Genomic DNA, 72,089 nt, shown 5'->3' with positions numbered 1-72,089 from the left:
GAGATCTAATTTTTCCAGCACCATTTTTTTCCTCCATTGGATAGCTTTGGCAACTTCTGTTGAAAATCAAACTATACTACAAATCTACAGTAATTCAAAAAGTATGTTACTGGCATTAGAATAGACAAATAGACCAATCAAATGGAACAGAGAGCCCAGAAATAATCCCCTGCATATACAGTCAACTAATATTTGACAAGCGTGCCAGAACACTCAATTGGGAAAGGACAGTCTCTTTAATAAACCTTGCTGGTAAAGCTGGATTTGCAGAAAAATAAAATTGGACCCCTACCTTATACTGCTCACAAAAATTAACTCGCAGTGGATTAAAGACTTTAACATAAGACCTGATACCATAATTCCTAAAAGAAAACAGGGAGGAAACTTCTTGATATCAGTGTTGGCAATTATCTTTTTGGCATGACATCTAAAGCACAAGCAACAAAGGAAAAAAATAGCAAGTGAGACTACATCAAACTAAAAAGCTTCTGCACAGCAAAAGGAACAATCAACAAAATGAATGCAATATATGGAATGGAGAAAATATTTGCAAATCATATGTTGGATAAGAGATTAATATCCAAAATATATAAAGAACTCATACAACTTAATGACAACACCACCAACAAACAAACCAAATAAAGAATGGGCAGAGGGCTTCCCTGGTGGTGCAGTGGTTGAGAGTCCGCCTGCCAATGCAGGGGAGACGGGTTTGTGCCCCGGTCCGGGAAGTTCCCACATGCTGCAAAGCGGCTGAGCCCGTGAGCCATGGCCACTGAGCCTGCGCATCCGGAGCCTGTGCTCCGCAATGGGAGAGGCCACAACAGTGAGAGACCCGAGTAACGCAAAAAAAAAAAAAAAAAAAAAGGCAGAGGAACTGGATAGATATTTTTCCAAAGAAGAAATACAAATGGCTAACAGGTACATGAGAAAATGCTCAACATCACTAACCATAAGGGAAATGCAAATCAAAACCATGATGAGATATAACCTCACATCTGCTAGAATGGCTATCATCAAGAAAAGAAGGGGGCTTCCCTGGTGGCGCAGTGGTTGAGAGTCCGCCTGCTGATGCAGGGGACGTGGGTTTGTGCCCTGGTCCGGGAAGATCCCACATGCCGCGGAGCGGCTGGGCCCATGAGCCATGGCCACTGAGCCTGCGCGTCCGGAGCCTGTGCTCCACAACGGGAGAGGCCACAACAGTGAGAGGCCCCCCCCCCAAAAAAAAAAAGAGAAAGAAAAGAAGAACCCTGAGAAAACCATAATTCAAAAAGAGTCATGTACCAAAATGTTTATTGCAGTTCTGTTTACAATAGCCAGGACATGGAAGCAACCTAAATGTCCATCAACAGATGAATGGATAAAGAAGATGTGGCACATATATACAATGGAATATTACTCAGCCATAAAAAGGTACAAAGCTGAGTTATTTGTAGTGAGGTGGATGGACCTAGACTGTCATGCAGAGTGAAGTAAGTCAGAAAGAGAAAAACAAATACCATATATGGAATCTAAAAAAAAAAAAAGGTCAGAAGAACCTAGGGGCAAGATGGGAATAAAGATGCAGACCTACTAGAGAATGGACTTGAGGATATGGGGAGGGGGAAGGGTAAGCTGGGACAAAGTGAGAGAGTGGCATGGACATATTTACACTACCAAATGTAAAATAGATAGCTAGTGGGAAGCAGCTGCATAGAAAAGGGAGATCAACTCGGTGACCAACTTAGGTGGCTTTGTGACCACCTAAAGGAGTGGGGTAGGGAGGGTGGGAGGGAGGCAGATGCAAGAGGGAAGAAATATGCGGACATATGTATGTGTATAACTGATTCACTTTGTTATAAAGCAGAAACTAACACACCATTGTAAAGCAATTATACTCTAATAAAGATGTTTAAAAAAAAAAGAAGAGTTAATAAGTGTTGGCAAAGATGTGGAGGAAAGGGAACACTTGTACACTGTTGGTGGGAATGTAAATTAGTTTAGCCACTATGGAAAACTGTATAGAAGTTCCTCAAAAAATTAAAAATAGAACTACCATAAGATCCAGCTCTTGGATATATATCCAAAGAGTATGGAAACAGGATATCAAAAAGATACCTGCACTCCTGTGTTTATTGAAGCATTATTTTACAGTAGCCAAGATATGAAAACAACCTAAGTTTCTATCAGTGGATGAATGGATTAAGAAGATGTAATATACATATACAATAGAATATTATTCTGCCACTCGTGACAACATGGATGGACCTTGAGGGTATTATGCTGAGTAAGATAACTGAGACAGAGAAAGACAAATGTTGCATGATATCCCTTATATGTGAAATGTAAAAAGCTGAACTCATAGGAATGGAGAGTAGAATGGTGGTTACCAGGGTCTGGGGTGTGGGGGAATCGGGGAGAAGGTGTTAAAGGGTGCAAGTGTACAACTAGTAAATAAATAAGTTCTGGAGATCTAATGCACAACATAGTGACTTATCTTTTCCCTTTCTTGATGGTATTACAGAAAAGGTTTTAGTCTCAATGAAGCCAGTTTATCTATTTTTCTTTTGTCACTTGTACTTTGTGTCATAGCTAAGAAATCATTGTCTAATATAAGGTCATGAAGATTTACACCTCTGTTTTCTTCTAAGAGTTTTATAGTTTTAACTCTCATTTTATGTGTTTGATCAATTTTGAGTTAATTTTTGTATATGGTGTGAGGTAGGGGTCCAATTTCATTCTTTTGCATGTAGATATCCATTTGCCCCAAGACCAGTTGAAAAGTCTACTCCTTTCCCATTGAATGATCTTGGCACTCTTGTTGAAAATCAATTGACCATAGAGGGTATGAACTGATATTTGGACTCTCAGTTCTATAACATTGGTCTATGTTATTATGCTGGTACCACATTGTCTTGATAATTGTTTCTTGGTAGTAAGTTTTGAAGTTGGGAAATACTAGTCCTTCCATTCTTTTCTTCTTTTTAAAGATTGTTTTGTCTATTCTGGGTCCCTTGCATTTCCATGCGGATTTTAGGCTTAACTTTACCATTTCTGAAAAACTCAGTTAAGATTTTGATAGGAATTGAGCCAAATATGTAGATCAGTTTAGAGAGTGTATTAGTCTGCTCAGGTTGCCATAACAAAATATCGTTGACTGGGTGTCTTAAACAGGAATTTGTTTTCACAATTATGAAGATTAGACAGCAAAGATGAAGGTACTAGTAGGGTTGGTGTCTGGCAAGACATCTCTCCCTGGGTTGCAGATGACTGCCTTCTCAATATGTCCTCACATAGGGTTGTAGTGGGGAGAGAGAGAGAGAGAGAGACTGAGAGATCTTCTTCTCAAAAGGTCACAGTCCTATATCTGATGAGAGCTCCATACTTATGACCTCATTTAACCTTATCACCTCCTAAAGACCCTATCTTCAGATACAATCACATTGGGGGTTAGGGTTTCAACATATGAATTTTGTGAAAGCACAATTTACTCTATAGCAGAGAGCATGACATCTAAATAATGTTAAGTCTTTCAATCCATGAACTTGGGATATCTTTCCATTTATTTAAATGTTCTTTAATATCTTTCAGCAATGTTTGTAGTTTTCAGTGTACAAGTCCTTTTGTTAAAATTTTACCTTAGTATTTTTTTTTGGTGCTATTGTAAAAGAATTGTTCTAGTAATTTCATTTCAGGTTTTCATTGCTAGTTTATAGAAATACAATTGATTTTTGTATACTGATCCTGTATCCGGCAACCTTGCTGAACTTTTGTTCTAATAGTTTTTAGTAGATTGCTTATCATTTTTTGTTTTGCGGTACGCGGGCCTCTCACTGTTGTGGCCTCTCCTGTTGTGGAGCACAGGCTCCGGATGCGCAGGCTCAGCAGCCATGGCTCACAGGCCCAGCCGCTCCGTGGCATGTGGGATCTTCCTGGACTGGGGCATGAACCCATATCCCCTGCATTGGCAGATGGGCTCTCAACCACTGCACCACCAGGGAAGCCCTTGCTTATCATTTTTATATATAAGATCATGTCATTTGTGAATATAGTTTTACTTCTTTCTTTCCAAACTGTTCCCACCATCTAACTCTTCTGTGTTTTGTTCTTGTCATTCCTTTTCTGTTACCTTCCTTTAGAATTATTTGATTTTTTAAAGATTTTATTTTAATTTTCCTGTTGAATTTATAGCTTTTTAAAATTGAGGTATAGTTGACATATAACATTATATTAGTCTCAGGTATACAACATAGTGATTTGATATTTGTATATATTGTGAAATGATCACCACAATAAGTCTGGTTAACATCCATGCCCATATATAGTAGTTAATCTTTATTACATTTTTATAGGGTTGCCCTATGGACTTCAATTACATTCATAATTTTCACAGTATAGTTATAGTTCTATAACTACATATGGTTATATAGAACTATAGTGCAGTTATAGTTATATGCTTCACTTAAAAGATAGAAATATTATAGATAAACAACTTATTGAATATAGTTCCCTGTGCTGCACAGGGAACTATATTTAATATCCTGTAATAAACCATAATGGAAAAGAATATGAAAAAGAATATATATATATATATATATATATATATATATATATATATATATATATAAAAAACTGAATCACTTTGCTATACACCAGAAACTAAAACAACATTGTAAATCAACTGTATACTTCAATAAAAAAAGAAATCTTGCAAACTTATAAACTCATATCTCTTCACCCTATATGTTATGATTGTTATATGTGGTATAACAACATACATTAAAACTTCATAAAATAGTGTACTACTTTTAGCTTTTAAACAGTTATATGGATTAAAGAATACTGAGAAGAAAAAGGCAAAAATAGGTTTTTTTGGTTACTTTTATCCAGATGTCCATTTCTTTCTTTTTTTTTCTTCAGTGATGTGTTTATTGCTGTGGAAAAATAAAGCTCGGGTTGGGCAAAGAGAACAGGAATTTATCACCAGGGCAAGTATCAGTTCACATAAGAAAGACACTTTTATTTGTCCAGAATGAATCTCTCTGGAATCCACAGCTAGAAATCAGGTTGTGTTAGTCAAGGAAGCAGTGATAAATGGTTTACTGTTTTCAGTAAAGCTGCTTCGTTCAAACATTGGAGGAAATATGGTTTCCCAAACATGCATTTCAGAAAATTGCACTTACCTTCCTGATTAACACACAATCATGTATTCATCACAGATGTCTTTGTTTTCATTGTTTCTTTTTTTAAATTAATTTTTATTGGAGTATAGTTGATTTACAATGTTGTGTAGATGTCCATTTCTGATGCTCTACGTTGTTTTCTGAAGATCCATATTTTAATCAAGTATGTTTTCCCTTCAGCCAAAAGAACTTTCTTTACCATTTATTGTAGTGAAGTTATGAATCTTCATAGTTTTTGTTTATCTGAAAATATTTTACCCTCATTATTGAATAATATTTTTGCTGGATATAGTATTCCGGGCATATATTATTTTCTTTCAGCATTTTAAAGATCTCCTCTGATTTACATGTTTTCTGATGAGAAGTTAGCTCTTAATCAGATTGTTGCTCTCCTGTCTATAATGTTGTTTTTATATTGCTGCTTTTATTATTTGTTCTTTATTTTTGACCTTAATAAGTTAAATATGATTTGCTTCAGCATGGGCTTCAGCATGGGCTCATTGAATACCTTGAATCTCTCAATTTCTGTCTTTTGTCAATTTTGGGAATATTTCAGCCATTATTTCTTTGCATACTTTTAATGCCCCAATCTGTGTCTTTTGTCCTTGTCTGTTAAGTTGTATAGATTATGGGTTGTATTATTTTTCTCTCATGAATATTATTTCCTTTGTTTTAGATGGTAATTTCCCTGGCTGGTCTTGAACTTCAAACTTTCTTTTGTTTTGTTCAGAATTTTTGTCTTAAGCTGAATTGCTTTGAATCTGTTCTGCATACATGCAGATGCGGGTAGACAGAATTTGGGGATTCCCTCTCTGGCTCTTTCCTTTCCAGGAATATGGTAGGTTTTTTCCCATGTGTCTATGTTGCTGCTGTGTAGATGATTCAGACTGCACTTAGGCCAGACTAAGAGTCTCAGAAAAGAGGAACTTATGCCTATAGCTGTCCACATCCCCCTTCCATGTGAACATAAACTCCCCATCAGTATCTGTCTGCTGCTGTTTATTCTCCAGTACCTTCAGGTAGGTTTTCTTCCTCTTAGGTTTTTTTTTCTTTTATTTACTTATTTATTTATTTTATTTATTTTTTGGCTGCGTTGGGTCTTCGTTGCTGCATGTGGGCTTTCTCTAGTTGCAGCGAGTGGGGGCTACTCTCTGTTGCCGTGCGCGGGCTTCTCATTGCAGTGGCTTCTCTTGTTGAGGAGCACGGGCTCTAGGTGTGTGGGCTTCAGTAGTTGTGGCTCACAGGCTCTAGAGCGCAGGCTCAGTAATTGTGGCACACAGGCTTAGTTGCTCCATGGCATGTGGGAATCTTCCCGCACCAGGGCTCGAACCCGTCCCCTGCACTGGCAGGCAGATTCCCAACCACTGCACCACCAGGGAAATCCTGCTCTTAGGTTTTATCATTGCTTTCTGGCGTGTGTGTGTGTGTTTGTGTGTCTGGCAGAATATTAGTCCATCGTGATACCTGGTAGCAAATCTCCTTATCTTCATAAAAATGAAGGATATTTTCAATGGATATGAAATTCTTGGTTGAAAAAACTTTTTCTTTCAGCATTTTAAATATTTCATCATCCTCTGGCTTACATATTTTCTGAGAGATCTGTTGTACTTATTGCCTTTGTTCCTCTATGTCTTTTTTTTCTGGCTACTTAAGATTTTCCCTTTTATCTCTGGTTCTCAGCAATTTGGTTATGAAATACCTTGGGGTGATTTGAGTGTGTGTGTTTATCTTGCTTGAGGTTTATCAAGGTTCTTGAATTTGTAAGATGGGGTTCTCATCAAATCTGGAAAGTCTTCAAATATTATTTCTTCATTTTTTTTCTGTCACTCTTCCTTTTTTTTATGGGATTCTATCTATTGTTAGACTTTTTGATATTGTCCAACAGGTCACTGAGTCTCCATTCATTTCCTCCTCCCCCTATAACCCCAATCTCATTTTTCTCTGTTAGAAATCTCATAATTCTTTTAGATTATTTTTATTATGATGTCTTCAAATTTACTAATCTTTTCTTGTGAAATGTCTAGCCTATTATTAATCACATCCAGGGAATTTTTCACTTCAAACTGTTTCATTGTTGTAAGTTCCATTCTTATATTTTCCATTTATCTCATTATGTTAATTTTTAAAAATCCTTAAGCATATTGAGTATACTTAAAATAGGTATTTTAGGGTATTTGTCTGTTAATCCAGCATCTCTGTCATTTCTGGGTCTGTTTCTATTGACCGATTTTCTTCTTGGTTATGTGACACATTTTTTTGCTTCTTGATGTGTGTAGTGAAGAATTAAATTTATCCAAAGAGAGGTCTGGTCTTTGTGCCAGTTCATTGGGGATAGCCTCTAAACCCTTGGGGTAAAGAATTTGGTTAGCCCTTTCCCCAGTTCTGGAAAGTGGCCCCGAAATCCTTGGAATTTCCTTAGTGATAGGAGTATCTTTGCTGTTCGTGGGGGCCCTGATAGTTTATACTAAGTAGATGACTCAGAATGGGGGTTGGCCATGCCAGAATGACCAACTATGTGATTAGAGGGTTGGGATTTGAGCCACATGATATCAGCCTGACCTCTGAGGAGCAGAGCAGGGCTGGAGATTGAGTTCAGTCACATAGCCAGTGAACAATCAATTGTGAATGAAACCTTAATAAAAAATATGGACACTGAAGCTTGGATGAGCTTTCCTGGTAGGCAAGCCACTGCAATTGTCACACACTGATGTGCTGAGAAGGTAGTGGATCCTGACTCCATGGGGAGAGGACAAGAAAACTTCATGTTTGGGACCACCCCCCTTGACCTAATCTCTTTTTTTGGCTAGCTCTGATTTATGTCTTTTTGCTATAGTAAAGCTGCAATCATCAATATATTACTTTCCTGAGTTCTGTGAGTTGCTCTAGAGAATTACTGAACCTGAAGGTTTAGTGGGAACCCTCATATTTGTAGTGAGCTGTTCAGAAGTATGTGTGGCCTGGAGACCCCTGAAGTTACTTGTATCTGAAGTGAGGGCAGTCTTGTGGAGGACTGTGTCCTAAACCTCTGAAGTTTGGCTCAACTTGAGTAGTTGGTGTCAGAAGTCTAGTAACTTGGGGGATGTTTGATATTGTGAAGGCTACATTGTTACTTGTCTGTATGTAATTGTCTCCCTTTAAAGAGGGTTGGACATTGTTAAATTACTTGTGAATCATCTTGATCTTTTGGGGGGATTGATTGAACATTTTGTTAGGATGGTAGTCTTCACTGTAAAAATAAATTATTCCTACCACTAAAGCATGACCTTCTGGGATCACTACTGAATTTCCCAGGTGATCTCTTTCTCTGTCTGACACACACACACACACACACACACACACACACACACACACACATGCACACACCAGCCATACCCCAATCATCTCTTATATCAGGCTCTTATACTCTGGACCACTATTCGCCTGACTTAATCACCCCAGTGCCAGGTACCAGCGAACTAGAAATAACCCCTACAACCAACAGCCCACTGAAAATATTCAAACTAACCAATCCTAAGTCTGCTTACCTTACCTTGTCCATTCCTTCCTGCAGAAACCACAATAAAGCTCTTGTCCATGATTTCCTGTCACTCCCTCTGCCTACTGACTGAGCCTGATTCTTCCCTGTGTTGTCTTGTGTGGCTTGCTGTGTCTCCTGTTTCTGGGGATCTGTGAGTATAAACTTCCTTCATGATGGTCATTTCCATGTCTGCATGCCTCACCATACTGATTAAAGTAAATTTCCAGTACCATTAAAACACACACGAAAAGTAAATACTGTATGATTATATTATGTAAAGTTCAAAAGCTGGCATAACTAATTATGATGTCAGAAGTCAGGGTGGTGGTTATTCTGGGAGGGGATGTAAGGAGGCCTGAGGGGAGGATGTAAGGAGGCCTGAGGGGAGCTTCTGGTATGCTAGCAATCAGTTTCTTGACTTAGGTGCTGGTTGCAAGAATGTGTTCAGGTTGTGCAAATCAATCAAGTTGTATATTTCCAATCTGAGCACTTTCTTTATGCATGTAATTCAGAGCAGTTGCATTACTGGTTCCAATTCTCTACCTCTCCCTGTATCCCTGTCCTTTGCCATGTAACTTTGCAATACTTTCCTATTCTGACTGTGGAATCCACGATGTGACTTGATTTGGACAACAGAAAAAGTACAAAATAAGAGTGTACTAGTTCTTGGCCTGAGCCTCAAGAGGTCTTTTGTGTTTCTTGTCCTCTTGTACTTCTGTTATTGAGACTGTATAGATATGGTGGGGCTAGCTCACTTATGCTAGGACCAGAGCCATGTGGAACAGAGCTGTCTCAGCTAAGGTTCTCCATCCAAACCCAGCCTGGAGCAGGCCTCTCAGTTGCTCAGCAGATGAATGAGTGAGATCAGCCAAGCCTAGCCTAGGACAGCTGACCTCCAGCTGACTCACAGGTGCATAATCTGAAGATAACTGACTTTTAGGGTAGTTTGTTATGCAGCAAAAGCTAACTGATACAGTAGTGGAAAAAAGATGATGAGGGCCAAAATTGGGCAAAGTTGTAAGAAAAGAGAGGAGAGAATTGGGACAGGAGAAATTTCATTAAAAAAAAGTATTCCATCAAGTTGGGTTTGAAATGTCACACTGCCTATTATCCTGATACTGTATGTTATCAAGAAATATAGGGACTTCCCTGGCAGTCCAGTGGTTAAGACTTCACCTTCCAATGCAGGGGGTGCGGGTTTGATCCCTGGTCTGGGAGCTAAGATCCCACATGCCTCATGGCCAAAAACCAAAACATAAAATAAAAGAAGCAATACTGTAACAAATTCAGTAAAAACTATAGAAAGGTCCACATCAAAAAAATCTTTAAAAAAAAAAAGAAATCTAGAATTTCCTGAGTCTGCAAGCCAGCCTCCCAGGGAGGCTATGGCTATTTCGGACAGAGAAGAGGTAACCAGGAACACAGAGGGAGGATCTGGGTGTGGGTGGAAGAGAGTGGAGGGGAAGATAAATGGGTTTAGTTTTGGGTAGGGTTGAATTTGAGGTCTCTGAAGGACATCCAAGTAGAGTTGTCCAGCAGGGAGGAAACGCAGATGAGAAGCTCCAGTCTTTGCTGGAGGTCTAGATTTGGGTGTTCTCAACTAGCAAGTGGTAAATAAGGAATCTGGGACTGGATCTGGAAAGCCGGTGCAAATACGGCTCTAGGTATCTGTGAGAGCTGAGCCTGGCCACTCCATGGAGAGTGCTTCAGCCAATATGGGTGGTTCCTACAGGTGGTCAACTGAAAACTGAAGCCTATTTACAATTTAATTTTTAACCCAACAGGAAAGTGGTGAATACCTCTTCAGCAAGCAGAGGGCATCACCATACACCGCCATGTCCCAGGAATCAGGAAACAATCTCACACTGGGCAGGTGAAACACTATGTACCTTTCATTGGAATAGCTGGTAGGACAGGGCAGGAGTGGATGGAGTAATACTGAGTGGGGCTCCTGAGCGGCAGTTAGTGGGAACAAAGGGCGAAGGATGAAGAAAGCGCCCAAGAAAGGGGAGGGAGAGCAAGGGAAAGATGGGTAGAGCCTGAAGTAGGGACAAGAGAAGAGAATTAACAGGGATGAAGCAATCAAGGGAGGTGGGACAAGAAGATGAGGAGGCAAACAGCAGGTGGGAAGAGGAGGCCAACCTGGGAGGAGAAAACTGGATTAAAGAAAGAAGAGGGAAAAAGGGGTACAAAATATATGAAGAAGGCAGTTAAGCAAGTCCGGATACTGAATCAGAGAAGGGAAGAGGAAACAGATAATGAATGAGGGGGTGAAGAATGACAGGAGGGCAGCAAATAGAAGGGAGAGAGAAAGAACCGCGTCTTAGGTGTTGTAGAGCCCAGCTGCACTTCAAAGGGCAACATCATATGGGATGTTCCAGGAGGCTGAAGCCCTAGACATGAGCCTGAATCTGGACCAGCTCGGGAAGAGGAGAGGCTAGGGCAGACAGACAGGATCACTACTCAGGGTCGAAATCCGTGCTTCCACGCCCACGCTCAGTTGGCTCGTCTCTTTAAAGCAGAGAGAAAGCAGAGGAAATAAGGGTGGGGAGAGGCTGGTACCTGCCTGGGGGCGAGGTGGTGTGGAGGGGCCACTAATGACGAAAGTGGCCAAGGAGAGCGGCGCCCCAGCGCAGAAGGCCTGGGGGACGCGGGAAGTGGCTGGAGGCTGAGCCCAGAGTCGAAGGAAGGATTCAGGGTTGAGTGGAAGCTGGCGGAGAGTGAAGGAGCACAGGGAACCGGAGGGGTTGGGGAGATTCTGGCTGCGGATGGTCAGAGGGTGGGGACTGCGTGGCCACCACAGAGGGTGTGTGTTAGAGCGGAAGAACTACCCTGGCTAAGTCGTATCTGTAGTTTTCTATTTCCTAGTCCCAGAAGTTGCAGCATCAGAGGTTGATGGGTGAAGAACAAATCTTCGAAGGGTAGTTAGAAGGAGAGAACAGTGGCAGGATGTGGAGAGGGGCGGACGCGCGGGCGACGGCGCGAATATGGGCTAAAGGAAGGGCGCAGGACACTAAGTTGGCTCCACGAAAGCCTTCATCCACTCTCCGCCTGGCTGCTTTCCGAAGTGCCAGCCCTGCGAAAGGGGCATCGCTGCTGAGCCTAGCCAGGGCTGGCCGCTCTGAGATGGGAGGTAGGATAGAGGGGCGGGAGCCAAGGCCGAAGGGGCGGACACGGGGTGGCGTCTAGCTCTCCATAAAGGGGCGGCGAGGGCCGCGCTCTCTTCTGCGCTGGCAGCGGCCACCAGCGGGGAACAGGGCGCAATGTCCGTTCGCTGCCAGGAGAGTCCGGTGCTGGCAGGCAGCGCCACTTTGGCTGTCCTGGGGGCACTGGTTCTGTGCCTCGCGGAGCCCGCCGGCTACGGGAAGTACACGGAGAGCCGAATGCCCGTGGCTACCCGCCTGTCCGCCCGCGCCGCCTGGTTCCTGCAGGAGCTGCCCTCCTTCGCGGTGCCCGCGGGGATCCTCGCCGGGCAGCCCCGCTCTCTCTTCGACCAGCCTGCGACTGTGCTTCTGGGCCTCTTCTGCGCACATTACTTCCACAGGTAGCATAGCGTTTTCCCTTGAGGGTGCGGAGCGCAGCGCACAGCCAGGCTCCCGGCGTCCAGGAGCGCAGCGCGGCGCGAGCCGCTGCAAGGAACGCGGAGTGCCGCGCGAGGGGAGCACCTGGCCGGGCCGGGGCTGCGGGCCAGACGCGGGCTAGTGGAGGAGCGATCGCGGGCAGACGCCGCCTTCACTCTCCACGGCCCCGCGCGCGTCTCGGGTCCGCTTCGAATCCTTGGCCTGCTCCGGGGAAAGCGGTGGAGCGGGGCGGGAGGCAAGCTGGAAAGCTCAAGCTGGGCAGAGCTCTTGGCTCAGACAGTTACCTCTCCAACTCCGCGCCGTCCCGCGTCACCTGTGGCGTCTTGCCCACCACCCCTTCTCGTTCTTCCTTCACCTTTCCTTTGCAGGGTGGGGGCGGGCTGGTTCTGAGATCTTGAGGGAGTCTAAGTATTGGCATCTCCCGAAGGAAACTCGGCTCAGAGGACTGGATCAACGTATCTCCGCAGGGAGATGGGCAGACCCAGACCCTGGACTTAACGGTGAGAAAGAGAACGTGATGGGAACCCACTGACCTGAGCAGAGTCCCACTTCTCAGGAACCACCGAAAAGGGACCGCACTCACCACCAACTCGTTGCAAATTCCACTGGCACTAAAGTGTGGATGGGTTGAAGTTAACTTAGAGCTCAAATGTTCTGAATTAAAAATCCCAAATTCAGGAGAACTTTACCTTCTGCTCTGACAAGGAAAGACAGGAAAGAAACCAAGGGCTTTCAAGATTCGGAGAATAGATGTTCAAAAGAGACTCCTAGGAGAAGAGAAGAGCTTAAGATTCAGTTGCCTACCATGCCTAGTCATTTACCGTCTGTCGTCCCATGTAGCCCCATAGTAACCTTGTGAGATATGTATTTACTGTGCCCACTTTATAGACAAAGGAACTGAGGCTGTGTAAGGTTAAGTGACTGAATGAAGATGATACAGCTAGTGCCCAGCCAAATTCAAATCTAAGCCTGTGAAACTCCATGGTTTAAGACTTTCCCACCATGTTAAGCAGGCCGATACTCTGCAAGGAGAAAACAGGATCCATGGACAGAGAAAAGTTGCCAAACCAAATCAAGAACTGGAACAGAGGCACAGCCTTATTTTGCGTAGAGAATTTATGGGGTAAAAATAATCAAGGAAATCTAGATTAGAAATTAGGGTAAAGAATTCCTCTGGAAGCTGAAAGGCATGATCCTCTCTCATAAGGATCATAAGGGAAAAGTGATGCCTCATTTTGGGAAAAGGAAGTGTAGAGAAACAAGTTTTAACCTCTCTTTCCATATAATCCCTTCTTATCTTCTGGATCTTTTTTATTGGTCAAGATTTAATATTTATGCAATTTTAACTGGATTCTCACTCTTTTAATAATTATTGCCAAGCAACCATTTCATAAATGGGTGTCCTTTCTGGAGCTATTTACTAACCATTTCATTTTATCCAGATTTAGGTGGTTTAATTTGCACAGAAAGAAGGATGTTGGGTGTAGGAGATAAGAGACCAGCTTTTGATTTCACTGTTTTTGGAAAAGACATTTGACAGAAAAATGTGATTTTATCAGGCAATTACTTTTAACTTCTAAAACTACTGTCTATTAGCACCATAAACAATATTTTTATGAGTTCATTTCATCTTACAGTATTGATTAGTGCTTTCTGACACTCCTATTAACATAAGTTTTAGACTTGTTTTTAAAGCCAAAAGGTACTTTGCCTTAGTAAATTATGACAAGTACATTTAAAAAACCAAGGAAGTAATTACTCATAAAATGAATATCAACATACTGTTCACCTTCTTCAGGGGAAAATTTAAAATGTAAAATTTAGAGGATTTGGGGATTGATTCTGCCTGAGGGAAAATTCCCCACAGAAAACACAACTCAGGGTGAGTGAGTTGTCCCTAAGGAATGAAGATGTGATGTTTGTCTATCATTCCCTTTGTGTGAACTTTCTTTGTGGCCACTGGACTGTTGAATCTATTATCATTTTGAGTGCTTACAAGGGGTTACGCTCTGTGCTAAACACTATGTGAGTTATCTACTAATCCTCATACCAGCCCACTGAGGAAGCACTATTATCACCCCCATTTTGCAGGTGGGAAACTGGGGTGAGAAAAGCTTAAATAACTTGCCCAAGGTCACAAAGTAACCAGGGAGCCAGGGTTCAGATCCAGGGAATCTGAATCCAGATCTTAGGCTCTTAGCTACCATGATAAACTGTTTTATATTTGTTCTTGCTGCCTTGTTCTTGCCTTTTAAAAACTATATTTAGGCTTAAAATTATTTTTTAATTATAAAAATAATGTTTACTAAAGAAAAAATGAAAAGTACAAAAGTAGAAAAATTCCCATAATTTCAACACTTAAGTACATTAATTGTTAATGTTTTGGAACATTTCCATCAAGGTTCTTTTTTTTTTATCTTTATTGGGGTATAATTGCTTTACAATGGTGTGTTAGTTTCTGCTTTATAACAAAGTGAATCAGTTATACATATACATATGTTCCCATATCTCTTCCCTCTTGCGTCTCCCTCCATCAAGGTTCTAATTTTTCTTGGTCAATTTTTATACATGCTTGCTATATTGAATATATGTAGGTTTTAATTCTGCTTGATTACTGTCTATAATAAATATTTTTCCACATTATCATAGAATCTTAGTAAATATCATCTTAGTGGCTGCTTGTTATTTCATCTAAAAACAATAATTTATCCATTAATCTATAGCTTTTTGATAATTTTAATATTTTAAAAATATAATTTATATTAAATTGGACATTTAACTTGTCTTTTTATTTTGGCTAAATAAGGTTATGATGTACATTTTTGCACCTAAATTTTTTTCAGAAGTCATCACTATTCTCTTAGCCAGGATTCCCAGAAGTGGTTCAAAGTTATGAGCATTTTTGCCTTGAGGTTTTAGGAGTCATTAGGCTTGATAGTGAGGGCACATTAAGGAAAAAGCTCCAGGCTGCCTTGGCTTTACCCTGTGCTGTGCGTAGCTATGACACAGAGTATACGATGAAGGAACAGGGGTTCAGGAGAAAGCTGGCTCAGCTGTGGCTTAGACTCTTTTGCAAAATGTCCCTTGGGGGCTATTCAGAAAAGCAATATGTCCCATTGGATAGAAGGTGAAACTCTTTGCACTTTTCTCCATACAAGGGTGACATGCTAGAATGTGAGTCCCACAAGGGCAAGGATTTTTATCTCATTTGTTCATGGCTGTGTCCTCAGTGTATAGAAAAGTGCCAGTATATATTTGGTACTCACTAAAATTTGTTGAATGCATGAATGAACTCTACTTCTGACAACAGTACAGGCAGTCAGAATTGTGGGAGGGCTAGCAATTACTTAGGAATCGTTGCTGAGATTGCATGGCTAGGTCAACTCAGATCATTCTCTTCCCTTCAGAATCTATTGTTGTGGATATTTGGTTGGTTTAGCTACATGAAAATGACTGCTGTGTAAGCATGTTGCCTAATCCCACATCTAGAGTTGTTTGAAGTCAGAGTTATCTCACCTCTTGTTGACCTTGACTACGGCCTGGAATGATCCTTTCCCCCCACTCTCTGATTCATCATTTTCTCAAGATGCCTTGGTGTCTCACGCAATGGTCATCACAACACCTATGCCTGTGGGAGCTTATGTTTTTTCAAGACTTGGGTGTGACCTTAGTATTTAGATGAAAAAGAAAACTGTTTTCAAATAAAGGTGACTATTCTGTAAAAAGTTGCTGGCAGTGTGACCTTCCTTGATGCACATGCAGAAGCAGAGGGCAATGCACACATTAGAGTCTCTTTGAATTTGGAAAGAACATTCCTGGGGTTTAGATGCTGAAAATAATGACATTTTCTATTCAGCCTAATAAAATGATGGATTAAATGGGAGGCCTTTTTTTCTTTCTTTGAATTTTATTTTATTTTTTTTATACAGCAGGTTATTATTAGTGATCTATTTTATACATATCAGTGTATATATGTCAATCGCAATCTCCCAGTTCATCACACCACACCCCGCCCCCCCACCACTTTTCCCCCTTTGTGTCCATACGTTTGTTCTCTACATCTGTGTCTCTATTTCTGCCCTGGAAACAGGTTCGTCTGTACCATTTTTCTAGGTTTCACATATATGCGTTAATATACGATATTTGTTTTTCTCTTTCTGACGTACTTCACTCTGTATGACAGTCTCTAGATCCATCCACGTCTCTACAAAATGAGCCAATTTCGTTCCTTTTTATGGCTTAGTAATATTCCATTGTATATATGTACCACATCTTTTTTTTTTTTTTTTTTTTTTTTTTTGCGGTACACGGGCCTCTCACTGTTGTGGAGCACAGGCTCTGGACACACAGGCTCAGCGGCCATGGCTCACAGGCCTAGCCGCTCTGCGGCATGTGGGATCTTCCCAGACCGGGGCATGAACCCGTGTCCCCTGCATCGGCAGGTGGACTCTCAACCACTGCGCCACCAGGGAAGCCCCCACATCTTCTTTATCCATTTGTCCGTTGATGGGCATTTAGGTTGCTTCCATGACCTGGCTATTGTACATGGTTCTGCAGTGAATATTGGTGTGCATGTGTCTTTTTGAATTATGGTTTTCTCTTGAGTATATGTCCAGTAGTGGGTTTGCTGGGTGATATGGTACTTCTATTTTTAGTCATTTAAGAAACATCCATACTGTTCTACATACTGGCTGTATCAATTTACATGCCTGCCAACAGTACAAGAGAGTTCCCTTTTCTCCACACCCTCTCCAGCATTTGTTGTCTGTAAATTTTCTGATGACGCCCATTCTAACTGGTGTGAGGTGAAAACTCGTAGTTTTGATTTGCATTTCTCTAATAATTAGTGATGTTGAGCAACTTTTCATGTGCTTCTTGCCCATCTGTATATCTTCTTTGGAGAAATGTCTATTTAGGTCTTCTGCCCATTTTTTGATTGGGTTGTTTGTTTTCTTAATATTGAGCTGCATGAGCTATTTATATATTTTGGAGATTAATCCTTTGTCTGATGATTCACTTGCAAATATTTTCTCCCATTCTGAGGGTTGTCGTTTCATCTTGTTTGTAGTTTCCTTTGCTTTATAAAAGATTTAAGTTTCATTAGGTCCCATTTGTTTATTTTTGTTTTTATTTCCATTACTCTAGGAGGCAGATCAAAAAAGATCTTGCTGTAATTTATGTCAAAGAGTGTTCTTCCTATATTTTCCTCTAAAGAGTTTTATAGTGTCTGGTCTTACATTTAGGTCTCTAATCCATTTTGAGTTTATTTTTGTGTATGGTGTTAGGGAGTGTTCTAACTTCATTCTTTTATATGTAGCTGTCCAGTTTTCCCTGCACCACTTATTGAACAGACTGTCTTTTGTCCATTGTATATCCTTGCCTCCTTTGTCATAGATTAGTTGACCATAGGTGTGTGGGTTTATCTCTGGGCTTTCTATCCTGTTCTATTGATCTGTATTTCTGTTTTTTGTGTTGTGTACCATATTGTCTTGATTACTGTAGCTTTGTAGTATAGTCTGAAGTCAGGCTATAGTCTGATTCCTCCAGCTCCATTTTTTTCCCTCAAGACTGCATTGGCTATTTGGGGTCTTTTGTGTCTACATACAAATTTTAAGATTTTCTTGTTCTAGTTCTGTAAAATATGCCTTTGGTAATTTGATAGGGATTGCATTGAATCTGTAGATTCCTTTGGATAGTATAGTCAGTTTCACAATATTGATTCTTCCCATCCAAGAACATGGTATATCTCTCCATCTGTTTCTATCATCTTTAATTTATTTCAACAGTGTCTTATAGTTTTCTGTATACAGGTATTCTGTCTCCCTAGGTAGGTTTGTTCCTAGGTATTTTACTCTGTTTGTTGCAATGGTAAATGGGAGTGTTTCCTTAGTGTCTCTTTCAGATTTTTCATTATTAGTATATAGGAATGCAAGGGATTTCTGTGCATTAATTTTGTATCCTGCAACTTTACCAAATTCATTGATTAGCTCTAGTAGTTTTCTGGTAGCATGGTTAGGATTCTCTATGTATAGTATCATGTCATCTGCAAACAGTAACAGTTTTACTTCTTTTCCAATTTGTATTAATTTATTTCTTTTTCTTCTCTGATTGCCGTGGCTAGGACTTCCAAAACTATGTTGAATAATAGTGGCAAGAGTGCACATCCTTGTCTTGTTCCTGATCTTAGAGGAAATGCTTTCAGTTTTTCACCATTGAGAATAATGTTTGTTGTGGGTTTGTCGTATATGGCCTTTAATATGTTGAGGTAGGTTCCTTCTGTCCCCACTCTCTGGAGAGTTTTTATCATAAATGGGTGTTGAATTTTGTCAAAAGCTTTTTCTGCATTTATTGAGTTGATCATGTGGTTTTTATTCTTCAATTTGTTAATATGGTGTATCACATTGATTGATTGAGTATATTGAAGAATCCTTGCATCCCTGGGATAAAACCCACTTAATCGTGGTGTATGATCCTTTGAATGTGTTGTTGGATTCTGTTTGCTAGTATTTCGTTGATGATTTTTGCATCTATATTCATCACTCAGTGATATTGGTTTGTAATTTTCTTTTTTGGTAGTATCTTTGTCTGGTTTTGGTATCAGGGTAATGGTGGCCTTGTACAATGGGTTTGGGAGTGTTCCTTCCTCTGCAATTTTTTGGAAGAGTTAGAGAAGGATGGGTGTTAGCTCTTCTCTAAATGTTTGATAGAATTCACCTGTGAAGCCATCTGGTCATGGACTTTTGTTTTTTGGAAGATTTTTAATCACAGTTTGAATTTCATTACTCGTGATTGGTCTGTTCATAATTTGTATTTCTTCCTGGTTCAGTCTTGGAAGTTTATACCTTTCTAAGACTTTGTCCATTTCTTCCAGGTTGTCCATTTTATTTGCATAGAGTTGCTTGTAGTAGTCTCTTAGGATGCTTTGTATTTCTGTGGTGTCTGTTGTAATTCTCCTTTTTCATTTCTAATTTTATTGATTTGTGTCCTCTCCCTCTTTTTCTTGATGAATCTGGCTAATGGTTTATCAATTTTGTTTATCTTCTCAATGAACCAGTTTTAGTTTTATTGATCTTTGCTATTGTTCTCTTTGTTTCTATTTCATTTATTTCTGCTCTGATCTTTATGATTTCTTTCCTTCTGCTAACTTTGGGTTTTCTTTGTTCTTCTTTCTCTAATTCCTTTAGGTGTAAGGTTAGATTATTTATTTGATATTTTTCTTGTTTCTTGAGGTAGGCTTGTAGAGCTATAAACTTCCCTTTAGAACTGCTTTTGCTGCATCCCATAGGTTTTGGATTGTCGTGTATTCATTGTCATTTGTCTCTAGGTATTTTTTGATTTCCTCTTTGATTTCTGTAGTGATCTCTTGATTATTTAGTAACATAGTGTTTAGCCTCCATGTGTTTTTGTTTTTTATGTTTTTTTCCCCTGTAATTCATTCTAATCTCATAGTGTTGTGGTCAGAAAAGATGCCTGATATGATTTCAATTTTCTTCAAGTTACTGAGGCTTGATTTGTGAACCAAGATGTGATCAATCCTGGAGAATGTTCCATGCACACTTGAGAAGAAAGTGTAATCTGCTGTTTTTGGATGGAATGTCCTATAAATATTAAATCTATCTGGTCTATTGTGTCATTTAAAGCTTCTGTTTCCTTATTTATTTTCATTTTGGATCATCTGTCCATTGGTGTAAGTGAGGTGTTAAAGTCCCCCACTATTATTGTGTTACTGTCGATTACTTCTTTTACAGCTGTTAGCAGTTGCCTTATGTATTGATGTGCTCCTATGTTGGGTGCACATATGTTTATAATTGTTAAACCTTCTTCTTGGATTGATCCCTTGATCATTATGTAGTGTCCTTCCTTGTCTCTTGTAACATTCTTTATTTTAAAGTCTATTTTATCTGATATGAGTATTGCTACTCCAGCTTTCTTTTGATTTCCATTTGCATGGAATATCTTTTTCCATCCCCTCGCTTTCAGTCTGTATGTGTCCCTAGGTCTGAAGTGGGTCTCTTGTAGACAGCATATATATGGGTCTTGTTTTTGTATCCATTCAGCCAGCCTGGGTCATTTGGTTGGAGCATTTTTCCATTCACGTTTAAGGTAATTATCAATATGTATGTTCCTATGACCATTTTCTTAATTGTTTTGGGTTTGTTTTTGTAGGTCCTTTTCTTCCCTTGTGTTTCCCACTTAGAGAAGTTCCTTTAGCATTTGTTGTAGAGCTGGTTTGGTGGTGCTGATTTCTCTTAGCTTTTGCTTGTCTGTAAAGCTTTTGATTTCTCCATCGAATCTGAATGAGATCCTTGCTGGGTAGAGTATTCTTGGTTATAGGTTCTTCCCTTTCATCACTTTAAGTGTATCATGCCGCTCCCTTCTGGCTTGTAGAGTTTCTGCTGAGAAATCAGCTGTTAACCTTATGGGAGTTCCCTTGTATGTTATTTGTCATTTTTCCCTTGCTGCTTTCAATAATTTTTCTTTGTCTTTAATTTTTGCCAAATTGATTACTATGTGTCTTGGTGTGTTTCTCCTTGGGTTTATCCTGTATGGGACTCACTGCGCTTCCTGGACTTGGGTGGCTATTTCCTTTCCCATGTTAGGGAAGTTTTCGACTATAATCTCTTCAAATTTTTTCTCGGGTCCTTTGTCTCTCTCTTCTCCTTCCAGGACCCCTATAATGTGAATGTTTTTGCATTTAATGTTGTCCCAGAGGTCTCTTAGGCTGTCTTCACTTCTTTTCATTCTTTTTTCGTTATTCTGTTCTGCAGCAGTGAATTCCACCATTCTGTCTTCCAGGTCACTTTTCCTTTCTTCTGCCTCAGTTATTCTGCTATTGATTCCTTCTAGTGTAGTTTTCATTTCAGTTATTGTATTGTTCATCTCTGTTTGTTTGTTCTTTAATTCTTCTAGGTCTTTGTTAAACATTTCTTGCATCTTCTCCATCTTTGCCTCTGTTGTTTTTCCGAGGTCCTGGATCATCTTCACTATCATTATTCTGAATTCTTTTTCTGGAAGGTTGTCTATCTCTACTTCATTTAGTTGTTTTTCTGGGGTTTTATCTTGTTCCTTCATGTGGTATGTAGCCCTCTGCCTTTTCATCTTGTGTATCTTTCTGTGAATGTGGTTTTTGTTCCACAGGCTGCAGGATTGTAGTTCTTGCTTCTGCTGTCTGTCCTCTAGTGGATGAGGCTATCTAAGAGGCTTGTGCAGGTTTCCTGATGGGAGGGACTGATGGTAGGTAGAGCTGGGTGTTGCTCTGGTGGGCAGAGCTCAGGAAAACTTTAATCTGCTTGACTGCTGTTGGGTGGGGTGGGTTCCCTCCCTGTTGGTTGTTTGGCCTGAGGCAACCCAACACTGGAGCTTACCTGGGCTCTTTGGGGGGGCTAATGGCAGACTCTGGGAGGGCTCACACCAAGGAGTACTTCCCAGAACTTCTGCTGCCAGTGTCCTTGTCCCCAGGGTGAGCCACAGCCACCCCCTGCCTCTGCAGGAGACCCTGCAACACTCGCAGGTAGGTCTGGTTCAATCTCCTATGGGGTCACTGCTCCTTCCCCTGGGTTCTGATGCGCACACTACTTTGTGTGTGCCCTCCAAGAGTGCAGTCTCTGTTTCCCCCAGTCCTGTCAAAGTCCTGCAATCAAATCCCACTAGCCTTCAAAGTCTGATTCTCTAGGAATTCCTCCTCCTGTTGCTGGACCCCCAGGTTGGAACGCCTGATGTGGGGCTCAGAACCTTCACTCCAGTGGGTGGACTTCTGTGGTATAAGTGTTCTCCAGTTTGTGAGTCACCCACCCAGCCATTATGGGATTTGATTTTGTTGTGATTGCGCCCCTCCTACCGTCTCATTGTGGCTTCTCCTTTGTCTTTGGATGTGGGGTGTCTTTTTTGGTGAGTCCAGTGTCTTCGTGTCGATGATTGCTCAGAAGTTAGTTGTGATTCCAGTGCTCTCCCAAGAGGGAGTGCACCTACGTCCTTCTACTCTGCCATCTTGAACGAATCTCTCAATAAGAGGCCTTTTTGCTCGATTGCTCAGTTCATTCTCCAGCACCATGAATTCTTCCCCACCCTTCAAGACTCAGATCGGGCATCACTTCCTCCAAGAAGGCTTCTCTGTGTCCTTTCTCCTTTTGTAAGTCAAGGTGTGGTTTTCATAGCAGCCAGTGTGGCCTTCCATGAGGCACTTCCCACACTGGATCATAATTCTCTATTTTAAGGAAACGTCACATCTGTCTAGCCTCCTCATTTTATAGAAGCAGAGCACCACAAAGTTAAGACAATTAGGGGCAAAGAGGGCACTGGAACTTGAGTCTCATCATGTGCCGTGTCAATGCTTCTCCAATCTTATAAGACCTGCAGATGTGTCAAATATTCAGAAGTAATGAAACCTCATGAAGGAAATTATTCATTGGCTGAGAATCAGGAGGATGATTAATACGGACATTGGAAACCACCTAGAAAAATCTCTCCTCTTACACACTGAGAAGGAAGTCCCAGGCAGAATAAACTGAATTCTTGTGGTCACTTATTCATGTGTTAAGGACATTCATGAGGCATAATTTGGATCAATTAAAATGGGGGTCAGCAAACTTTTTCTGTAGAAAAGCCAGATAGTAGCTGTTTTAGGCTTTGTAGTAATACAGTCTCTGTCACAACTACTCAGCTCTGCTCTTGTAGCATGAAAACAGCACAGACAATTATGTAGACAAATGAGTGAGGTAATGTTCCAATAAAACTTTATTTACAAAAACAGGTATTGGGCTGTATTTGGCCTGTGGGTCATAGTTTGCTAGCCTCTGCTTAAGAAAACCATGTGTGGCATAGCTTTACATTCAGTGCTCTGGTAGTTCTATTATAAAATTTTGTTAAATCCTATAGTAAAGTACTGGGCATAATCTAGAAAATTTCTGCTACATTTAAATAGGAATTTGGTAGTAAATCTGATTTTCTGTGAATTCCTGGGTTGCAAGTCATTTATTTGATCCTTTGTGGGAAATAGTAGGACTCTTGGAGTTTGCATTCTAAATGGGATGACATCATAAGCACATCTGAAACATATACAGCTATGTTTGCCAAAAATGTAAACAAGATTTAGAGATCTTGACCACTTTTACCACACTGAAGAAAGGTCCAACTTATTGCTCATTTTAAATCTAATTTAATGTCACTTAACAAACAAGATAAGGAAACAGTGATCCAAGCTGGTTAAGTGATGTGTATGAAGTTACATGGTGAGGAAGGGGCAGAGTGGGGCTTGAACTTAGGTGTCCTAATTCTTTATCAGAGTTCCACATGCTCAGAACTGTGCTGGGTCCTAGGGGAGCACACAAAAGAAACACAAAGCTAGTGCTTGCCCTCCAGGAGAAAGGCAGGAAAACGCATCATAGTGTGTCTGACACTCTTTCTGGTGTGAAAGTTTGGTGGTGGTAATGTCAGTGTGAGAAGCTCAGGACAGGTGGGAAAATGCAAATTGAGGGACATGTGGGCCATGGTCCACAAGGGGGACCATGGTCATGCCACTGAACATACTGAGGTCTCTGGTGCCTGTCTGTGTTTGAGTGTGCATGGAAGAGTGGGCAGATGGGTGGGTGGGTTTTGAGGGAACCCAATAAATGGCACCCTTCTTCCCCCACCCAAGTTCATAATCACCTGAGAGACAGATCCAGGAATTAGGCAACTAGAGACAAATTACTACCCTTATTAGTGGTAAAGCTGGTTTGGGGCAACATGGCTTCCCTTTTGGATCCTAACACTGTCCCTCAGAAAAACTCAGTGACAACGATGGCTGAATACTACGGGCCTTACCCAGTGGTGCCTGTTTTGGAAAGATAGCAGAACGGAAGAAGGGCTGAGCTGCACACACCCCTTGAGAGGTCCTGCTTTCAAATTTACCAATTGGGTAATTTACTCCTCCTTTCCTGAGGAGCAATGATTGAGGGAGAGTGGAAAGGCAAGGAGGTATACTCAGATGAAAGGTCCTCGGCCAGCAGGAGGGAGAATATTAATGTTTTCTGTTACAAGATAGGATATGAAAGTTGTCTACATGTTGATTTTTGCCAGAGCCTGGCAACTTGGTTCTGGAACCTGGGGCACTTCCCTTTCTGCTTTTTGACTCCTTACCACATATGGCAATGAAGACATTAAAGGCTGGACTCAAGATGTTTAAAAAGTTGCTGGGCTCAACCCAGCAGCCTTTAAGGAGACTCATCATAGGAGCTCTAAATTTTAAAACCCTCTGAACCAGGGCCAACAATGCAATTTGCCTTCCATTTGGTTATGGAAGGGGGGATATGGGAAGGAGAAACCAATATTTATTGAGCTCCAGGTGTTCCAGGAATTATGTTACGTGTTTTATATCAGTTATCTCATGTTATCCTTGAGACGATCGCTGTTATTAATGCAATTTCACAAATAACTGCACTCTGTCTGATTGCAGTAATTGGTGGGAGTGATGACTAAGCACTTAACTGGTCCTCTAAAGATGGTCTATGTGGGTGGGAATGAGATGTTCAGTCGGGAAAAGGGGTCTGTTTGGTGACCTATGACTTAAAATTGCCCTGTGCGCCATATGTACTCCGTCTTAGAATACCTTTTTAATACCAAATATCTTTTGTTTCTTTTAACATCTTTATTGGAGTATAATTGCTTTACAATGGTGTGTTAGTTTCTGCTTTATAAGAAAGTGAATCAGCTATACATATACATATATCCCCATATCTCCTCCCTCTTGTGTCTCCCTCCCACCCTCCCTATCCCACGCTTCTAGATGGTCACAAAGCACGGAGCTGATCTCCCTGTGCTATGCGGCTGCTTCCCACAATACCAAATATCTTTTGTATCTATGCCATAATATCTGATCCTACTATCCAAGCCTTAAATCAGGTCTGGGCCATTTTCAAAATTCTTCCATTTACTTGCTTCATGTTGTCAAGGCTGATCCTAAAAGTTACTGTGAAGAAAATAAGGCAATTTGCTTTTGATATTTTTTCTATTTGACCATGAAAAACCCGCAACTCCCTTTCTGTGTACAGTCTCTGTTTTTCTCTTCTGCCTCTATCTGTCCTCTTTCAACAGCAGTACTTGGTCTCACTTCAGTCTCCCAGTGAATGTTCTTTACTTACCCAAAGTTACTATCTGATAAACAAATCTAAATACTAGTGTTTTGGGTCCTTTGTTTTCTTATTATTAAGTTTTGAAAGTTCTTTATATATTCTAGATACAAATTCTTTACCAGATATATACTTTGCAAATAATTTCTCCTACTCTGTGTGGCTTGTCTTTTTCATTCTTTTAACCATATCTTTTGAAAAGCAGAGGTTTTTAATTTTGATGAAGTCCAATTTTTCTATTTGTTTTCATGCAATTAAATCTAAGAAATCTTTGCCTAGTCTAAAGTCACATGGATTTTTTCCTTACGTTTTCTTATAAAAGTTTTATTATTTTAGGTTTTACATTTATGTCTATTATCTATTTTGAGTTAATTCTTATATGGGGTTAGAAATATGAATCAAAGTTCTTTCTTTTGCCTATAGATAGCCAATTGTTCCAGTACCATTTGTTGAAAATACTTTTCTTTCTCTAATGAAATTGCTCCTGCACCTCATGATATGAACAGATACTTTGCTAAAGAAAACATATGAATGGCAAATAAAAACAGGGAAAGATGCTCAACATCATTAGTCATTAGGGAAATGCTAATTAAACCACAGTGGGATACTACTATGCCTCCATTAGAATGGCTAGAATAAAAAGACTGAACATACCAAGTGCTACTGAGGATGTGGAAGACTAGAATTCTTATACATTGTTGATTGGAATGTAAAATGACTACCACTTTGGAAAACATTTTGAAGTCTCTTAAAAAGTTAAACATAAACATACCATGTGACCTACCCATTCCATTGCTAGCTCTTTTCCAAGCAAAATAAAAGCACATGTCTGGGGCTTCCCTGGTGGCGCAGTGGTTGAGAGTCCGGCTGCCGATGCAGGGGACATGGGTTCGTGCCCCGGTCCGGAAAGACCCCACATGCCGCGGAGCGGCTAGGCCCGTGAGCCATGGCCTCTGAGCCTGTGTGTCCGGAGCCTGTGCTCCGCAACGGGAGAGGCCACAACAGTGAGAGGCCCGCGTACCGCAAAAAAAAAAAGCACATGTCGACACAAAGACTTCTATACAGATGTTTTTAGCAGGTTTATTTGTAGCAGCCAAAAACCAGAAACAACCCAAATGTCCGTCAAAAAGTGAATGAGTAAACAAATTGTAGTGTAACCATATAATAGAATACTACTCAGCAATAAAAATGAGTGAACTATTGATGTGAACTACACTAAGATGAAAGTCAAAATAATTATTCTGCGTAAAGAAGCCAAGCAAAAAAAATAGTGCATGCGTTTTTTTTTTTTAATAAATTTATTTATTTTTGGCTGCATTGTATCTTCATTGCTGCGCACAGGCTTTCTCTAGTTGGGGCAAGCAGGGGCTACTCTTTGTTGCAGTGTGTGGGCTTCTCATTGTGGTGGCTTCTCGTTGCAGAGCATGGGCTCTAGGTGTGTGGGCTTCAGTAGTTGTGGCACGCAGCCTCCTTTGTTGTGGCTTGTGGGCTCTAGAGCACAGGCTCAGTAGTTGCAGCACATGGGCTTAGTTTCTCTGCGGTATTTGGGATCTTCCTGGACCAGGGCTCGAACCAGTGTCCCCTGCATTGACAGGCGGATTCTTAACCACTGCGCCACCAGGGAAGCCCAGTACATGCTTTATGACTCCATTTGTATAAAATTCTATGGAATTCAAACTAACCTATGGTACATGAAGTACATCAGGGGTTTCCTGGGGACAAAGGGAGAGACAGAAGGATGAGATCACGAAGAGTATGAGCAAAATTTTGGTAGAGGTGGATATGTTATTTTGATATCATGATGGTTTTAAAATTTATCAAATTGTATACTTTAAATACATGCAGTTGATTGTTAATTATACCTCAGTAAAGATTAAAAAAAAAAACTATAGGTAGGCCTTTGAAAAAATCGTTGTATGTGTGGCCCTGTGTCACTGAGAATTGTTCAAACTTTCTGTGAAGCTAATCTGGCAATGTTTAACAACAGCTGAAAAGCAGTTCACTTTTTTTCCCCCAGGAATTTCACTTAGGTAGAATACTCAAGGGCAATAGTCCAAAAGAAAGAAATCAATTTACACAAAGTTATAGTGTTACTATTCACAACTGTAGAACACTGGAAGTTACTTAAATGCTCTACTGTTAAGGGCTGATTGTAATCAGTATGATTGAATATTACATATAATTCAAAAATAGGGCTTCCCTGGTGGCGCAGTGGTTGAGAGTCCGCCTGCCGATGCAGGGGACACGGGTTCGTGCTCCGATCCGGGAAGATCCCACATGCCGCGGAGCAGCTGGGCCTGTGAGCCATGGCCGCTGAGCCTGCGCGTCCGGAGCCTGTGCTCCGCAACGGGAGAGGCCACAACAGTGAGAGGCCCGCGTACCGCAAAAAAAAAAAAAAAAAAAAAAAAAAAAAAAATATTATCTTCTTGGATCTATATCTGTGATGGAAATAATATAAAGTTATTTAGTGAAAAAATAGCACACAATGAGTATGCTCTCAATAAGTCCACATCAACCCATATGAATTAATATAGATAATGATTAGAATATAAAGCGATGTGAATAGCTGATACTTTTGGTTTATAGATTTTTTAAAATAAAGTTTTAAATTTATTTTTGTCTGTGTTGGGTCTTCATTGCTGCGAGCGAGCTTTTTCTTATTGCAGCAAGCGGGGGCTACTCTTCGCTGTGGTACACTTGCTTCTCATTGCAGTGGCTTCTCTTGTTGCAGAGCACGGGCTCTAGGCATGCGGGCTTCAGTTGTTGCAGCTCATGGGTTCTAGAGCGCAGGCTCAGTAGTTGTGGTGCACGGGCTTAGTTGCTCTGCAGCATGTAGGATCTTCCCGGACCAGGGCTCGAACCCATGTCCCCTGCATTGGCAGGCGGATTCTTAACCACTGTGCCACCAGGGAAATCCCTGGTTTCTAGATTTTTATGTAATATTTTCAAAGTGTTTAATGGCATAACTCCCACTATACCTAATAGAAGAAATAATACTGACATTACAAGATTTTAAGAATTACCTCGCAAACTGAGCATGCAATTAAATGCCAATAGAGATCAAGACATTTGTACAAATAAGCACTGCCTTGAGGGAAAAGTCACCATTAATGTATAAGATCTCTCCCACTAAGCCACTGTGATATCACTAACTTCTGAAATTGTCATCTTTCATATTGATCCTTTGAGTTAGGATGTTGAAGATCCCTTAAAAGGCAGATGTTACCTGGTAAAGTGTCAATACACAGATATCCTTTTAATATGTATAGAATACATGGGGATGTCACCTATCTGATTCTTGATAATGGTAATGTATGGCTTCTCACTTTTTCCCCTACTCTGTCTAGCTAGAGTTTTATCAACTTTATTGATATTTTCAAGGAACCAGATTTTGGTTTCGTTGAGTTTCTCTATTGATTTTTATGTTTCCTGTTTGTTTTCTGATTTGATCTTTATTATTTCCTTCCTTCTTCTTACTTTGGGTTTAATTTGCTCTCCTTTTTCTAGCTTTTTAAGGCAGAAGCTGAGGTTATGCATTAAGACCTCCTGTTTCTGATTTGGCATATATTGCTATGAAAATCACAAAATACTGCTTTTGGCACCTCACAAATTCTAATATGTTGTTTTTGTCCTAATTCATTTCAAAATACTGATATTTCTCTTTTGATTTCTTCTCTGATCCATGGGTTATTTGGAACGGTACTATTTAGTTTCCAAATGTTAGGGATTTTCCAGATATATTCTGTTATCAATTTCTAATATAATTTCATCATGGACAGAGAACATACTTTATATGACTTAAAGCCTTTTACTTGTTGAATTAAAACTTGTTTTATGGCCCAGAATTTGGTCTGTCTTGGTAAATGTGCTCTTTAAACTTGAAAAGAATAGGTATTCTGCTGTAAGGAGGAGTCTTCTAAAAATGTCCATAGGTTAATTTGATTGAAAGTGCTTTTCAGATCTTCTATATCCTGCTGATTTTCTGTCTACTTTTTCTCTAAGTACTGAGAGAGGAGTATTGATTTATGTCTGATTAAAATAGGACTTCCCTGTTTCTCCTCAAAGTTCTATCAGGTGTTTTTCATGTATTTTGAAGCTCTGTTATTAGATGCATGAGCATTTGGGATTGCTATGTCCTTGATGAATTGATCCTTTTTATCATTATTCCTTTATTATCACTACTTCATTATCATTACCCTTATTCCTGATAATATTCTTTGCTCTGAAATCTACTTTTATCTAATATTAATGTAGTCACTATGGTTTTCTTTTTCTGAGGGTTGGCATGGCATATTTTTTCAACATTTTACTTTGAATCTGTCTCTGTGTTTAAATTCACTGTATGTTTCTTGAAGGCAGTATATGGTCAAGTCTTGCTTTTTGCGCAATACTGACAATCTCTGCTTTTTAATTGGGACTTTTAGAATGTTTATAGCTAATGGGATTATTTATGTAGTTTGGTTTAAATCTATCACATTGCTATTTGTGTCTTTTTGTCTCTCTGTTACTTGCGTTCATTTTCCCTTTATCTTCCATCTTTTGAATTGAGTGTTATTTTATTCCATTTTATAGCTTTTGTTGGATTATTAGCTATAACTCTTTCTTTTGTTAGTTTGATTAAAGCTTTAAAGCACGTATCTTAAATTTATCACTATTTATTTTCAAGTGATGTCATACCACTTCATGTGTACTGTAGGAATGTGAAATAATATACTTCCCTTTCTTCCCTCTTGACCTTTATGCTATTGTTGTTATTTGTTTTACTTATACACATGCCATAAGAAGCTTCAACCTATTGCTGTTATTTTTGTTTAAACAATTATCTTTTATAGAGATTCAAATAATAAAAAACATGTATTTGCCCATGTATTTGCCATTTCTGATGCTCTTTACTTTTGGAGGTTGATCTATACTTCTATCTGATATTATTCTTTCTTCTGTCTGAAGAAATTAATTTTGTTAGAACAGTTTTTTCGTATTTTGAATATCTGAAAATGTCTTTATGTCTCCTTTGTTTCTGAAGGTATATAATTCTAGACATAGCATTTAGATTGACAGTTATTTTCTTTCAGTACTTTAAAGGTGTTGCTCCACTGTTATCTAGCTTGCATTGTTTCCAAAAAGAAACCTGTCGTTTTCCTTATCTTTGTTCCTCTGTACATATGTCTTTGATCTCTGGCTGCTTTTATTTTTTTTGCTGTATGCGGGCCTCTCACCGTTGTGGCCTCTCCCATTGCGGAGCACAGGCTCCGGACGCGCAGGCTCAGCGGCCATGGCTCACGGGCCCAGCCGCTCCGCGGCATGTGGGATCTTCCCGGACTGGGGCATGAACCCGTGTCCCCTGCATCAGCAGGCAGACTCTCAACCACTGCGCCACCAGGGAAGCCCTGCCTGGTAATCTTTGATTGGATGGTCAGACATTGTACCTTGCTGGCTGTTGGATATTTTTGTATTCCTATAAATATTCTTGAGCTTTGTTCCGGGGTGCAGTTAAATTACTTGGAAGTAATTTGGCCCTTTCAGGTCTTAATGTGGTTTATTAGGTGGTTCTAGAAGAGTGCTAGTGGAAGGGCTAATTAATCCCCTCCTCTGAGCTAAGGCCTTTCTGAGTACTCTGCCCAATGTCCCATGTATTGTGAGTTTTTCAGTCTGGCTGGTGGGAATGGGTTCTATTCCTGGCCCATTCCAAATGACATCAGGATCCCTCTAAAGCTAGGCTGCAGTATAAAGCCAAACAACTAGAATTAGAAAACCACAGCATCATTTTTGCAAATAATGAAAAATAAAGGAGACAAAATTACAGCTTAGAGAAATTATGTATTTATGTCCAACAGTGAATGTGTCTTGTCCTTATCTTACCTTAGTAGCCTTGCTGAACTTGGTACTTCAAGCTGAAGACCACCCCATGTCACAATTTATAATTTATTAACTTGGTCATGACCAGTTAGCATGAGTGGCTGAGGAGATGTGTCTACACCATGCCAAAACCCACACCAAAGCAATCAACTTAAAGAAAAAGAAAAGGTAAACTAGTTATTCAAATTAATTGATTAGTTACTCAGGCCGAGAGATTGATCTGGTTCTATTTGTACACTAAGATTTTGATCTTCTAGGGTATAAATAAATAAGGAAGCAAGCAAACAAACAAATAAATAGGGTCAGTGGTCTGTAGCCTGTCTCTTGTAGGAGGTTGTAGCCTCGATGATTACTCTTTCCATCATTCAGAAGATCCTCAAAGTTTCTTAAAACCTTAGTAATTCATTGGATGTTCAGACTGAATTCTGCTTTGATGCAGAGGTGGGAAGAAAGAGGAAAATTGAGTGAGTGAGCAGTCCCAGGGTCTCCCAATACTACCAGGACACAAAGATTAAGAAATAATACAGGAAAGTTAAAAATGGTGTACTGTATTTTAGATCTTCATGAGCTAATCATCTCAATAATTTTAATATATCTACTGGATCATGACCACCAGGTGGTTCACACCGGATGACGTCTGCAAGGGGTTGACAATGGGGCCTGTCTGTCCTCACTTCCAGGGCATCAGAGCAAGATAAGAAGAAGTCTTAGGAGCTTTGGGGAAAACTTTGTATTGAATTTTTCCCATGGTATCACCCTTAGTAGAAAATGATCAACCACTCTATTGCAGGAAAAAGAAATATAGTTTTATTGAATTGAGTCCCTTAAAAAAAACTAGATTTGGCAGTCTAATTTCTCTGTGTGTACATAGTCTTTGGAGAAACCAAACCATCTGGTCACTTCCAATTTGAAAAAGTTAAATTTGCCATTGAAGTTTATGCTGTTAGTGGTTTTTAACCCTGTCTGCACATTAGAGTCATCTGGGGGGACTCGTAAGTGCTACTGATGCTCAGGATCCTATGCCTAAGATTCTGATTAATTTGTCCTCAGTGTGCCTCTTCCCCTTTAGTGTTCCTAAAGCCCCTTAGGTGATTTGAATATGGAACCAGAGGTGAGAACCTCTGATGTAAACAAATGCTCATGAAACTGATGTTTTTCACACAGTGACTGCAATAGAGCAAAGTGCTCAAGAGCACATAAACTCTGGAAACAGCTCCACCTGGACTTGGATCCCAGCTGTGACATTTCATAGCTGTGTCAACTTGGGCTAATTTAATCTCACTGTGCCTCAGTTTCCTTATCTGTATAATGGAGATAATAACAATATTACCTATCTCCTAGGGTTACTATAAAGATTAAATGAGTTAATGTGTGCAAAGTACTTAGAACATTACCTGGAGCATAGTAAGCAACGTATAAATATTAGCTGTATGTGGTCCTTTGCTGGCAGTTCCCTTACCGGATGTCTGAACTGAAATTAATTTCAATGACCTAATATTACTCTAACAAGGTGTATTAGTTCCCTGTAGCTGCTATAATAAATTACCACAAATGGGGTGGCTTAAAACTACAGAAATTTTTTCTCTCATCATGCTGGAGACCAGAAGTCTGAAATTTTTTCTGTTGTCATTCTGGAGGCCAGAAGGTGCCAGCAGGGGTCCCTGTGGAAGCTCTAAAGGAAGATCTGTTCCTTGCCTCATCCAGCTTCTGGTAGCTGTCTGCATTCCTTGGCTTGTGGTTACATCTCTATGCTCTGTCTTCACATTGCCTTTTTCTCTGTGTATCTTTCTTTTCTTCTGCTCCTTTCTTGTATAAGGATACATGTGATTGCATTTAGGGTCTATCCAGATTATCCAGGATAATACCATCTTCTCAAGATCCTTCATTTAAACTCATCTTTTGCCATGTAAGAATATTCGCTCTTTTGTTATAATGAAGTAGTATTCACAAGTTCTGGGGATTAGGGCATAAACATATTTTGGGGGCCACCATTCAAACCACAACACAAGGTCCATAGTAAAACATAAACTTGGATGGGATGCACCACTGACTCATTCTGTATTTAGTCACCTTTGCATTTGGCCTGCACTTCCCGCTTTCTAATATGTCCAAAACCATTACTTACAATGACAGGTATCATCTGAGTATATAGACAAATGACTGTTCATTGTCACTGTTTGTTATTTCTTGGGAAGGACTTGGGGAAGTGGGCCAAGGGCTCAGAGGACGGGTTGGCCTAATGCCCTTTGGCATACATAGAGGCTCCAACAAGGAAAGACCTCTTGGTGAGTTCTGCTCCAAGAAAATAATTTTGGGGAAACTCTGTTTTATGATTAAATGCAACTCAAAACCTTCACCAAGTCCGGTTTCAAACTTGGAAAAGTTTGATGCTTATTTCAAAAGAGAACAGTGTGGTGATGCATTAATAAGGACTCTTTCAGTTCCAAGTGACAGAAAATTCAAGTAGGTTTAAGTAAAACCTGAATTTATTAACTCTCATGACTGGAAAATTCTAACTTAAGGTCCAGATTGATGTAGTGGTTCCAAAGATACCATCAAGACCTGGTTTCTCTCTCCAACTCTTGGCTCTACTTCTTTTACTGGCTCTGTTTTCAGAAAGGCTGTCCTTTGGTGGTGGCAAGACAACTGTAACATCTAAGAGTATATGTACTCTCAGATCCAAGGCATGTGGGAAAAAACAGTTCTAGAAAAAAACATAAGGGGTTTGTTGGGTCATGTGCCCATCTCTGAAACAACCAGTGTAATAGGGCTGTCACTGTTCTGATTGACTGAGGATGAACCCTCTCATGGGCTAAGATGGAAAGGGAGTGGAGAACCAGGGTAGTTACCATAAAAAGGAAGAATGAATGCTGGGTGGCAAATACAACAAATGACTACCAGAGATGCAACAAGATCCTTAGACTAAAATGACTGAAAACCAAACATGGATTCTTTTGAAGGGCATGTGAGATTTTTTTTTTCCAATTGTATGTTTTGATGTGAATTTTCCTTTCCAACTGGAAATGAGTGAGTTGTTTTGAAACAGGAGACCCTCATTTAAATCTCATCTCTGCTGCCCCTTTGTAGCTGTGTGGCCCTAGGAAAATTACCATACCTCTGTGAGTTTCATATTCTTCACTGGCCCAGTAGTAGTAACACACACACACACACGCACACGCACACGCACACGTACACGCACACACACACACACTCAGGATAGATGCCTTCTTATCAGGACAGCAGGGTGCATAAACAGAATAAGCCTACCTGAACACAATCTGATCGGTACCAAAAAACCATCTGCCCCTACAACTCTTTTCTGTGGCCCTGAAACATGTCTGAAATTCCTACCACTCAAGTGTTTTCTTTGGTTTAAAGCAATGTGTCTCCAGGGAGCCAGGTAAAAAATGCAAAAAAAACCCCAAGGAGAGGTAACAGGAAATCTTGCATCACTGACTACTCTTTATCTGCCGTCTTGGAGGGGATGAACCAGAGAAAGTCACCTTGTGAGATGATTTTTATTGCCACATGCAAGGCAACAATTAAGACCTGGAGAAAAATGTTTTCTCTTCCTTCCTCATCTATTTTAGGATTCTTCTCTCACTGTTTCTCCTTTCACTCAGGCAGGGCCTTCATGTTCCCTGGCGATACCCAAAGCCACAGGGAACCTCCACAAGGAAAAACTCTGTGTAGTGTTCTCCTTTCCCCAAGTGTCTCTAGTTGTGAAATGACTCTCTTCTCCATAATCACAATTCTCATTTTCACACTGGAACTGATGTTAGGTAGGGTGAGTGCCATCTGATTACTATTTGATTAAAGTATTTATGCAAAGCATGAATGAGGGACAGGCTCAACTTTCTTTCAGAGGATAAACAATATTTATCTTCAATCTTCTATTTTGGCGTAAGAGGTTTTTTTTAAAATTAATTTATTTTATTTATTTATTTTTGGCTGCGTGGGTCTTCGTTGTTGTGCGCGGACTTTTTCTAGTTGCAGTGAGCGGGGGCTACTCTTTGTTGTGGCGAGCGAGCTTCTCATTGTGCTGGCTTCTCGTTGCAGAGCATGGGCTCCAGGTGCGCGGGCTTCAGTAGTTGTGGCTCACAGGCTCTAGAGTGCAGGCTCAGTAGTTGTGGTGCGGGGGCTTAGTTGCTCCGCGGCATGTGGGATCTTCCCGGACCAGGGCTCGAACCCATGTCCCCTGCATTGGGAGGCAGATTCTTAACCACTGCGCCACCAGCGAAGCCCTGGTGTAAGTTTTTGAGAAGGATACTTAGGTCTCTTTCCTAGTCACCAAAGATCAGTTACAAATGTGCTTATAGCAGGTGCTAACTCCACTTCTGAGAGATTATTGCCCATAGGTTTTAGGTGTTGCTTAGAAGATAATAGGAAGTAGAGCATCCTGAGGGATTAGGACAAAAGAATGGTAGGTTTCAATAAAGGAACTGGAAAGAAAAGATTTGAAGACTGGGAAATTTCCAGGAAAAATAAACATTTTGGGGAACGGTCATTCATGTCTGTGTCAGGCATGTCTGGGATCCTGAGAACCTAGGGCAAAGAGGGAAGCAGTGGGAGAGAGCCCCACAGGGGATATGATCTGAGCAGACCCAAAGACTAGGGCACAAAGACCATTTTCACCATTGGTCTTAGGCTGACCCTCGGCTTTATACAGAGAAACTCTAATGATATATTTCCTTGGTTGGGGAAAGAAACACTTAGTCATTAAGTTTTAATATGTGCCAGTTACATTAATAATGTCATTTAATTCTTTCAACAACCTTCTGAGGTTGGTTATTATTCTCCTCCTTTTACCAATGGAAAACTGAGGTTCAGAGGAGTTAAGTTGCCAAGGTCATTGTGATAGTTAAAAAAATAATAATAATAATTTTTTTTTTTTTTTTTTTTTGCATTACTCAGGCCTCTCACTGTTGTGGCCTCTCTTGTTGCGGAGCACAGGCTCCGGACGCACAGGCTCAGTGGCCATGGCTCACAGGCCCAGCCGCTCCGCGGCATGTGGGATCTTCCCAGACCGGGCACGAACCCGCATCCCCTGCATCGGCAGGCGGACTCTCAACCACTGCGCCACCAGGAAAGCCCCCAAAATATATATTTTTTGATATGATTTCCTTGAAAAGATGACACCTAAGAGAGAGTTAAGAGAGCTCTTTATGCATTCTAAACTTCTAGTTCTTTGTAAGATATGTGGTTTCCAGATATTTTTCCCAATGTGTAGCTTGTCTTTTCATTCTCTTAACAGGGTCTTACAAAAGCAAAAGTTTAAAAAATTTTGGTTAAGTCCAATTTATGCATTTTTCCTTTTATGGATGGTTCTTTGGGATTTTCTATAGAGACAATCATGTCATTTTCAAACAGGAACAGTTTTATTTCTTATTTCTTATCTGTATGCTTTTAATTTGTTTCTTGCCTTGTTGCACTGACTAGAATTTCCAGCACTTTGTTAAGTGAGAGTGGTGAGAAAAGACATCTTGTCTTGCTCATGATCTTAGAGGGAAAACATTCAGTCATTGACCATTAAGTATAATGTTAGCTGTAGATGTGCTTTATCAAGTTCAGAAGATTTTCCTTTATTCCTGTTTTCTCAGAGCTTTTATCATTAAAGGGGTTGAATTTCATCATATTTTTTTTACAATGATTGATATGATCATAATATTTCTTTTTTTATTCTGTTAAAATGTTGGGTTGCATTCATTGATTTTTCAATATTGAACCAGTCTTGCAGCCCTGGAATAAACCTCACTTGGTCATGCTGTATAATTCTTTTTATATATTGCTGAATTCTATTTGTTAACAGTTTGTTAAAAATTTTTGGCATTAGTGGCTTGTAGTTTTTTTCTTTGTACTGTGTTTGTCTGGTTTTTGTGTCAGAGTAATATTAGCTTTATAAAGTGAAGAGATTGTGCAGAATTAGTGTTAATTCTTCTTTAAATGTTAGGTAGAATTCTCCAGTGAAACCATCTGGACCTGGAGATCTCATTTTTGAGGAGTTTTAAAATTATGAATTAAATTTCCTTAATAGTTATAAGGCTAGTCAAATGATCTGTTTCATTAGAATGAGTTATGATTGCTTGTGTTTTTCAAGGAATTAGTCCATTTCATCTAAACTGTCAAATTTATGCATGTATAGTTGTTCATAGTATTTCATTAATATTCTTTTGTTATTTGCAGGTTCTCTAATGTTATCCCCTGTTTCTTTCCTGATTATGTTTTCTCTTTTTTTCTTTATTAGTCTCATTAAAGGTAAATTTTATTAATCTTTTCAAAGAATTAGTTTTATTATTGTTTTACTATTTTGAATTTTATTGATTTTTTTGCTCTTATCTTTTTTATTGCCTCCTTGGATTTATTATTCTCTCTTTTTTTTTTCCCTAGGTTCTTAAGGTAGAGGTTTTGAGACCCTTCCTATTTTCTATTGTATGTATTTAGTGCTACAAAATTTTCTACGAGCACTGATTTAGCTGTGTCCCACGAATTTTGATATATTGTATTTTTCATTTTCATTGAGTTCAATATAGTTTTAAATTTTCCCTTGAGGCTTCCTCTTTGAAACATAAATTATTTGGAAGTATGATGTTAAGTTTCCAAGTTTTGGAGATTTTCTTATCTTTCTGTTTGATTGATATGGTGTGAGGTGGCCAGATTCTGGAAATATTTTGAAGGTAGAGCTGACAGGATTTGCTAACAGATTCTATGTGGATTATGAGAGAGAGAGAGAGAGAGAGAGAGAAAAGGAGAAGAAGAAGAAGAAGAAGAGAGAAGAGGGAGAAGTCAGTGAGGGTTCAAGTCCTCAGTCTGAGCAAGCAGAAGAATGAACTGAGATGGGGCAGACTCAGGGAAGTGCAGGTTTGGGGAAGAGTAGGGAATCAGGGGTTTGGGTTTGGATGTATTAAGTCTGAGGTGTCCTTTAAGTTAGATGTCTAGTAGGAAGTTGGCTACATGAGTCTGAGTTCAAGGACAGCAGACATCCTGCCTGGAGGCATAAATTTGGGAGTTGTCATTCTACAGATGATATGAAAAGGTATGAGACTAGATGTGATCACATCTACAATGGCTGTAAATAAAGAAAGAAAGAGTCCTGAGCCCTGGGGTACTCCCATATTTAGAGGTCAAGGAGATGAAGAGAAAGCAGCAATCGAAAATGAAGAGCAATCCGTGAGGAAGGAGAAGAATCAGGAGAAAATGGTGTGCTGGAAGCTGCGTGAAGACGGTGTTTCCAGAAGGATGGGGTGATTACCTTGTCAAGGAAGAGGGCTGGAAATTGGCTCTTGGACTTGGAAATGTGGAGGTCTGTGGTGGTCTCGCCAAGATCAGTTTCTATTGGGGGGGAGGGAGGAAATAAGGAGGAAAAGACACAGATGGAAAGCATAGACAACTCTTTGGAGGAGTTCTGCTGTAAAGGAAAGCAGAAAAATGAGGTAGTGGATGAAGGGGGGGATGGGGTTGAGGAAGGAGTTATTACTATACATAACAAGTAAATGTATACATGGAAGCCTTGTATTTATATATAGAACTTGAATTTATTTTGATTGACAGTGAAGTCTAAAATTTAATATAGTGAGAAGTCTTCAATAGGCTTGATAATCTCAGCAATAGCATTTATATTTGAAGAAGACTTAGTTAAATATGAGATAGTCTATGCAAGATGTGTAATTTTAAAGGTTTTTCCTTTAGTTTAATTTGGATTTGCAATTTCAGTTAACCCTTTCCAATCAGCATCCCCCCAAATGAATATTTACTTAGCTGTGATAGAAAACTTTATATTTACATAGTGCTTATCAGGCTCTGTATCAGAACAAACACAGAAGAATGAAAATGTACATTAGACGTGTAGGAGGGAATTAAAGGGAAGTTGTTCCAAACCCCAGGGAAACTGAGTCTCAGGCCATATTGGGATCTGAAGGTGAAACTCACCTGCAACGCCCCAGAGCACTAATGGTTATTAGCCTCTTGGGTGGACTCTCCTCCCCTTCCTCTCCATTGTTTTTATCTTTCTACAAGGAAACACTTATTTTAAACAGCTCCCAGTTTTCCAATATCAAAGTTTTTCCGATCAGAAGAATCTTATTTGTTCTCCAGGACTCCTGGCTTTCCAGAGTCTTTTGCCTGTTCAGCTAGGCTGCATTTCCCAGTCGCTGTTGCAGTTGGGTGGCGCCAAAGTGGGAGTTATATGTGCTACTTCTAGTCCGCAGCCTGGCCCTTAAGAAAACCTTTACACAATCCTCCACGCTGTCTTTGTCTGTTGGCCAGAGGAGGAAGGTGCACGGAAAGAGCCTGGATCCTCAATGATTATAGAGCAGAGCATCACCCCTGAACAACATTGTGCTGTTCTTGACACAAGCAAGAAATGAGCTTTTATTACATGGAAACTCTCTGGAGTTGTTTATTATAGTAGCGAGCCTGTCTTGATGAACATACTCTTTGGATGAGAAGTGATTGAGTACTGACTTTGCATTCAGACTTAGACAGTCTGGGGACTTTCCTCGTCATCCAGTGGCTAAGGCTCTGTGCTCCAAATGCAGGGGGCCAGGGTTTGATCCCTGGTCAGGGAACTAGATCCCACATGCCGCAACTAAAGTTCTATTAAAAAAATAAATTAATTAAAAAAAAGAATTACCAAAAAAAAAACCAACTTATAACATCCAGAAGGTAGAGGTTGGATGGATACATGATTTAATTTGGAAAATGGCTACATGCACTATGTCCTGTGTTTTCAAAAGGCAAGGACTTGGCCTTTGGGCTTGTTTTGAGGGCATTGTTGGCACTGACAGGGCCACACTGGGAGGCCAACAGCTATCTTTTAATAGGCTTTCTTTAGCCTTCTAAAACTCTTTCCCTCTAAGAACTTAAGCCACCTTCACACCCTCAAAGCTTCATAACCTATATAAATAGGAGGAGAAACAAATTGTTTAGCAATTATCCTGTGTCAGGCAATTTTTCTTACACCATCTTATTTAACTTTTATAAGAATCCAGTGAGGTAGTAATGATTAACCTCCATTTACAGATGTTTATAATCAACTATGGTCATTATTCTTTTCAATACCCAGTTGGTCACAAATTTGGCCAGTGGAATTCCTTTCCAGTTGGCATCTATGTAATTTTGACAACTCCTGTCTCCTGTTTAATCTTCAATTGTTTCCTTATTTTCCAACACACAAAAAATTTCTGACTCAACCTTGTACTTTTCCTGACTTTGATCTAGAATGAGCTACTTCTCTGTGGTGCCCTGCTTCCTTTAGGTAATGGTATTTACAAATGAAGACCCAGTTGCTTAGTGTGTTTTTGTTGCTGGTGTGCCATTTCTCCTAGATCTTCGAGCGGGCCAGTTTTAAAAGTCATGGATCCATACTGATATTTTCAATTCAAATTTAACATTACAACTTTCATTTAATTTTATATTTGTGTCTTCTACACTGAAAATCTTAGTTCTTAGTTACATAGCATATTTCCTTGATTTCTCTATCTGACAATATTCATAAAATAATTTATAAGCTACAATACCATTATTATTGGTAAAAATAGAATAAATTAAAATTTATTATATATTTCCCATTCTTTCCGTGCTTAGAATGAATATAGCCCACTAAGGCTATATGGTCAGAGCACTATGTTCAAATGTCACTTGAAATTATTCTTTTTGTGTGTGTGTTACTGGTTTTATATACAGTTGGGTTCATATCGATATTTTGGTTTGTTTTCAGTTTTACAATTTGCTTTCTTCACTTTTTGATATTTGATGTCTTTTTTTGTATTTAAAGGCATTTACATGGTCAAAAGTTCAAAACTATATGAAGAAGGTAAATTCAGCAATGTTTCACTTCATGTCAATCCCTTCCACTCTTTATCCCCTCCCATCCTTTTGCCCTTTATAGGTAAGTATCTTTTAAAATTACTTTCCCATTTATCCTTTTAGGGTTATTTGGGGCGGGGGGAAGTAAGCAAATATGGTCACTTTGGTAAACATTCTGTCAATTCCTCAAAATGTTAACCATAAGACCCCAAAATTCCACTCCTAGGTATCTATCTGAGAAAAATGAAAACATACATACACATAAAACTTAGATGTGAATATTCATAGCAGCATTATTCATAGTAGTTAAAAAGTGGAAACAGGGAGGGACCTTCAAGATAGTGGAGGAGTAAGACGTGGAGATCACCTTCCTCCCCACAAATACATCAAAAATACATTTACATGTGGAACAACTCCTACAGAACACCTACTGAACAATGGCAGAAGACCTCAGACTTCCCAAAAGGCAAGAAATGTCCCATGTACCTGGGTAGGGCAACAGAAAAAAGAAAAAACAGAGACAAAAGAATAGGGAAGGGACCTGCACCTTGGGGAGGGAGCTGTGAAGGAGGAAAAGTTTCCACACACTAGGAAGCCCCTTCATTGGCAGAGATGAGGGGTGGGTGGGTGGGGGAAGCTTTGGGGCCACAGAGGAGAGTGCAACAACAGGGGTGCAGAGGGCAAAGCGGAGAGATTCCTGCACAGAGGATCAGTGCCAACCAGCACTCACCAGCCCGAGAGGCTTGTCTGCTCACCCTTCGGGGTGGGTGTAGGCTGGGAGCTGAGGCTTGGGCTTTGGAGATCAGACTCCAGGGAGAGGACTGGGGTTGGCTGTGTGAAGACAGCCTGAGGGGGCTAGTGCACCACAGCTAGCCAGGAGGGAGTCTGGGGAAAAGTCTGGACCTGCCAAAGAGGCAAGAGACCATGGTTTTGGGGTGCACGAGGAGAGAGGATTCCTCCTCCATGTGCCCACAGAAGGCAGAGCACTGCCTAAGTGAGCTCCAGAGATGGGCGTGAGCCGTGGCTATCAGCTTGGACCCCAGAGACAGGCATGAAACACTAATGCTGCTGCTGCTGCCACCAAGAATCCTGTGTGCAAGCACAGGTCACTATCCACACCCCCTTGGAGCCTGTGCAGCCCGCCACTGCCAGGGTCCCATGATCTAGAGACAACTACCCCAGGAGAACACACGGCAAGCCTCAGGCGGTTGCAACGTCATGCCAGCCTGTGATGCTGCAGGCTTGCCCCACATTCCAATTGAGACTACCATACCCCTCCCTCTCCATGGCCTGAGTGAGCAAGAGCACCACAATCAGCTGCTGCTTTAACCTCCTCCTGTCTGGGCGGGAACAGATGCCTGAGGGCAACCTACACGCAGAGGTGGGACCAAAACCAAAACTGAACACCAGGAGCTGTGCGAACAAAGAAGAGAAAGGGAAATTTCCCAGTGCAGCCTCAGGAACAGGGATTAAATCCTCACAATCAACTTGATGAACCCTGCATCTGTGGAATACCTGAATAGACAAAGAATTGTCCCAAAATTGAGGTGGTGGACTTTGGGAGCAACTGTAGACTTAGGGTTTGCTGTCTGCTACTGATTTGTTTCTGATTTTTATGCTTATCTTAGTTTACTTTTTAGCGCTTTTTATCATTGGTGGATTTGTTTATTCATTTGGTTGCCCTTTTTTAATTTAATTTTTTTATTTTAATAATTTCTAAATTTTAATTTTTTTAATTTTATTTTTTTCCTTTTTTTTTTCACCCTTTCCTCTGAGCCATGTGGCTGACAGAGTCTTGGTACTCTGGCCTGGTGTCAGGCCTGAGCCTCCGAGGTGGGAGAGCTGAGTTCAGGACATTGGATGACCAGAGACCTCCCAGCCCCATGTAATATCAGTTGGCAACTGCTCTCCCAGAGATCTCCACCTAAACACTAAGACCCAGCTTCGCCCAACAGCCAGCAAGCTCCAGTGCTGGACGCTGCATGCCAAACAACTAACAAGACAGAAACACAACCTCACCCATTAGCAGAGAGGCTTCCTAAAATCATACTAAGTTCACAGACATCCCAAAACACACCACCGGATGTGGCCCTGCCCAACAGAAAGACAAGATCCAGCCCCACGCACCAGACCACAGGCACCAATCCCTTCCACGAGGAAGCCTACACAAGCCACTGAACCAACCTTACCCACTGGGGGTAGGCACAAAAAACAACAGGAACTATGAACCTGCAGCCTGCGAAAAGGAGACCCCAAACACAGTAAGTTAAGGAAAATGAGAAGACAGAGAAATATGCGGCAGATGAAGGGGCAAAATAAACACCCACCAGACCAAACAAGTTAAGAGGAAATAGGCAGTCTACCTGAAAAACAATTCAGAGTAATGATAGTAAAGATGATCCAAAATCTCGGAAACAGAATGGAGAAAATACAAGAAACATTTAACAAGGACCTAGAAGGATTAAAGAGCAAACAAACAATAATGAACAACACAATAAATGAAATTAAAAATTCTCTGAAAGGAATCAATAACAGAATAACTGAGGCAGAAGAATGGATAAGTGACCTTGAAGATAAAAGAGTGGATAAACTACCATAGAGAAGAATGAAGAAAAAAGAATCAAAAGAATTTAGGATGGTCTCAGAGAATTCTGGGACAACATTAAATGCAGCAACATTCAAATTATAGGGGTTCCAGAAGAAGAGGAAAAGAAAGAGTCTGAGAAAATATTTGAAGAGATTATACTTGAAAACTTCCCTAACATGGGAATGGAAATAATCAAGTCCAGGAAGTGCAGAGAGTCCCATACAGGATAAATTCAAGGAGAAACATGCCAAGACACATATTAATCAAACTATCAAAAATTAACTACAAAGAAAAAATATTAAAAGCAAGGGAAAAGCAACAAATAACATACAAAAGAATCCCCATAAGGTTAACAGCTGATCTTTCAGTAGAAACTCTGCAAGCCAGAAGGGAGTGGCAGGACATATTTAAAGTGATGAAGGAGAAAAACCTACAACCAAGATTACCCAGCATGGATCTCATTCAGATTCAATACAGAAATTAAAAACTTTACAGACAAGCAAACGTTAAGAGAAATCAGCACCACCAAACATGTTTTACAACAAATGCTAAAGGAACTTCTCTAGGCAGGAAACACAAGAGAAGGAAAAGACATACAGAAACAAACCCAAAACAATTAAGAAAATGATAATAAGAACATATATATCGATAGTTACCTTAAATGTAAATGGATTAAATGCTCCTGCCAAGAGACATAGACTGGCTGAATGGACACAAAAACAAGACCGTATGTATGCTGTCTCTGTTTAAAAGAGACCCACTTCACACCTAGGGACACATACAGACTGAAAGTGAAGGGATTGAAAAAGGATATTCCATGCAAATGGAAATCAAAAGAAAGCTGGAGTAGTAATTCTCATATCAGATAAAATAGACTTTAAAATAAAGGATGTTACAAGAGACAAGGAAGGACACTACATAATGATAAAGGGATCAATCCAAGAAGAAGATATAACAATTGTAAATATTTATGCACCCAACATAGAGCATGGCAATACATAAGGCAAATGCTAACAGCCATAAAAGGGAAATCGACAGTAACACAGTAATAGTAGGGGGCTTTAATACCCCACTTTTACCAATGAAAAGATCGTCCACAATGAAAATACATAAGGAAACACAAGCTTTAAATGACACATTAGACAAGATGGACTTAATTGATATTTATAGGACATTCCATCCAAAAACAACAGAATACACTTTCTTCTCAAATGCTCATGGAACATTCTCCAGGATAGGTCATGTCTTGGGTCACAAATCAAGCCTTGATAAATTTAAGAAAATTGAAATCGTATCAGATATCTTTGCCGACCACAACCCTTTGACACTAGATATCAATTACAGGAAAAACACTGTAAAAAAAGAACCACACACACACATGAAAGGCCAAAAAGTACACTACTAAATAACTAAGAAATAACTGAAAAAATCAAAGAGGAAATCAAAATATACCTAGAAACAAATGACAAAGAAAGCACAGTGACCCAAAACCAATGGGATGTAGCAAAAGGAGTTCTAAGTGGGAACTTTATAGCAATACAATCCTACCTCAAGGAACAAGAAACATCTCAAATAAACAACCCAACCTTAGACCTAAAGCAATTAGAGAAGAAGAACAAAAACCCCCCAAAATAAGCAGAAAGAAAGAAATCATAAACATCAGATCAGAAAAAACTGAAAAAGAAATGAAGGAAACAATAACAAAGATCAATAAAACTAAAAGCTGGTTATTTGAGAAGATAAACAAAATTGATAAACCATTGGCCAGACTTATCAAGAAAAAAAGGAGAAGACTCAAATCAATAGAATTAGAAATGAAAAAGGAGAAGTAGCAACTGACACTGCAGAAATAAAAGGATCATGAGAGATTACTATAAGCAACGCTATGCCAATAAAATGGACAATCTGGAAGAAATGGACAAATTCTTAGAAAAGCACAACCTTCCCAGACTGAACCAGGAAGAAATACAAAGTATAAACACACCAATCAGAAGCACTAAAATTAAAACTGTAATTAAAAATCTTGCAAAAAACAAAAGCCCAGGACGAGATGACTTCATGGGCGAATTCTATCAAACATTTAGAGAAGAGCTAACACCTATTCTTCTCAAACTCTTCCAAAATTAGCAGAGGGAGGAACACTCCCAATCTCATTCTATGAGGCTACCATCACCCTGATACCAAAATGAGACAAAGATGTCCCAAAAAAGAAAAGTACAGGCTAATATCACTGATGAAAATAGATGCAACAATCTTCAACAAAATATTAGGAAACAGAATCCAACAGCACGTTAAAAGGATCATACAGCATGATCAAGTGGGGTTTATCCCAGGAATGCAAGGATTCTTCAGTATACACAAATCATCAATGTGATACACCATATTGACATATTGAAGGATAAAAACCATATAACAGATGCAGAAAAAGTTTTCCACAAAATTCAACACCCATTTATGATAAAAACTCTCTAGAAAGTAGGCATAGGGGGAATGTACCTCAACATCATAAAGGCCATATATGACAAACCCACAGCCAACGTCGTTCTCAGTGGTGAGAAATTGAAACCATTTCCTCTAAGAACAGGAACAAGACAAGGTTGTGCACTCTCACTACTATTATTCAACATAATTTTGGAAGTTTTAGCCACAGCAACCAGAGAAGAAAAAAAAAATAAAAGGAATCCAAAAAGAAGTAAAACTGTCCCTGTTTGCAGATGACATGATACTATACATAGAGAATCCTAAAGATGCTACCAGAAAACTACTAGAGCTAATCAATGAATTTGGTAAAGTAGCAGGATACAAAATTAATGCACAGAAATCTCTGGCATTCCTATACACTAATGATGAAAAATCTGAAAGAGAAATTAAGGAAAGATTCCCATTTATCATTGCAACAAAAAGAATAAAATACCTAGCAATAAACCCACCTAAGGAGACAAAAGACCTGTATGCAGAAAACTATAAGACACTGATGAAAGAAATTAAAGATGATACAAAGTGATGGAGATATATACCATGTCCTTGGATTGGAAGAATCAATATTGTGAAAATGACTCTACTACCCAAAGCAACCTACCGATTCAATGCAATCCCTATCGAACTACCACTGGCATTTTTCACAGAACTAGAACAAAAATTTCACAATTTGTATGGAAACACAAAAGACCCCGAATAGCCAAAGCAATCTTGAGAAAGAAAAACGGAGCTGGAGGAATCAGTTTCCCTGACTTCAGAATATACTACAAAGCTACAGTAATCAAGACAGTTTGGTACTGGCACAAAAACAGAAATATAGATCAGTGGAACAGGATAGAAATCCCAGAGATAAACCCATGCACATATGGTCACCTTATCTTTGATAAAGGAGGCAAGAATATACAATGGAGAAAAGACAGCCTCTTCAATAAGTGGTGCTGGGGAAAGTGGACAGCTACATGTAAAAGAATGAAATTAGAACTCTTCCTAACACCATAGACAAAAATAAACTCAAATTGGATTAAAGACCTTAATGTAAGGCCAGACACTATAAAACTCTTAGAGGTAAACATAGGTATAACACTGTGAAATAAATGACAGCAAGATACTTTTTGACCCACCTCCTAGAGAAATGGAAATAAAAACAAAAATAAACAAATGGGACCTAATGATACTTAAAAGCTTTTGCACAGCAAAGAAAACCATAAACAAGATGAAAAAGACAACCCTCAGAATGGGAGAAAATATTTCCAAACGGAGCAACTGACAGAGGATTAATCTCCAAAATATACAAGCAGCTCATGCAGCTCAATATCAAAAAAACAAACAATCCAATCCGAAAACGGGCAGAAGACTTAAAAAGTCTTCTCCAAAGAAGATATACAGATTGTCAGGAAACACATGAAAGGATGCTCAACATCAGTAATCATTAGAGAAATGCAAATCAAAACTACAATGAGGGGCTTCCCTGGTGGTGCAGTGGTTGAGAGTCCGCCTGCTGATGCAGGGGACATGGGTTCGTGCCCCAGTCTGGGAAGATCTCACATGCCGCAGAGCGGCTGGGCCCGTGAGCCATGGCTGCTGAGCCTGCGCGTCCAGAGCCTGTGCTCCGCGACGGGAGAGGCCACAACAGTGAGAGGCCCGCGTACTGCAAAAAAACCCAAAAAACAAAAAACAAAACTACAATGAGGTATCACCTCACACCAGTTCGAATGGCCATCATCAAAAATTTCCACTACTGGGCATATAACCTGAGAAAACCATAATTCAGAAAGAGACACATATCACAATGTTCACTGCAGCACTATTTACAGTAGCCAGGACATGGATTCAATCTAATTGTCCATTGACAGGTGAATGGATAAAGAAGATGTGACATATATATACAATGGAATATTACTAAACCATAAAAAGAAACGAAATTGAGTTATTTGTAGTGAGGTGGATGGACCTAGAGTCTGTCATACAGAGTGAAGTAAGTCAGAAAGAGAAAACAAATACCGTATGCTAACATATATATGTATGGAATCTAAAAGAAAAAGAAAAAGGTTCTGATGAACTTAGGGACAGGATAGGAATAAAGACGCAGATGTAGAGAATGCACTTGAGGACACAGGGAGGGGAAAGGGTAACCTGGGACAAAGTGAGAGAGTAGCATAGACATATATACACTACCAAATGTAAAATATCTAGTGGGAAGCAGCTGCACAGCACAGGGAGATCAGCTCTGTGCTTTGTGACCACCTAGAGGGATGGGATAGGGAGGGTAGGAGGGAGATGCAAGAGGGAGGGGATATGGGGATATATGTATACATATAGCTGATTCACTTTGTTATACAGCAGAAAGTAACACAACATTGTAAAGCAATTATACTCCAATAAAGATGTTTAAAAAAAAGTGGAAACAACCCAAATTTCTATCAGCTGACAAATGGGTAAACAAAATATCATATATCCATACAGTTAACTATTATTTGGCTATAAAAATGAAATTAAGTAGTGATACAACATGGATGACCCTTGAAAACATTATGCTAAATGAAAGAAGTCAGTCACAAAAGACCACATATTATATAATTCCATTTATATGAAATATTCAGAACAGGCTAATCCTTTCAGACAGATATTAGCAATAGATTGCTGGTTTCCAGGGGCTAGGGAGTGGGGGAAATTGGGACTGACTGCCACTAGGTATGGAGCCTCTTTTTGTGGTAATGAAGATGTTCTGGAATTAGATAGTGGTGATGGCTGCACAGCTTTGTGAATATACTAAAATACACTGAATTGTGCACTTTAAAAGGGTGAACTTTAGGTATGTTAATTTTATCTCAATAAAGCTTTTATAAAAATAAGCAAATCTGTACATATATTCTTATTTCCCTTTCTTGATTATGAAAAGGGGCCAAATTTTAGATACTATTTTACAGCTTTCTTTTTTCACTAACAAATATGTCTTAGGGCTTGGATGAATCTCGAGGGAGATATGCTGAGTGAAGAAAGCTGATTTCAAAGGTTACATGTGTATGAGTCCATTTACGTAATATTCTTGAAATGATAAAACTATGGAAAGGGATAACAGATTAGTGGTTACCAGGGGTCAGAAGAGGGTAGGCATACATCTGTGGCTATGAAAAGACAGCATGTAGAATCCTTGTGGTGATGGAGTAATAAGCAAATATACTGAAGTTTAAAAGTGTCATAAAATACTATCTTAGTTTTTTACAGATGCATTCAAAAACTTGAATAACATGCATGATTTTCTATGAAAATATAAATTTTCTAGAATTTATTAGGATGCCCCAGAAGGCATAGATAATCTAAACAAACCGATTACCATGAGAGAAATAGAAATATGATCAATAATATTAACAACTCCTCCTCCCAATAATACAGTCCAAGGTAGATTTCACAAAGGGCTTCTACCAAATATTTAAATATGGGTAATTCTGGTGCTATTTATGTCATTCCAGAGCATGGTCAAAGAACAAATGCTTCCAGATTCTTTTTAAAGAGCGGAATGTAACATTATTTGCAGATGCTGATAGACCTGGAAAATATACTGAAAAAGTATTATAAATAATAAGGGAGTTCAGGATGTGGCTGGGAACAAAATTAATGTTAAAGGCCTTCTTGTATATGTAAAACAGTTACAGATGTAAATGGAAAATCCTATTTACAGTAACACAATTTTAAAAAGAAAAAAACCTTTTTAAAACCCTTTTAAAAAACCCTTGGGTTTAAACATTAAAAATGTGCAAAATATATATGAAAAAACTTTAAAACCTACTGAGGGACGCACAAAAAAAGACCCAAATATGTGGAAAGGAACATCCTGTACCTGAATAGAAGAGTAATGTCAACAACAACCTAATAAAGATAATGTTTACAAAAATAACATATTTAATCAGCTTTTATTATTTGTCCTGTTCTAAGCACTTTGAGTATATTAATTCACTTAATCCTTACAATGCTATGAAATGAGCAGAGGAAGAAACAGACGTACTGAAGTTAAGTGACAGGGTCATCCATCTGGTAAGTGGAAGAGGCCCTACAATTTAACCTCTGGGCTCCACTGCCAGAATTTTCTCTTACTTAACCTAAAAAATGGAGATGTAACTCACATATCATAAAATGCACCATGTTAAATGTACAATTCACTAGTTTTTAGCATATCCAAAAAATTGTGCAATCATTACCACTATCTAATTCCGGAATATTTTCATCACCCCAAAAAGAAGTCCTGTACCTGGTAACAGTCACTCCCCATTCCTTAATTCCCCATCCTCTGCCAACCTTCAATCTACTTTCTGTCTCTAAGGACTTGCCTATTCTGCATATTTCATATAAATGGAAGCATAAAATATGTAGCTTCTTTCACCTAACATACTGTTTTCAAGGTTCATCCATGTGGTTTATAGTTTAATAATATGCCATCAGTATGGATCTATAACATTTTTGTTTATTCATCAGTTGATGGACATTGTTTCTATTTTTTTGGCTACTATGAATAATGCTGCTATGAACATTTGTGTACAAGTTTTGTATTAACATACATTTTCATTTATCTAGGGTAGATACCTAGGAGTGGAATTTCTGGGTCATATGGTAACTCTGTTTAACTTTATGAGGAACTGTCAGGCTGGTTTTTTTGAAGTGGCTACACCATTTTACATTCCCACCAACAATGTATAGTAGTTCTAATTTCTCCTCACCAACACTTGTTCTTTTCTTTTTTGTTTAAATTATAGCCCTCCTAGTTGCCTTAAAGTGGTATATCATTATGGTTTTGGTTGACATTTTCCTAATCTCTAAAGATGTTGAGCATCCTTTCATTTGCTTATTGAACATTTGTTTATCTTTTTCGGAGTAATGTCTATTCAAATCCGTTGCCCTTTTAATTGAGTTGTTTGTCTTTGTTGTTGTGTTGTAGTTCTTTGTATACCTGGATATAAACCCATAATCAGATACTGCTTTGAAAACATTTTCTCCCATTCTGTAGATTGTCAATTTACTTTCTTAATAATGTTCTTTGCTGTACAAAAGTTCTTAATTTTGATGAAGTCCAATATATCTATTTTTTTCTCCTTAGCTTTTTTTTAAAATTTAATTTTATTTATTATTTAATTTACACAGCATGTTCCTATTAGTTATCTATTTTATCCATGTTAGTATATATATGTCAATCCCAAACTTCCAATTCATCCCACACAAACCCCCACACATACCCACTTTCCCCATTGGTGTCCATACATTTGTTCTCTACATCTGTGTCTTTATTTCTGCCTTGCAAACAAGTTCAACTGTTCCACTTTTCTGGATTCCACATATATGAGTTAGCATACGGTATTTATTTTTCTCTTTCTGACTTACTTCACTCTGTATGACAGTCTCAGGTCCATCCACATCTCTACAAATGACCCAATTTCATTCCTTTTTATGGCTGAGTAATATTCCATTGTATATATTTACCACGTCTTCTTTATGTATTTGTCGGTCGATGAGCATTTAGGTTGTTTCCATGACCTGGCTATTGTAAAGAGTGCTGCAATGAACATTGGGGTGCATATGTCTTTTTGAATTATGGTTTTCTCTGGGTATATGCTGAGTAGTGGGATTGCTGCGTCGTATGTTAGTTCTATTTTTAGTTTTCTAGGAAACCTCTATACTGTTCTCCATACTGGCTGTATCAATTTACATTCCCACTAACAGTGTAAGAGGGTTCCCTTTTCTCCACACCCTCTCTAGCATTTGTTGTTTGTAGATTTTCTGATGATCCCCATTCTAACTGGTGTGAAGTGATACCTCATAGTCATTTTGATTTGAATTACTCTAATAATTAGTGACGTTGAGAAGCTTTTCATATGCCTCTTGGCCATCTGTATGTCTTCTTTGGAGAAATGTCTATTCAGGTCTTCTGACCATTTTTGGATTGGGTTGTTTGTTTTTGTAATACTGAGCTGCATGACCTGTTTATATTCTTCCTTAGCTTTTGTTTTTTAACATCTTTATTGTAGTATAATTGCTTTACAATGGTGTGTTAGTTTCTGCTTTATAACAAAGTGAAGCAGTTATACATATACATATGTCCCCGTATCTCTTCCCTCCTGTGTCTCCACCCGCACTCCCTATACCACCCCTCTAGGTAGTCACAAAGCACCGAGCTGATCTCCCTGTGCCATGTGGCTGCTTCCCACTAGCTATCAGTGTATATATGTCCATGCCACTCTCTCACTTTGTCCCAGCTTACCCTTCCCGCTCCCCGTATCCTCAAGTCCATTCTCTAGTACATCTATGTCTTTATTCCCATCTTGCCACTAGGTTCTCCATGACCATTTTTTTTTCTTAGATTCCATATATGTGTGTTAGCATATCGTATTTATTTTTCTCTTTCTGACTTACTTCACTCTGTATGGCAGACTCTAGGTCCATCCACCTTACTACAAATAACTCAATTTTGTTTCTTTTTATGGCTGAGTAGTATTCCATTGTATATATGTGCCACATCTTCTTTATCCATTCATCTCCTGATGGGCACTTAGGTTGCTTCCATGTCCTGGCTATTGTAAATAGAGCTGCAATGAACATTTTGGTACATGATTCTTTTTGAATCATGGTTTTCTCAGGGTATATGCCCAGTAGTGGGATTGCTGGGTCATATGGCAGTTCTATTTTTTGCTCTTTAAGGAACCTCCATAGTGGCTGTATCAATTTACAGTGCAACAGTGCACCACCCACCAACAGTGCAAGAGGGTTCCCTTTTCTCCACACCTTCTGCAGCATTTATTGTTTGTAGATTTTTTGATGATGGCCATTCTAACTGGTGTGAGATGATATCTCATTGTAGTTTGGATTTCTGTTTATCTAATGATTAACGATGTTGAGCATTCTTTTTTTTTCTTTTTCTTTTTTTTTAACATCTTTATTGGGGTATAATTGCTTTACACTGGTGTGTTAGTTTCTGCTTTATAACGAAGTGAATCAGTTATACATATACATATGTTCCCATATCTCTTCCCTCTTGCATCTCCCTCCCTCCCACCCTCCCCATCCCACCCCTCCAGGTGGTCAAAAAGCACCGAGCTGATCTCCCTGTGCTATGAGTCTGCTTCCCACTAGCTATCTACCTTACGTTTGGTAGTGTATATATGTCCATGCCTCTCTCTTGCTTTGTCACAGCTCACCCATCCCCCTGCCCATATCCTCAAGTCCGTTCTCTGGTAGGTCTGTGTCTTTATTCCTGTCTTATCCCTAGGTTCTTTATGACATTTTTTTCCCTTAAATTCCATATATATGTGTTAGCATATGGTATTTGTCTTTCTCTTTCTGACTTACTTCACTCTGTATGACAGACTCTAGGTCTATCCACCTCATTACAAATAGCTCAATTTCAATTCTTTTTATGGCTGAGTAATATTCCATTGTATATATGTGCCACATCTTCTTTATCCATTCATCCAATGATGGGCACTTAGGTTTTTTCCATCTCCGGGCTATTGTAAATAGAGCTGCAATAAACATTTTGGTACATGACTCTTTTTGAATTATGGTTTTCTCAGAGTATATGCCCAGTAGTGGGATTGCTGGGTCATATGGTAATTCTATTTGTAGTTTTTTAAGGAACCTCCATACTGTTCTCCATAGTGGCTGTACCAATTCACATTCCCACCAGCAGTGCAAGAGTGTTCCCTTTTCTCCACACCCTCTCCAGCATTTATTGTTTCTAGATTTTTTGATGATGGCCATTCTGACTGGTGTGAGATGATATATCATTGTAGTTTTGATTTGCATTTCTCTAATGATTAATGATGTTGTGCATTCTTTCATGTGTTTGTTGGCAGTCTGTATATCTTCTTTGGAGAAATGTCTATTTAGGTCTTCTGCCCATTTTTGGATTGGGTTGTTCGTTTTTTTGTTATTGAGCTGCATGAGCTGCTTGTAAATTTTGGAAATTAATCCATTGTCATTTGCAAATATTTTCTCCCATTCTGAGGGTTGCCTTTTGGTTTCCTTTGCTGTGCAAAAGCTTTGAAGTTTCATTAGGTCCCATTTGTTTATTTTTGTTTTTATTTCCATTTCTCTAGGAGGTGGGTCAAAAAGGATCTTGCTGTGATTTATGTCATAGAGTGTTCTGCCTATGTTTTCCTCTAAGAATTTGATAGTGTCTGGCCTTACATTTAGGTCTTTAATCCACTTTGAGTTTATTTTTGTGTATGGTGTTAGGGAGTGTGCTAATTGCATTCTTTTACATGTAGCTGTCAAGTTTTCTCAGCACCACTTACTGAAGAGGCTGTCTTTTCTCCACTGTATATTCTTGCCTCCTTTATCAAAAATAAGGTGACCATTTGTGTGTGGGTTGGGAAAATTATCTTTGAGTAAGTAAAACACTATGGAAGGAACTCAAATATTCATCAGAGTAAAATAGATAAGCACATGTGGTATATTCATACATGACAATAATATACAACAATGAAAATAAATGAACTATAGCCATCCACAACAACATGCTTGAGTCTTAGAAACATGATGAGTTTCCTTTCATATGGAATTAAATATGAGCAAAATAAACTATGTTTTTAGGGATGCATACAAATGAGGTAAAATTGTAAAGAAGCAAAAGGAAATGATTATTACAGGAATCAGGATGGTGGTGACCTCTGGGGTAATGGTGGCACTGTGAACAGGAGGGACCCATAGGAGGCTTCCGGGTGATGGCAATATTCCGTTTCTTGACTTGGGTTAGTGACATTATGGGTGTTTATTTGATAGTAATTCATTAAACTATTCACATAGGTTTATGAACTTTCCTGTATGATGGTTATATTGCACCATAAAAGAAGAAAAATCAAAAACAGGACATAGTTTGCTGTCTAGTATTTAGCATTATATCTTGGGCAAATTTTAATTTTGACATTATTTATATTTTTTAACGTCTTCCTAGATTCCTCTAGATTCATAGCTCCTAGCATTTAAAGGAATCTCTCACTTTTCTTAAGGGGTTCTGCAGCCCACCTTCTAGGGAATGCTACAATATCAGTAATTAAATCATATTAGAGAGACATATGGAAAGCCACATATGTCTGAACGACTCCTATCACAATTCCATTCCGCTGCTACATGGGTTAAGCCTGGCTTTATCTTTCTTCCAGTATAATCTGGATTTCACTTCTAGATCCATGTAAAGCTGATCTCCAGTCCTGTGTTTATAGGATTGAATTTATTAACTAAATTTATAAGGATGAAATTTACCTTTCAAGGCTGTTGTGGCTTGAAATGCATGGTGGCTACTGTGCATTTTAATGAAACAAGACAAATAGCCTAAATGATTGCTCTAGAACCAGATAATAATGTCCTTTCATTGCATACATTTAAGGGAAATGGTTTTTAAAAATGGGTTTGATGTGATTGCCTGTTGCTTCATCTCAGTGATTGATTTTTTTTTTTTTTAACAATGGATCCTGACCTTTCTCCCCCATATACCCTAGGACATTTGTTTACTCACTGCTCACTAGAGGGAGGCCGTTTCCAGTTGTATTCCTTTTCAGAGGCTTTGTCTTCTGCATGGGAAATGGACTCCTCCAAGGCTACTATCTGGTTTACTGTGCTGAATACCCTGCTGAGTGGTACACAGACATACGGTTTAGCTTGGGTAAGTGAATCTGACTACTTCTCACCCATACCCCAGTTAACACCCCTTCCCACAGGCTAAATCACCATTACCTCTCCCTATCCTACTGCAATAACCTTCCAAGGATTCCATTCCCCCCACCCCAACCCCACGACCGCCTCCACCCTGGTCTTTTCTCTGTATAGCAGCCTGAGAGATCTTTGAAAAACATCGTGTCATTACCCATCTCAAAACCCTCCAATGCATTTCTGTTACTCTCAGGATAAAATACAAATTTCTTACCACTGCTTACGAAACCCAAATGTTCTTGGCCTGCCCCATTTCCTGACTTCATTTCCTATCTCCATCCGTCTCACTGTGCTGTAGCCTCAGTGGCTTTCCTGCTGGACCTGGAATACTCAAGTGTGTCCTGCTCCAGAGCTGTCGTACAGACTGCACCCTCTGTGTAGACTGCTCAGTCCCTGTCTACTCGGGGAGCTTTTGCTCCCTCCCTTTATTTAGGTCTCTATTAATTCACACCTCCTCAGAGAGACTTTTCCTGACCACCTATCCAAAATAGTAGAAAACACTGACCATTGAATGTTTTTCATTATCTGCAAGAGGAGCTAAAGTTCTTTGCTAAAGTAAAGGTTCAACTGTTTGTACATTCTTTTGGCTCAAAGGAAAAAGGCAGAGATTATCCTTAATCCCTCTCTTTACATCACATATCACGTTCCCTCCATCAGCTTAGTACAGCTGCCTCTAGTTCTAAAACATGTGCCGACTGAACTCAGCTCTCCATGACTGCACTAACTTCATCCTGGTCTGAGCCAGGATGACCTCTTGCCTGGACTGCCACGGTGACCTTCAAGCTAAACATCCTACTTCCAGTCCTGACCCTCAGTAGCTCCTTCTCCACACAGCGGTCAGAGGGAACATTTGAACACACGAATGGCCAGAGGATTAGTTGTACGAATGCTGGTACATGTACCCAGTGGAGTATTCTGGAGCCACAGAAACAAAGCAGAACAAAAGCAAGGACTATCTCTGTGCTCGTCTGGAGACGTCCCTAGAGCATGAGGTTAAATAAACATAAAGTGTGCACAGTGTGTATAGTGTGCTGCTGTTTGTCTAAAAAATTGGAGGAGGAACTATTGGACTGCTAAAAGAGAAACTGTTTTTAAAAAGGGTATCTGTAGGGTTTGGGGTAAAGAGAATGGGATGGTGGGCAGAAATTTTCTTTTAATACAGTTTTGTCCTTTGAATCGTGAAACTTCATAACTTAATTAAAAATCCAAATGAAAGTTGCTCAACACTGAGAACAGATAAATGAATATACCTAACTGTATAGTTATTAAACTGGTCCCATAACCACACAAGAAAATGATTTATGCCAGTTTACAGGAAATACAAAGAATAAAATAAGTTAGACGCCACCGTGAGGAAGTAAGCCAGTCTTATCTAGAAAGGGGGGCTTTCTGAGGGACCACTGTCTGGTCTTTTTAAGAAGTCAGTGTCCTAAAAAAAAAAAAAAAAAAAAAAGACAGGGGTCTGGGCTAGATGAAAATGGCCTTAAAGGATGTAATGACCAGATGTCGGGTGTGGTCCTATATTGGACTTTGGTTTACACGAACCAGCTAGAAGTGGTATTCTGGGGACATTTGAGGAAATTGGAATATGCCTAAGATGAAGATCTGGAAGGACATGCACCAAAGTGTTTAATGGTGGTAGTTCTTGGGTGGTAGGAACAAAGTGTCTTGGTTTTCTTATTTCTGCTAATTAGCATTTCATCTTCCACAAAACATATATACTTCTTTTGTAATGATAATAAACTGACATCAGATCCTATTCTCCCCTGCTTAAAACCTGCCATCGGCTTCCTGTTGCAGTTAAAAATCCACACTCCTCACCATATCCTGTAGAGCTTGATGGGATTTTGAAAGTTCCATCCTCTTCTCATCTCCTCATTACCACCACCACCCCGCCCCCCCACCATCTATCTTAAAGCATTAACTGTAGCACCTTCCTTCTGTTTCTTAGACATGCTAAACCTATACTAGCCTCAGGACCTTTGCATCTGTTAGTCCCTCTACCAGAATGCTCTTCCTCAGATCTTTGTATTCTCATTATTCAAATCATAGGACAGATGCCAGATCTTCAGAAAAGCTTTCCCTATTGACCTCATCTAAAGTAGAGATACTTCCTCCCCACCCCAGTTCATTCTTTTTTATCTCCTTATCCTACTTTGATTTTCTGCTTTGTAGTGATATTATGTGATTTAAAATTTTTCATTATTTTAATTCATTTCTGTGTTTCTCCACTGAAATGTAAGCTCTATGAGAACAGACACCTTGACTGTTTTTCTCACTACTATATCCCTGGTGTTTAGGACAGTGCTTGGTACATAGTAAGACCTCAACACATGTTATCTGAATAAATGAATGAAAGAATCAACACATGAATGAGTCTCATACCATCCTTTTAAGATAGGTACTGTTGGAATCTACATTTTACAGATAAGAAAAGTGAGGCTGAGAGAGGTTAAGTGACTTGTCCAAGGACACACAGACATCGAATCTAAGGTGCCTGCTTTTCCACTGCTGTGCATGCTATCTCCCCTCCCTCTCCCACCCCCTTGTCCTCCCTCCACTGGTGTCCCTTCCCAGGTTTCCTTTCTTCCAGGCTAATAATCTTTTGACAAGACAACATTAACAATCATTATTTCATATCATAGCAAATGAGGTGAGAGTAGATGTGACTGTTTTTAATTCAACTGTTCTTGCCTGATGTATTTTGTTTTTTTTTAATTTATTTTATTATATTTTTATTTTTGGCTGCGTTGGGTCTTCGTTGCTGCGTGTGTGCTTTCTCTAGTTGTGGCAAACGGGGGCTACTCTTAGTTGCAGTGCACAGGCTTCTCATTGTGCTGGCTTATCTTGTTGCAGAGCATGGGCTCTAGGTGCGCAGGCTTCAGTAGTTGCAGCATGTGGGCTCAGTAGTTGCGGCACATGGGCTCTGGGGCACACAGGCTTCAGTAGTTGTGGTGAGCGGGCTCAGTAGGTGTGGCTCGCGGGCTTAGTTGCTCCGCGGCATGTTGGATCTTCCCGGACCAGGGATCGAACCCATGTCCCCTGCACTAGCAGGCAGATTCTTAACCACTGCGCCACCAGGGAAGTCCCCTGCCTGATGTATTTTGATCAGCACAAATACACTTGGCTGAGAGCTGGGGTTGGGCGTCTGTGTGGAACAGTGAGTGATTCTGGGCCCATTGGGACGTAATACATAGCGTCCCTGACCCCAGCTCTCCTCATCTCAGACCAGGGCCCTTTCTGTACCTGTGAATGGGGAAAGGGAATGTGTGTGTGAACTGGCCGTGGTGGAAAACAGTTTGCTAGGTGCCAAGCTCTCCAATTACTTCCATGAGCGTGGGTATATCAATCAGTAGTGCTCTCAGCAATAAGTCACAGAAACCCAACTCTTAGTGAAATAATTAAGAATTTATATTTCCTACATAACAAGATTGTCCAAAGGTAGGTGGCTTCTGCATTCCTTCAGCTGCTTGCTGGTGTCATTAAGATCCCAGGCACTTCCTCTCCACTGTTGTGAGAATATTTACTTCTAGTCCTCATCACAGTCACGTCATGGTTGCAAGACATTTCCTGTAGCTCAAGGCATCGCATCTGGCAACAAAGGAAGAGGGAGGCCATAGAGACACTGGTCCCATTTAGCCCCCTTTATCAGAAAAGCAAAAGATTTCCAAGGAAACCTCCAGAAGACTTCCCTTTACATCCTCTTGGCAGAACTAGGTCACAAGACCGTCTCTCAGCCTCTGTAGTGGGGGTGGCAAAGGAGAAGGGATTAGAGTTGGCTGTTGAGTTTGCCGACCATGTTTTGATTATCTGTGAATGGGCTGAAAGCTTGCTATTTATTCATTTATTTATTTGTTTATTTACTTATTTAAGTATTGCATGATGATAGGGTCTCCCTCTCTCCTTTCCCGCTTGCCTCTATCACATGGCACTGTGCATTTTCAGCTCTTTGGTTTATGAAACAGCACAGCCCCTTCATTCAAGTTTAGGACCAGGGTTAGTTGCCCCCTCCCCCCCTTTTTTGCCTTAGTTTCATTCTTAAAATTCGAAGTCAAATGCCCTTCCCTTCATTTTTAGAAAAACAACAGCAACAACAAAAACTTTAGATTGTGAGAAAAACACCAAAAACAGGATATATTCTTAACTTCTCCCTCTCTTCTTTGCCAAGGTGTCTTCTTATTTATTTTGGGAATGGGAATCAACATTCATAGTGACTATATATTGCGCCAGCTCAGGAAGCCTGGAGAAATCATCTATAGGATTCCACAAGGTAATGTCTCCCCTGCCCTCCAGATTCCCACTCCTCCTTGAGAGCCTGTCTCAGGAATTACACTATGAGTAACAAAGGGACAGGGGGCAGAGAGGGCCCAGATGACACAATATATCCCAATATGTCCCTGACTTCTCCTCCACATCCCATCCTATCCCACAGCACATTTGCAGTCCTTATCTGAACCTGGAAGTTCAAGAGAAGAGCCCCCAGGAAGGTTCATGATCACAATACCCTGCAGGTGGGGGGAGGGAGGGGTTGGGGTAGGGTGAAAGTAGGCTGCCTCTTAGTTGCAGTAGGTAAGATTCTTATGTGCTGTACTGGGGTTCTCCAGAGAAACGGAACCAATAGAATGTAGATTTAGACGTTGATAAAGAGATTTATTATGAGGAATTGGCTCACATGACTATGGAGGCTGAGAAATCCCATGATCTTCCATGTACAAGGTGGAGCCCACAGAGAGTAGGCAGTGCAATTTCCAGTCTGAGTCCCAAGGCCTGAGAACTGGGAGAGCTTCCGTGTAAGTTCCAGTCCTAATGCAGGAGAAGACCAATGTCCCAGCTCAAAAACAGAGCGTGAATTCTCCTTGCCCTGTTTTTTGTTCTATTCAGGCCTCCAGTGGGTTGGATGCCCATCAGCCCTGGGGAGGACAATCTGCTTTACTCAGTCTGTTGATTCAAATGTTAATCTTATCCAGAAACACCCTCACGGGCACACCCAGAAATAATGGTCAACCAAGTATCTGGGCACCCCATGGCCAGTCAACTTGACACAAAAAATTAACAATCATATGTACGGAGTGTCGATCCTAGGTTAGCAAATGAAGCCTAATCATGCATGACCAACAAATTGGTCCTCTTCAATAAGTCTCACTAGACTTATCTAGTGAGTAGTCAGGGGGTAGTATTTGTTTATTTCCTGCCACTCGTGTGTTCTAAAAGGTGTAGGGAACCATATTTACTTAATCAAAAATTAGGATGGGAAGTCTAACAAGTACAAGTGCATTTTCAGGGATAAAGGTACAGAATATTTGAAGTCCTAACTGTTCCCAAGTAACCAAGCTGTGCGGTTGACAAGTATAAGCAGGTGGGAGTGAATTCGTCCAAGTCATCCTTCAACATCTTTAGGTGGGTATTTGTGTAGGTCAATGGCTCTCACCCTTTTTGATGTAAATACAGCTCTTTATTTACATTTAAAAATTACTGAATTACGACGTGATGTTGGCACAGACTAATATCCACTGATTAAAAAAATAATGACAAAGCTACTTTGAATTCGGTAACACTTAAATGAATTTGAATGTTGCTAACATCCTTTCAGTACCTACATCAAACAAAAATAATACTGTAGGTTGAGATACACCATTTGCTATATTCACAGACTATTTATAGACCCTTTGCAGTAGGCCAGTGTTAACTCCTGGGGAGTTACAGGTCAGGAACTGCTGATGCAGTATCATCCTTCAGGAAGATAGCTTTAAGGGGCTTTGATTTTTTAAGTCTTCATTCAGTAACTAGACAAATAGAGAAGAGCAGAGAAAGCTCTTAAAAGTGAAATTGCCAAGGTTAGTCTCCAACTGTTAAGTTATGTTAGATAATGACTTAAAAACAAAATATTCTTTGTATAAGTATGGAAAGAAAAAATTGTTTGGGGTGGAACTTTCCCAGTTTAGTGTGGGGCAGAAATATTGAGTGTAGATATATTTCCTAACATTATAAATGTGTTGATTTCTAGATACAGTTTTGAGGTCAGACATAGAGGTTGGATAGAAAAGGAAATCTTTAAAATCAATAGAAACATCTATTTAGGTCTTCTGCCCATTTTTGGATTGGGTTGTTTGTTTTTTTGTTATTAAGCTGCATGAGCTGCTTATAAATTTTGGAGATCAATCCTTTGTCAGTTGCTTCATTTGCAAATATTTTCTCCCATTCTGAGGGTTGTCTTTTGGTCTTCTTGATGGTTTCCTTTGCTGCGCAAAAGCTTTTAAGTTTCATTAGGTCCCATTTGTTTACTCTTGTTTTTATTTCCATTTCTCTAGGAGGTGGGTCAAAAAGGACCTTGCTGTGATTTATGTCATAGAGTGTTCTGCCTACCAGCCTCCAGTAGGGCAAAACCCTTGCAGCTCCCACTCTGTACTTTAAACTCGAACGAGTGTACTGCTTTGCAGAAGTGGGAGGGCAAATGCCAAAGGAGAATCTGACTAATTCTCACATCAGTTCAGGTTGTTATTGTTTTCACGTGGTGTGTTCTTTTAACTTGTATATGGTGGACGTGCTGTGTGGGTGTCCAGGGAAGGAGTGAGAAAGTGAGTGGTAGCTGGAAATGTTGCTTAATAGAACGAAACCATCCCCAACCTCCTGCACCTCATCGTTGTCCTGTCCAGAGCCAGTAGCCCAGCAGTTGTTGGAGATTTAGATGGAGCCCATCCAGCAGTTGGGGCCACTCCTCAGAACATTCCCAGATGTTCTGAGGGCTACAGGATGCTGATGCTGTTTTCCCTTCTCCCCAAGAGGATTCCACCAAACTCCCATTACTCTGAAGGCAGTCTCCAGCCCCACATTCATCCTAGGTTCCCTTATGTATTTTGGAACAAAGCACAGGGGTTTTAATGCAGCACTGATCTAGGACTGATGATTGACTTGTTGATTCTTCTGCACGCAGGTGGCTTGTTCACGTACGTTTCTGGAGCCAATTTCCTTGGCGAGATCATTGAATGGATCGGCTATGCCCTGGCCACTTGGTCCCTCCCAGCACTTGCATTTGCATTTTTCTCACTTTGTTTCCTTGGGCTGCGAGCTTTTCACCACCATAGGTAAACTTTTCAATCAAGGTGGCAGCATCCATGTAGCTTTCTTCTCCAAACAGGGTTTTGTTAACACATGGAGTCAGATATAGACACGGAAGAGATTTTTTTTTTTTTTTTACAAGGTAAGGTTGATACAATTATCCAGATGGATGAATTCTGACCTTTTGGATTTTCACTGAAGTTGAAATTTAGCTGGATGACAGTAACAGTAACAATTTTTTTTCTTCCTATGAGCAAAACCAAACCCAGGTAGATAGGAGCACCAAAGTGACTTGGGAAGCCACATGCCCCCTTGTTGAAGAAGGCTTCCCAGAGAGAAGCACTCGGTGTCCACATGAGTTAGTTGACCCCGGCTCTGTGCCCTCCTATCAGGCTTATCTGGCAATGGCTGCTGTTTGGCAGTGGGCTACAGGTAAGAGGAGGTACAAGACGTAGATTCCATTTCTGTGCTTCAATTCACTTCCGCCACATCTCTCCAAGTGTGTTCCATAGGTGGGAGCCCAGGTTGCACTTTCCAAAGCTTCACAGGTAATTCTGAGGTACAGCCAGGATGGATAACCGCTGGGGAAAAGTACTAGCCCTGTACCTAGTGTGCCTACTATTTTTAATTCTAGGTTTGGTGCTAACTGTTCAGGTAATCACAGAGCCCTGGAAACTCTAGGATTATTTTCTTGGAATCTGTGTAATACCAGGGCTTATTTTGGTACTCTCCTCCTTCCTCTACCTCCACCCTCCATAAATCATTACCAATGTTATTGCTGGCTTCCTGGGAAGATAGGGTCAACAATTATTTACTTGTGTGGTGCAGTTTCAGGACTGTGCCATCTGTTGGGGAATGCTGGGAATTGCAGGGGTTTAGACCCATTCCCCTGTAGGTCTAGCCTAAAGCTTTACTAACTCCTCCCTCCCTCCCTCCCAATCCCTGAGCCTGGGATGGGGTGGGGACAAAAGAGTTAAGGAAAAGTATCACTGGAAGGGAAAGGGTTACATACTAAGTTGCTATCAGGCTGTAAAGGCAAATGTCAGATCCCTTTGCTGAAATGGGGCTGGAGGAAAGAGAAAGCCTGTGGTTACTGGTGACAGAGGGGATGGATGCCCAAAGAGAGAATGGGCTTGGAACCAGGACCCTGAAGGAACCCCTTATACTCCTGCATAGGTGTTTTAGTCCCGCTAATGATTAATTTCAAAGTTTTGAAGGTTTAAATAAGAATGTGTTCTTTTCCTTGGAGTGGAATTTATGCAGAGACCTGTGAGAAATGAATGAAACAGCAACTCCTCATGATCTATTCTTACCCCCTCCTTTGCTTGGTGGGGAAGGGCGCCGGAGGGTCCCCAGCCTGGAAGGGGGTCAGTGTAATAGTTCTCCCCCATTCAGGTAGGCCTGTTGCCCACCAGAGTCAGAGGGGCAGGGGAGAGGACAGGGCATCAGCCAGCAGTTGGAGGGGCCCTGAGAAGGGTGGCCTGCACTGGGCTTGGTCGGGGAGGGATAGCAATCCCACCAGAGGGTTCTAGCTAGTACAACAGCAGAATCCAAACTGAGGCCCTGTCCTATTATGGCAGCCTGCTTCAGAGGGAAGGGCGGAGGGCATCTTTTCACAGGGCTTACTGGGGTTTGTGAGAGGCAGCTCAGCAGACCCCAAATCACAGCACGGAAAACCAGCCACCTCCTGTGACATATTAATACTATTTGTCCCTCAGTTCAAACTATGGTACTTGAACAGAGTGTATCACCTTAATTATAACTTGAGAGCTGCCAGCTTCAACTAGGTAAGAGAACAGCCTGGTCACTTAAAGGGAAAGCCTTTTTACAAGATGTATTAGTCTCCCTGGGCTGCCGAAATAGATGACCACAAACCGAGTGGCTTAAAGAACAGAAATTTATTCTCTCACAGTTCTGAAGGCAGAAGTCTGAAATCAAGGTGTGGGCAGGGCCACGCTCTCTCTGGAGGCTCGAGGAAAGAATCCTTCCTTGTCTTTTCCTAGCTTCTGGCAGTGGCCAGCAGTCTTTGGTGTTCATGGCTTATAGCGGCCTCTAATCCCTGCCTCTGTCTTCACGTGGCCTTCTCCCATGTGTGTGTGTCTCTGTGTCTCTTCTTCCCCTTCTCATGAGGACACCAGTCATATTGGATTAAGGGCCCACCCTGCTCCAGTATGACCTCATCTTAATAAATTATATTTGCAGTGACCCTATTTCCAAAATAAGGTCACATTCTCAGGAACTGGGGGTTAGAACTTCAGCATATATTTGGGGGGAACACAATTCAACCTATAATACAAGGTAACATTTTTTTGGCGTTTCCCAGGCCTCACGAAGGGATATTTTTCCTGGGAACATGACCAGTTCTCTAGGGTTAATGTTGCCTATGCTCTTTGGGGTCCCTGGTTCCCTGTATTTCTCAGTTGAATCCACTGAGTACTTCTTTCTGGCTATGATGTATTTTTTATTGGGTAAAATATACATAACATAAAATCTACCATTTTAACAATTTTAAGTGTATAATCCAGTAGCATCAGGTACACTCATCATATTGTGCAGCCACCACTGCTGTCCTCTGGCTATTACTTTTTATTTCTCAACATGAGAAGCTTCAACATCTACAAGAGATAGGATGCAGGAGGTAGGAAGAAGATAGATGGCCATCTGGAAGAGTCAGACCCTGAACAACTGCAGGCTGGTTTGTAACAGGGATTCCAAACAGATCAAACCTCAGTCGTTGACCACTGCTTGGTTGTATTTATAATTATTCCTCTCTTGTCTTTTAGATTCTACCTCAAGATGTTTGAGGACTACCCCAAGTCTCGGAAAGCCCTCATTCCAGTCATCTTTTAAAGAAACCAAATAAAAAGGGAACAAAGCTCCCACAATCCTTTCGAAAACCATCAAGCTGCTGAACCTATAACTTTTTTTTTTTTTTTTTTTTTTTTGCGGTACGTGGGCGTCTCACCGCTGGGGCCTCTCCCGTTGCAGAGCACAGGCTCCGGACGCGCAGGCTCAGCGGCCATGGCTCACGGGCCCAGCCGCTCTGCGGTATGTGGGATCCTCCCAGACCGGGGCACGAACCCGCGTCCCCTGCATCGGCAGGCAGACTCTCAACCACTGCACCACCAGGGAAGCCCTGAACCTATAACTTTTTAAAGTCCCATCGTGTATATGTAATAGGAGGCCTCTGGTGTTCTGGCAGCTGGCCTGAGGATTCTGCATAGGCCCCCTTAGTGTTTCCTCCCATCCTCCCTGTCCAGATCTCCTACTGAAGCTTCAACAAGGCCCTTTTTTTTACGCAAAGACATCTACTTAGCTATTCCTCCTAGAAAGTGCAAAGTTTCCTATGTATTTTTTTCTTTGAAAGACCCAAGTACAGGTGGCTTTATACCTGCTCTGTATCCGTCTAAGACAGCTCGGTAGTTGAGAAAGTTTTGAGTTGAGGCAGTGCTTATAGAATTTATTAAAGGTGCACATTTGACACATATACAAATCCGCAGCGATTTAAATTCTGAAGCTGCATGGACCCAGAGCAATTTTTCTTCCAAATGAAAACCCACTCACGTGGGTTTTCCTTAGTTAACTGTGAAAAATGTGAAATGATTATGGAGACTTTTAATAGGGGAGCTCTGTCTTCATATTGCTGAAAATGCAACAACGCATTGACCCCATTTCAAATTTGTGCATTGTCTTAGTGCCTCTGTCTTCCTGAAAAGTCCACAATCCCTGTTAGAGATATCATAGGCTAATCCAGAAAACTGGTGTGGGTTTTATTGAAGGTCAGATTTTAATGACCACAGAGAAGAAGAGATGACTCTGGTTGACTACAAAGAGCAGAAACGTGTTTTGCAATAGACCGCAAATTCTTATATTCTTAGAAACTGGTGGGAATATCCAAATAATGAGTGTCAGATAAGGAAATCGCCGAATAAGAGCACATGTTGTTTGCCTGGACAAGACATGTACAATGATGGTAAAGCATCTCAGAAGCACCCAACAACTCTTCCCTTCTGGAGTTTCTGCATCACAGTCCTCAGGATCTGATCAAGAAGGCGTTCCCTAGGGGTGCCTTGAACATCAGTTCTCAAAAGTCCTGGGAGCAGCGGCTGAAAATTGCAACCGGAGGGACGCCTTTAGGCAGAAAACCTGCTTTGTTTGGCTCTGACAGTGTTTCTCACATAGTCTGGTTTTCTTTTCTTTTCTTTTCTTTTCCTTTTTTGTGGTACGCGGGCCTCTCACTGTTATGGCCTCTCCCGTTGCGGAGCACAGGCTCCGGACGCACAGGCTCAGCAGCCATGGCTCACGGGACCAGCCGCTCCGCGGCATGTGGGATCTTCCCGGACCGGGGCACGAACCCGTGTCCCCTGCATCGGCAGGCGGACTCCCAACCACTGCGCCGCCAGGGAAGCCCCAGTCTTGTTTTCTTTTTTTGTTTACATTCAAAGTTTCCAAAATTTAAAAATTAGGAGGTTTCTGCATTCTCTAGTGTCCTTTAAAAAGTTGGAGGATCTGGACCCATGGAGCCAGCTAAGAGCTGGGACTGATCAGCTGGTAGACATCAGAATTTGCAACCTTGTGGAGGGGTCACCCTTGCATGGGTGCTGAGACTTTGGGCTCTTTAGGGAAGGGGCTGAACATTCATATTTAGAATGTATGATGATATTTGTCTATGTAGGTCTAGGTTTGTACTCAGCATTGGTAATATTTAGCAAACCCCTTTGAGAATGAGCACCAGTTTTATCAGATGTAGTGCTAAGTGCAGAAATTCACTAGGATAAAACACACAGGACACTCAAAAGATCTGAAGATGATGTACATTACTGAAAAATATAATCATATATATACATGTTTTGCTGTTTAAATGCCTCTCAAATCATGGATGTTAAGTAATTTTTTTGAATTAAAAGATCCCCAGACTCACGAAGTTTTTCATAAAGTGTTGAACTGTGTTTGTCCCCCTTTATTTCTTTTTTCCTCCAAGTGTTGCTTCCTTTTTTTCTCTTCCATCTTCATTTTGCCAACTTGAAATTCAGGGCTCTGAGCTGAAAATAAAAGAGAAATATGACTTATAGAGCTTGTCACACAGCTAAGAACTCCAAGCAGGTGCAATAAAGGCACAGGAGAATGTGCTAAGGCTGGATGCCCCTCCTCGTGTTCAGGCATACATGGGGGAGTGGGAGAAACACACTCAGTGAAATAAATCTTAAAGTGTAGCTTGGCCTCTGTGAAATAAAAGACTCCCTGTTCTTTCCATGACATTGAAAAGTGCCTTTATTAAATCCTTTATCTTATTACTATGTAAAACATCCAGGCCAGTCCTTGAAATGTAATGAGTGCTCAACAAATGGTAGCTACTATTTGCCCAATGTGTGCAATCTCAGGACGAAACTGCTATTCAGCAATTGCATTTTTTTGCCACTAGAGGGTGCTCTCTAGAATTTTATTTAGGCCAACCCTGATTTACTTAGGAAACGCATGTCTGGAAATTTAAGAAATTCTACTGTCATTTCAAGTTAACATGATCGTGGACCTCCTTAATTTAAAAATAGGGTAGAATAACTTTTATGTAATTTTAAATATTTTCTTGATAACTGAGGTATTCTCTGCTGTAGGGCTATTCAACTCGATTTCTCTGTTTAGGTCTAGAATATGTATGCAGAAGGAATACAGTAAAGGTCTGGAGCCTTGCTCATCCCTAAACGTATTTCCCCTTTCTCCTAAAACTGGAATGCAGCAAAAATATGGTTAATTTAGGCTTCTGTGGAGTGGTTTTTGAAATTAGGGGTTAAAATATGACAGTGGCTTTTCCTGGTGGGAATGTTTTCCTACTGGCCTGTAGGAGGTGCTGTAATGTTTTGTTTTCAGAATTAAAGAGCCAAAGCACATTTAAGACATCAGCTGAGATTGGGATTGACATATACACACTACTACATATAAAATAGATAACTAATAAGGACCTACTGAATAGCACAGGGAACTCTACTCAATACTCTGTAATGGCCTATATGGGAAAAGAATCTATCTAAAAAGTGGATATATGTACGTGTATAACTGACTCACTTTGCTGTACGCCTGAAACTAACACAACATTGTAAATCAACTATACTCCAATAAAAATTTTAAAAAAATAAAGTAATAAAATTATAAAAAGTAAAATAAAAGATAAAAACAGGCAAAAAAATGTAAAATAAAACAATCAAAACAAAACAAAATAGTTAAAAAGAAAAAAGACATCACCTAGGTCCACCCCTTTGTATCACAGATGCAGACACTAAGACCCAGTGTTAAATGCCTTCCAAGGTGTTGCATAGCTGGTCTTAACTTGTCCCTTTAAGGATCAGAAGTCTTTTTTTCTTTGTAAAGCGCAGCAGACTTTTACAAGAGAGACCCAGCAGAGCCTACCCAGATAGGTGTGAATTTAAGGCCTGAACATGCTCATGCACTCAGCAATCATTTTTGAGTATTTATGATGTGAAAAATGGTAAGGGGTGGGAGGATATTGTTGAATTAGACATGACTCTTGCCATTTAGGGGCTGCCATTTGGATTTCTGAAGAACTCCTGCAGGAGAAAAATAGCCAGAGCTGAAGTGCTGTGTCACAATTCAGATACACACTGATTGTCCTGGGCATTGGGTGGAAACTGTTTTTTTCACTCTGTGGGGTAGGATCTGGCTGAGGCCCTTATCTTGAACCTATTTGATAAAATGAAGGTGTAGTAGAGATGACATTTGTGTTCAGCATGGAAAATATATTAAGTCACAACTTCCCCTCATCCCAAACACTTATCTTCATACAGAGCAACATTGGTTCTGTCATGTTCAGAAGGAGAAAAGACTGCTAATGAGAAATTTGCAATTTAACAGTGACTTAGGTGGTTTAAACTCTTTCAAAAGCCAATAAATAAACCTATGATTTTACTGTCCTGTAGTTTTGCAATATCCATCTTTTTTTTTTAAACAACTTTATTGGAGTATAATTGCTTTACAATGGTGTCTTAGTTTCTGCTTTACAACAAAATGAATCAGTTATATGTATACATATGTTCCCATATCTCTTCCCTCTTGCGTCTCCCTCCCTCCCACCTTCCCTATCCCACCCCTCCAGGTGATCACAAAGCACGGAGCTGATCTCCCTGTGCTATGCGGCTGCTTCCCACTAGCTATCTATTTTACGTTTGGTAGCGTATATACGTCCATGCCTCTCTCTCGCTTTGTCACAGCTTACCCTTCCCCCTCCCCATTTCCTCAAGTGCATTCTCTAGTAGGTCTGTGTCTTTATTCCTGTCTTACCCCAAGGTTCTTCATGACATTTTTCCCCTTAAATTCCATATATATGTGTTAGCATACGGTATTTGTCTTTCTCTTTCTGACTTACTTCACTCTGTATGACAGACTCTAGGTCTATCCCCCTCATTACAAATAGCTCAATTTCGTTTCTTTTTATGGCTGAGTAATATTCCATTGTATATATGTGTCACATCTTCTTTATCCATTCATCCAATGTTGTACACTTAGGTTGTTTCCATCTCTGGGCTAGTGTAAATAGAGCTGCAATGAACATTTTGATACATGACTCTTTTTGAATTATGGTTTTCTCAGGGTATATGCTCAGTAGTGGGATTGCTGGGTCATATGGTAGTTCTATTTGTAGTTTTTTAAGGAACCTCCATACTGTTCTCCATAGTGGCTGAAGCAATTCACATTCCCACCAGCAGTGCAAGAGTGTTCCCTTTGCTCCACACCCTCTCCAGCATTTATTGTTTCTAGATTTTTTGATGATGGCCATTCTCACTGGTGTGAGATGATATCTCATTGTAGTTTTGATTTGCATTTCTCTAATGATTAGTGATGTTGAGCATTCTTTCATGTATTTGTTGGCAGTTTGTATATCTTCTTTGGAGAAATGTCTATTTAGGTCTTCTGCCCATTTTTGGATTGGGTTGTTTGTTTTTTTTGTTTTTAAGCTACATGAGCTGCTTATAAATTTTGGAGATGAATCCTTTGTCAGTTGCTTCATTTGCAAATATTTTCTCCCATTCTGAGGGTTGTCTTTTCATCTTGTTTATGGTTTCCTTTGCTGTGCAAAAGCTTTGAAGTTTCATTAGGTCCCATTTGTTTATTTTTGTTTTTATTTCCATTTCTCTAGCAGGTGGGTCAAAAAGGATCTTGCTGTGATTTATGTCATAGAGTGTTCTGCCTATGTTTTCCTCTAAGAGTTTGATAGTTTCTGGCCTTACATTTAGGTCTTTAATCCATTTTGAGTTTATTTTTGTGTATGGTGTTAGGGAGTGATCTAATTTCATACTTTTACATGTACCTGTCCAGTTTTCCCAGCACCACTTATTGAAGAGGCTGTCCTTTCTCCATTGTACATTCCTGCCTCCTTTATCAAAGATAAGGTGACCATATGTGCGTGGGTTTATCTCTGGGCTTTCTATCCTGTTCCATTGATCTATATTTCTGTTTTTGTGCCAGTACCATACTGTCTTGATTACTGTAGCTTTGTAGTATAGTCTGAAGTCAGGGAGCCTGATTCCTCCAGCTCCGTTTTTCGTTCTCAAGATTGCTTTGGCTATTCGGGGTCTTTTGTGTTTCCATACAAGTTGTGAAATTTTTTGTTCTAGTTCTGTGAAAAATGCCAGTGGTAGTTTGATAGGGATTGCATTGAATCTGTAGATTGCTTTGGGTAGTAGAGTCATTTTCACAATGTTGATTCTTCCAATCCAAGAACATGGTATATCTCTCCATCTATTTGTATCATCTTTAATTTCTTTCATCAGTGTCTTATAATTTTCTGCATACAGGTCTTTTGTCTCCTTAGGTAGGTTTATTCCTAGATATTTTATTCTTTTTGTTGCAGTGGTAAATGGGAGTGTTTTCTTGATTTCTCTTTCAGATTTTTCATCATTAGTGTATAGGAATGCAAGAGATTTGTGTGCATCAATTTTGTATCCTGCTACTTTACCAAATTCATTGATTAGCTCTAGCAGTTTTCTGGTAGCATCTTTAGGATTCTCTATGTATAGTATCATGTCATCTGCAAACAGTGACAGCTTTACTACTTCTTTTCTGATTCGGATTCCTTTTATTTCCTTTTCTGCTCTGATTGCTGTGGCTAAAACTTCCAAAACTATGTTGAATAAGAGTGGTGAGAGTGGGCAACCTTGTCTTATTCCTGATCTTAGTGGAAATGCTTTCAGTTTTTCACCACTGAGGACGATGTTGGCTGTGGGTTTGTCCTATATGGCC

General features: G+C 40.1%; 1 protein-coding gene across 1 annotated transcript; it reads left to right on the top strand.

The window, feature by feature from the left end:
* Nucleotides 1–11,942: 11,942 nt before the first annotated feature.
* On the top strand, nucleotides 11,943–65,745 carry SRD5A2 (steroid 5 alpha-reductase 2; the record flags this gene model as incomplete). Its single annotated transcript, XM_082852081.1, has 5 exons — nucleotides 11,943–12,223; nucleotides 55,574–55,737; nucleotides 59,953–60,054; nucleotides 62,716–62,866; nucleotides 65,624–65,745. 5 exons carry the CDS (start codon nucleotides 11,943–11,945, stop codon nucleotides 65,688–65,690), a joined length of 765 nt encoding a protein of 254 aa, XP_082708207.1. The 3' UTR covers nucleotides 65,691–65,745.
* Between the last annotated feature and the right edge of the window lie 6,344 nt (nucleotides 65,746–72,089).

Source organism: Leucopleurus acutus (genome assembly GCF_964270905.1).
Source record: "Leucopleurus acutus genome assembly, chromosome: 12".
Classification (NCBI taxonomy): Eukaryota; Metazoa; Chordata; class Mammalia; order Artiodactyla; family Delphinidae; genus Leucopleurus; species Leucopleurus acutus.
The sequence above is the reverse complement of the archived record's forward strand: the minus strand, read 5'-3'. Positions and strand labels throughout refer to the sequence as shown.